General features: G+C 42.2%; 4 protein-coding genes across 7 annotated transcripts in view; 1 reads left to right on the top strand and 3 right to left on the bottom strand.

Annotated features, from left to right (window-relative positions):
- The window catches only part of c17orf49.S (chromosome 17 open reading frame 49 S homeolog), a 6,266-nt gene extending 2,999 nt beyond the window's left edge, over positions 1-3,267 (bottom strand). The window contains exons 1-2 of one of the 4 annotated variants that reach the window (XM_041587582.1): positions 2,969-3,267; positions 183-277 (exon numbers count right to left, since the gene is read on the bottom strand). In XM_041587582.1, the coding sequence (XP_041443516.1) occupies positions 183-277; positions 2,969-2,989 (116 nt within the window). In that variant the 5' untranslated portion in view covers positions 2,990-3,267. 4 annotated transcript variants of the gene reach the window in all.
- A 1,763-nt stretch (positions 3,268-5,030) lies between these two features.
- On the bottom strand, positions 5,031-8,109 carry rnasek.S (ribonuclease K S homeolog). The gene is given in 3 exon segments (NM_001097907.1): positions 5,031-6,228; positions 6,610-6,692; positions 7,994-8,109. Coding segments are annotated over 3 exon segments (306 nt in total). The 5' UTR covers positions 8,072-8,109; the 3' UTR covers positions 5,031-6,083.
- Positions 8,110-16,721: 8,612 nt separating this feature from the next.
- arrb2.S (arrestin beta 2 S homeolog) lies at positions 16,722-49,439 on the top strand. The gene is given in 15 exon segments (NM_001093097.1): positions 16,722-16,822; positions 32,150-32,180; positions 33,415-33,475; positions 33,682-33,726; positions 36,482-36,678; positions 36,885-36,944; positions 37,031-37,098; positions 39,084-39,219; positions 40,660-40,744; positions 40,861-40,933; positions 42,148-42,285; positions 42,647-42,730; positions 46,143-46,216; positions 47,493-47,547; positions 47,630-49,439. Coding segments are annotated over 15 exon segments (1,227 nt in total). The 5' UTR covers positions 16,722-16,799; the 3' UTR covers positions 47,727-49,439.
- Positions 49,440-53,899: 4,460 nt separating this feature from the next.
- On the bottom strand, positions 53,900-64,841 carry LOC108703506. Its single transcript, XM_018239666.2, has 6 exons — positions 64,589-64,841; positions 57,402-57,534; positions 56,844-56,923; positions 56,282-56,578; positions 55,762-55,971; positions 53,900-54,815 (listed from the first exon to the last, which is right to left on the bottom strand). The coding sequence occupies exons 1-5, from the start codon at positions 64,638-64,640 to the stop codon at positions 55,775-55,777; spliced, it is 759 nt and encodes a 252-aa protein (XP_018095155.1). The 5' UTR covers positions 64,641-64,841; the 3' UTR covers positions 53,900-54,815; positions 55,762-55,774.
- Between the last annotated feature and the right edge of the window lie 7,248 nt (positions 64,842-72,089).

Genomic DNA, 72,089 nt, shown 5'->3' with positions numbered 1-72,089 from the left:
CACGGGGGAGGGGGAGAAATGGGGGAACACGTGGAATGATGGGAAAGTGGGAGGGGCCTGTAACAAGTAGTTTATATGAGATGTTCCTCATATCTAGGTGGGTTTCACCTCACAGATATGAGATGTTCCTCATATCTAGAGAATTATTATAGACATTGGTGATTAGAAGGGGAGGCCATTACCCTGCGGGGGAGGAATCAGTCACAGGATGGAGTTGCATGGTCAGTTCTCCCAGTTTGGTGAAAGCAGCTCCAGCAGCAGAAAAGATCTCCCCGACCTGGAGGGACCAATAAAACACATGGAATATTATATTATCAGCTAAAAGAGGCTTTAGTTGGGCCTTAATATGGCGCACGCTTAGTATTCTATGATCTCATTTGTGTATAACGTAGATGAGAGCGGCACCTAGTGGTACAGAAAATACAAGAGATGATACAAGATATGATACAAGAGATGATACAAGAGATGATACAAGAGATGATACAAGAGATGATACAAGTGATGATACAAGAGATGACACAAGAGATAACACAAGTGATGACACAAGAGATGACACAAGAGTTGACACAAGAGTTGATACAAGAGTTGATACAAGAGATGATACAAGAGTTGATACAAGAGATGATACAAGTGATGATACAAGAGATGATACAAGTGATGATACAAGAGTTGATACAAGAGATGATACAAGAGATGATACAACAGTTAATACAAGAGATGATACAAGAGATGATACAAGAGATGATACAAGAGTTGATACAAGAGATGATACAAGTGATGATACAAGAGATGACACAAGAGATGACACAAGTGATGACACAAGTGATGACACAAGAGTTGACACAAGAGATGACACAAGAGATGATACAAGAGATGATACAAGAGATGATACAAGAGTTGATACAAGAGATGACACAAGAGATGATACAAGAGATGATACAAGAGATGATACAAGAGTTGATACAAGAGATGATACAAGAGATGATACAAGAGTTGATACAAGAGATGATACAAGAGATGATACAAGAGATGATACAAGTGATGATACAAGAGTTGATACAAGAGATGATACAAGAGATGATACAAGAGATGATACAACAGTTGATACAAGAGATGATACAAGAGATGATACAAGAGATGATACAAGAGATGATACAAGAGTTGATACAAGAGATGATACAAGAGTTGATACAAGAGTTGATACAAGAGTTGATACAAGAGATGATACAACAGTTAATACAAGAGATGATACAAGTGATGATACAACAGTTGATACAAGAGATGATACAAGAGATGATACAAGAGATGATACAAGTGATGATACAAGAGTTGATACAAGAGATGATACAAGAGATGATACAAGAGATGATACAACAGTTGATACAAGAGATGATACAAGAGATGATACAACAGTTGATACAAGAGATGATACAAGAGATGATACAAGAGATGATACAAGAGATGATACAAGAGTTGATACAAGAGATGATACAAGAGATGATACAAGAGATGATACAAGAGATGATACAAGTGATGATACAAGAGTTGATACAAGAGATGATACAAGAGATGATACAACAGTTAATACAAGAGATGATACAAGTGATGATACAACAGTTGATACAAGAGATGATACAAGAGATGATACAAGAGATGATACAAGTGATGATACAAGAGTTGATACAAGAGATGATACAAGAGATGATACAAGAGATGATACAACAGTTGATACAAGAGATGATACAAGAGATGATACAACAGTTGATACAAGAGATGATACAAGAGATGATACAAGAGATGATACAAGAGATGATACAAGAGTTGATACAAGAGATGATACAAGAGATGATACAAGAGTTGATACAAGAGATGATACAAGAGATGATACAAGAGATGATACAAGTGATGATACAAGAGATGATACAAGAGATGATACAAGAGAGTGGCTGCAGACATGTAACACTGAAGGGCTAGATACTTTGACAGTGGGAATAATGGTGGCGGCCCCTCATATACACAAGCCCCCAGAGTTAGGGTAATGAGTTAAAGGAGAATTAAACCCTAAAAATTAATATGGCTAAAAATGGCATATTTTGTATAGTGAACTTATTGCAGTAGGCTAAAGTTTGAGCTTGTCAATAGCAGCAATGATCCAGGACTTCAGACTTGTCACAGGGGGTCACCATCTTGGAAAGTGTCTGTGACACTCACATGCTCAGTGGGCTCTGATTGGCTGTTGAGAAGCTAAGCTTAGGGCTCGTCACTAATTATCCAGCAGAAAATGAGCTTCCCTGGCTGTAATATAAGCTGATGCTACAGGTTTGCTGATTATTAAATTCTGATGCTAGTTGCACTGGTTTCTGTGCTGCCATGTAGTAATTATGTGTATTAATGACTAATCAGCCTTATATTGTGACATTTCTATTCTATGTGTACTGTATATTGTGAGTGGCTCCCTAAGCTCAGTAAGTGACAGCAGCACAGAGCATGTGCAGTGAATCAGCAGAAAAGAAGATGGGGAGCTACTGGGGCATCTTTGGAGACACAGATCTTTACTGCTAAAGGGCTGTGGTTGCCTTGGGCTGGTACAGAAGCACAAAACATCATGTACAACATTTCTAGCTACTTCTTTAGTTAGGCTTTAGTTCTCCTTTAATAGGTATAGTAGTGGGGAAAGGGCAAGATGGCCATAGAAATGCTCTACACTGCCACTAAACTACAACTCCCATCAGCCACCACCAGCTACAGGTTGAAGCACTATATAAAGGACATGCCCCTTACACCCACATCATTCAGCATAACTACTGTAACCTCCTCTGTGTTTAGGCATTAACTGCACAGCTACTTAGCAGCTCATGAAGTCTCCCTTAAATAAGTGTACAAATATATTTGACTACAATTCCCGGCATGCCTGAGGCCACAAACAGGTCACGTGCTCCCGTCCCGCCAATCAGGAGCCCCCGGGTACCTTGGTGGAAGCTGACGTCATGGCTGCAGGGAGAGAAAGACTCGCTGTTCCCGAGCTGACCGGCAGTCACGATCGCTGCTGTTGTTGTCGCCGCTAGTCCTTGTTCTCTCTGGGCGGGCGCGTCTCCGCGGTTTCCTATTGGTTGTAGGTGTAAAGCTTCTTCGCTGCCATTGGTTCGCGATCCCAACACGAACAAGAACACTGACTGGTACCGCCTTTACACTTGGACGAAGGGCACCGATTACCCTATTGGCTACAAGTTCAGTCAATCGTTTTTTTTGTTCCCGCCCTACGCCACTATTGGTTAAACGACGGATGGCTAAACCCTATTGGTTAGTGTGTTGGTTCGGCTAATCTGATAGGCAGAGAGTACATATAGCATTATATTTATATTAATTATATTAATACTCTTATTATAATAATAAAGTGTGATTGGTTCCCTGTAGCACTTGCTTCTTATATCTGGACTCAGGAATGGGCCTCATTGAGCTGAGCCTGAGGGAACTAACAGTTAAAGGGGCGCCTCACCCAATTCTTAGCAACTTTTCAACTGGTCCTTATTTTTTAGTTTTGTGTAGTTTTTGCATTATTTGCCTTAGTCTTCTGACTGTTTGCAAATTTCAAATGGGGGTCGCTGACCCCCATCTAAAAAAACAAATGCTCTGTAAGGCTACAAATATATTGTTATTGCTACTTTTTTTTATTACTCATCTATCCATTCAGGCCTCTCCTATTTATATTTCACTCACCCATTCAAATCAGTGCATGGTTGCTAGGGAAATTTGGACCTTAGCAACCAGATGGCTGAAATTGCAACCTGGAGAGCTGCTGAATAAAAATCTTAATAACTCACAAATCACAAATAATAAAAACCAAATGCAAATTGTCTCAGAATATTCCTCTCTACATCATACTAACAGTTAATTTAAAGGTGAATGACCCCTTTAATTCTAAGATATTAAGGGAAATATGTGCTGTTAATATGAATGAATTGTGTTACAACAGCACCACCTGCTGGTCAGTTTCCCACCAGTCTGACCAGCAAGTAGTCAAGGAAGTTGTTAGGAGAAAGAAAGGGCACTTAACTCATAGGCACAAAACGTATTAGGCTTATATTTGTCCTAATAATGTGTTTTTAATTTTACAAATACTTTTGGCTCCTGCTTTACTAGTGAATGGTCTCTTCCTGTATTCGTATTTTCTACATTTTGGGTGGGTGACTAAATAAAACAGCGGGCAATCACCCACTCTGTGCCCAATATACCTGCATTCAGCAAGTCATTCCAGGGATTCTGGGTAGTAGCTGCCTAAATGTACGGTGGCAGAGGAATCATGACTTGGAACCCTGCTCCCAGTGAAAGCAATTCCTCAATCTATAGTGATATTCTGAGACAATTTGCAGTTGGTCTTTCATTTTTATTTTGTGGTTTTTAAATTATCTCTCCAGTGTGGAGTTGCAACAGCTATTTGGTTGCTAGTGTCCAGTTTTCCTTGGTAACCAGTCAGAGAGCCTGGAAGATGAAGAGGAGAGGGACTGAACACAAAGAGAAGTAATAAAAAGTAACAGTGAGAGAAGCAGAAGAACATGAGAGCAGCCTCTTTCTTTCTCCTGACAACTTCCTTGACTACTTGGTGGTCAGACTGGTGGGAAACTGACCAGCAGGTGGCGCTGTTGTAACACAATTCATTCATATTAACAGCACACGTATCCCTTAATATCTTGGAATTAATAGAAAATAAATAATGAATGTAAATTACAAAAGAGCTTAGAATAGCCCCCTAATCGATCTTACATTCACTTATTTTAGTTTACTTATACTTTATAGAGCAATTTAACAGCCCAATCAGGCATGCGTTCCCCCATAAGTACATATATATATATATATATATATATAATATATGGTTGACGCTAGGAGCCAGAGTACATGAGCTGCAGGCCCATACGCACTACACTTATTGGTCATGGCAGTTCCTTGTATATGACACTTGGCCATGCTGTGGACACACCCCTCGGAATAATGACCTGCACCTCAAGTTACAGACGAGAAGCACAGGACGTGGGTTGGTCACAGAACACTGTCACTTTATTGCACAGTCACATAAATACAAATACTCAGTAGGACCAGAGGGGGGGGTGGCCAGTGGCTAATTCACAAGAAAACAGGTTTAGCGAGGGGACTGGGAGAAGAACAGCATTGCTCCCACCTATCAGGCATAACGGGAATGACCTGGTTCACCTTTACATTAACTTTTAGTAGGTTATAGAATAGCTGATTTTAATTTTCAATAGGTTTTCATTATTTTTTTTTATACAGTTTTTTTTTTAATTATTTGCCTCCTCCTTCTTCTGACTCTTTCCAGCTTTCAAATAGGGGGTCACTGACCCCATCTAAAAACAAATGCTCTGTAAGGCTACAAATGTATTGTTATTGTTACTATTTATTACTGATCCTTCTATTCAGGTCTCTCCTATTCATATTCCAGTCTCTTATTCACATCAGTGCATGGTTGCTAGGGGAATTTGGACCCTAACAACCAGATGGCTAAAACTGCCAACTGGAGAGCTGCTGAATAAAAAGCTAAATAACTCAAAAACCACAAATAATAAAAACCAATTGCAAATTGTCTCAGAATATCCCTCTCTACATCATACTAAGAGTTAACTCAAAGGTGAACAATCTCTTTAAGCAGCCAGCCCAGTAGTAGCAGCAGCAGCAGCAGCAGACAGTTGCAGGAGATACCCTGCTTCAGGATGCTCATTCCAGTTGCTGCTGAGGAACTAGACTTTTATACTAGTGGAGTCTGGGAGTTGTAGTTCTGCATTTAGACTACGGACTGTTGCCATTAAAAGGTACAGTTGGTGGGTTGGTTACTATTGGTATGCTGATTGTAGCAAGTGAAAGGTTACTATTGGCCAAGGACCACGCAGGAGGTGCCCAGCCCTTTACAGCAGGGATCTAACTGTCAACAAAAGCAGCTTCATAAATAACTGTCATTTATTAAATAACTCTGTGGCTTTGTGGGCGTGGCTTGATTGGAACGTAGAGAAGTCGTCACTGGGTTGGTCTCAGTGTGGGTCAGACCACCTTCTAGTTGGATATGGGGGGGAGGCAGGTCAGCGGACCATATATTCTTTCCTCTTATTGAGTCGCACTTGACAGAAGGAGAAGCCCCCCAGGACAATGTAGATGGCGGCGGCGATGAAGCAGTTATAGGAGACCTGCTCGTACAGGCGGTACATCTTGGCCGGAGGATTGGGGCTGCGGAGAGAACGAGACAGACGTCACATGACACAGGGACAGAGGGACAGACGTCACATGACACAGGGACAGAGGGACAGACGTCACATGACACAGGGACAGAGGGACAGACGTCACATGACACAGGGACAGAGAGACAGACGTCACATGACACAGGGACAGAGAGACAGACGTCACATGACACAGGGACAGAGAGACAGACGTCACATGACACAGGGACAGAGGGACAGACGTCACATGACACAGGGACAGAGGGACAGACGTCACATGACACAGGGACAGAGAGACAGACGTCACATGACACAGGGACAGAGAGACAGACGTCACATGAAACAGGGACAGAGGGACAGTGAGAATAATATGGTTTGTCCCAACACTTACTCCTCAAATATATCCTCTTCAGTGAAGGGCACGTCCTCAATCAGAACCGCCGAATGGACGTTAAAGAACACCCCCAGCAGAATCTGCAGCATAAAAACCATTGGGATAAATAAACATATTTGTAATCCAGGCACAGTCAGACATATGGGTAGGGGCTGCCATGCTGATTGCTGGAGAGGCTGTAAACAAAGGCAGTTAAGATCTGGTACTAACTTCAACTGAGCATGCTCCTGGCCAGCGACTGCAGCTACACCATTAGAGATCAGGCAGTTAGATATGACAGTCAGCTCCCAGTCATCTGCTTGGTCCATACTAGGGAGACTGGAAGGTGCAGTTTGGGGGGCTCTAAACTCTCTTTGTTAGACATGTGCTTAAAAGAGAAGGTTTCTCGTGTTTTCTGCAAATACTGAACTGTCACATCCCCCTCCAGCCCCGGCCGGACAGAAGCGACTGCAGCCAGATTGTGGTGTTGTGTCAAGGGCATGTGGGTTTATATATAAACACTCTCTGTATATACAACACTGTCGTGTGTGTGTGTGTGTGTGTCATGTATTATAAGGGATAATGTACCCCCTACTGTAAATGATAAGGATATTAGAAGTCACTGAGGGGTTGTTCTGTGACCATATAAAGACACAAGGCTGCAGGCTGAGTTATACAGGGAACTCTGAGTATCACTCATGTATTATAAGGGATAATGTACCCCCTACTGTAAATGATAAGGATATTAGAAGTCACTGAGAGGTTGTTCTGTGACCATATAAAGGCACAAGGCTGCAGGCTGAGTTATACAGGGAACTCTGAGTATCACTCATGTATTATAAGGGATAATGTACCCCCTACTGTAAATGATAAGGATATTAGAAGTCACTGAGGGGTTGTTCTGTGACCATATAAAGACACAAGAATGACTATATATATATATATATATATACTCATACATACACACACACACACACTTGATTTCTTGGAATACTCAATTGCCTACAAGTCATGTGACATCAGTAGACAGTATATAATGTTATATAAGATGCAGTTAAGGAAAATAAAAGCTACTAAAGGAGAGGGTTGATTTACCCTTTAATACACAAATAAAGCAGAAGCTGCGGATCATGGAAAAGGGGAAGTAAAGAGTGAGTAGTTGTTAATGAGGGACATGTATGGGGGGAGGTAAGAGAAGTCCTAGTTGTGTATAAGGAGAGATAAATGAATTATATATATTAATAAACACAGGAAGATGAACACATGGGGATAAGCAGAAAATAACTAAAATCAACTACAATTGTGCTGCCATTAAACTACATTTCCCAGCAGCCCCCGTTACTAAGCGCCCGGGTATATAATAATAATAATAACTGCAGTGCAGCATAAAGCGCAGAGTTACCAGCATGATGACTCCCCACACGCTGATGACGATCCCACAGGCGGCCAGCTTGGGCCCACAGCACAGCAGCGACACCATGTCCGACACCGAGCAGCTCTCTGTCTCTCTCAGCCGGGTTCTTACCTTCTGACAACGGACAGTCAGCTGACCTGCACTGACATCGCCCCTCCTCATTGGCGGAATGCAGTGACGATCGCAACCACAGACGCCATGTTTGGTATGGGCAAGTCTCTAGGCGGGGACACTGGAAAGCTAAGAAATTAGCTGAATTCAGGGAATAACATCAGGGCCTCTCCTGTGACGGTAAAAGGCGCGCCATGTACTGGGGACTGTGTAAGACTTATCTAGGGTTTAGCGCTCGTCTCTGCAAAGCCATTTGCCCTTTCGTAGGCACGTGACTACAAGGAAGGCGTTGCTCACGTGATGTACTACCGAGCTCTCCCATTCCTTCTGTAGGGCGGGGAACATTTTTTCTTCAAATATTTATCTGGCGCAGACAACTCCGCTCTTGTCTGTACTCCCGGAACCCAGGCCGGAAAATGTCTTTATGTTCCCTTCTGTGGTTCCTTCTCACCCCTCCTCATTCTATTCCTCCCTCTAAACCCCACTGTGATCATCACCCCCCCCCCAACTCTGGAAATAGAGTGTGTTGCCTAAATAGCTAAACATGCTTTTGTATGAGTCCTGTACAGTAAAGCATTGGTCTTGTAGTTGGCAAGTGTGTATAGTATTGTGTATTAATGTAGCTATAACTGTATTTAGAGATACTCATTGCTTTATACACAGGCAGGTGAGGCATTAGAATAAGTACAATTATACTGAGACACTGTAGGGAGGAGGTCCCTTCCCCGAAGAGCTTGCAGTCGAAGTACAGGTGTGGGACCTGATATCCACAATGCTCGGGTATTCCAGATAATGGATCTTTATTTAATTTGGATCTTAATACCTTAAAGGGATACTGTCATGTGAAAAAATGTTTTTTTTCAAAATGAATCAGTTAATAGTGCTACTCCAGCAGAATTCTGCACTGAAATCCATTTCTCAAAAGAGCAAACAGATTTTTTTATATTCAATTTTGAAATCTGACATGGGGCTAGACATATTGTCAATTTCCCAGCTGCCCCAAGTCATGTGACTTGTGTTCTGATAAACTTCAGTCACTCTTTACTGCTGTACTGCAAGTTGGAGTGATATCACCACCTCCCCCCCCAGCAGCCAAACAACAGAACAATGGGAAGGTAACCAGATAACAGCTCCCTAACACAAGATAACAGCTGCCTGGTAGATCTAAGAACAACACTCAATAGTAAAAACCCATGTCCCACTGAGACACATTCAGTTACATTGAGAAGGAAAAACAGCAGCCTGCCAGAAAGCATTTCTCTCCTAAAGTGCAGGCACAAGTCACATGACCAGGGGCAGCTGGGAAATTGACAATATGTCTAGCCCCATGTCAGATTTCAAAATGAAATATTGAAAAATCTGTTTGCTCTTTTGAGAAATGGATTTCAGTACAGAATTCTGTTGGAGTAGCACTATTAACTGATGTGTTTTGAAAACAGGACAGGATCCCTTTAAGTCTACTAGAAAATCATATAAACATGAAATAAACCCAATAGGCTGGTTTTGCTTCCAATAAGGATTTATTATATCTTAGTTGGGATCAAGTACAAGCTACTGTTTTATTATTACACAGAAAATGTGGATTATTTGATTATAATAGAGGCTATGGGAGACGGCCTTTCCGTATTTCAGAGCTTTCTGGATAATGGGTTTCCTGATAACGGATCCCATACACGTATTGAGTATTATGGGCTTCTGTATGTAAAGATCACGTGAGCTCAGTCTGTTGCCCAATCTGCATTCACCAATGAGCATAATGGACTCACAACTTGGCAAGCTCTGAGCTTTGTGCAGCCACCAGCCTGGAAGCCATGTACTAGCCAAAAAAAACAGCGTTTGCCTAAGGGCAGAATTGCATAGCCGATTTAGCCGTGATCCGACGCGCTGCACAAAATCACAGGCGTCATGTCGGATGCGACGGAAACAAGGTAAGTAATGGCAGTGTTGCATCGTGTCGCATTGTTGTTGCAACGCGACTGTCGGATGTTGTGTTGCGTCGCATCAATGCTGCAACACAATGAGATCATTGAATTACTTACCTTGTTTCCGTCGCATCCGATATGACGCCTGCGATTTTGCGCAGCAAATCGGATCACGGCTGAATCGGCCATGTAGTCCTGCCCTAAGGTGGGACTTTTATGGGAGTCAACAGAAGCCGCAGCATTTATTGTATGCAGGGCAAGGTGTAATCATTGCAATAAAAGCAGTGTTATATGGGGGTTTTCTTTGTAACCCAAGGATTTGTTTCTTTTCATGGGGGGAGGGGCAATATCTAAGGCAAATGCACCAATTTTGGGGGCACCTTCCATCGGATGGAGAGAGAAACAAATATATGGAGTACAGGGTCAAGTGAAGTTCTCATTAACCAAACCCAATAGAAAAAGAATGGCCCATTTTACTGCCCCCACCCCTTATATAGTCAGAGAGTCCCACCAGACATACGTTGAAAACGTAACTTTTAATAATAAATTATAAGTGTGTGGCCACAAATCAATGTAAAAAGCTAAAAAGAAAAATTAGGAGGGAAAGCTATACTGACTCTACGATCTCTGGCTAGCTGGAGCCACGTCGTCTCGTCTCACTGTGTAGTCGTGAACTGCTGAGATGACAATAAAGTTTACTTTGACTCTTTGACTTATAAATGGATTGTAGAGGGTTAAAGGATAAGTAAACCTTTAAACTAACTGTTTAAAAAGTGATGAGGGGGCTATTCTAAGTACTTTTGCAATTTACATTCATTATTTATTTTGTTTTGAGTCCAAGATATTAAGGGGTACATGTACTGTTAATATGAATGAATTTTGTTACAACAGCGCCACCTGCTGGTCAGTTTCCCACCAGTCTGACCAGCAAGTAGTCAAGGAAGTTGTCAGGAGAAAGAAAGAGACTGCTCTGATGTTCTTCTACTTAGGAAAAGAATTAGAAACCTCTCTCACATCTTTCCTAAGCAGAAGAACATCAGAGCAGCCTCTTTCTTTCTCCTGACAACTTCCTTAACATTGTAACCTCACTGAGCAGCATTGTTTTAGGTGCCGGATCAGTGACAGCTCAACCCGCAGTCCCTCGTTTGTACTGGAAAGTCCCGTTTTTCTCTGCACTGAACAGCCAGAAAAAGAAACAAAGTTTCTAACTTAATTGGCTTTTGGCAGAGAGACCAGAACAGCCACAGCTGCAGTTAAAATACTTTTGTAAAAATTTCTACATAAGCAAATAAGTTATTGTAACAATATAAGATAACCGGTCATTTGGGAGAAGTTAGACTCGCAGCTTAAAGGGCAATTCACCTTCAGTAATAACTGAAAAAACACAGAAATATGTTCAAACTTTCATAACCTGCCACATTTTGAAAAACGAACATGGTAATTAGGGTGGTGTGGCCACAAGAAATGGGCGTGGTCCAAAAATATTCACGCGCTGCAACTTTTTTGCCCCTCTTTTTATTTCCAAAATGTTGGGAGGTATGGAGATGATAGATGGTATGCAGGCAGACAGACAGACAGATAGTGAGAGGCAGACAGACAGATAGTGAGAGAGACAGACAGACAGATAGTGAGAGAGACAGACAGACAGTGGGCATGGCGTAGAAGTCACAGATGATATCGGAAGTGAAGGTATAAATGCAATTCTAATGGTTTGGCTGCAGTGTGTGGATAATATGAGGAGGGCCCTTTTGATGCAACACACTGCTGTTAGTTGCAGTTGTGCTGATGTAGTGTTACTTATTAAACACAGGCTTTCTAATCATCTTCTCTAATCAGGCAAATCGTTTTGCCTCTGTTTAAAGGGATACTGTCATGGGAAAACATGTTTTTTTCAAAACACATCAGTTAATAGTGCTGCTCCAGCAGAATTCTGTACTGAAATCCATTTCTCAAAAGGGCAAACAGATTTTTTTATATTCAATTTTGAAATCTAACATGGGGCTAGACATATTGTCAGTTTCCCAGCTGCCCCAGTCATGTGACTTGAGGATGGAACTACTTTCTGGCAGGCTGTTGTTTCTCCTACTCAATGTAACTCAGTGGGACCTGGATTTTACTATTGAGTGTTGTTCTTAAGGTGGCCATACTCAGGCCGATAAAAGCTGCCGACAGACCGTGTCAGCAGCTTATTGGCCCGTGTATGGGGCCCCCCGACGGGCTTTACCGATCGAGATCTGGCCGAAAGTCAGCCAGATCTTGATCGGATGGGACAAAAAATCCGGTTGGATTGCGGCTGCATCTATTCGTTGATGCGGTCCCGTGATCTGACCGCCCGTTAGGCATTGTTAGGATCAGATCGTTGGGCCCTAGGGCCCACGATCGGATCAGCCCGATATTGCCCACCTCAAGGTAGGCATATCGGAGGGAGATCCGCTCGTCTGGCGACATCGCCAAACGAGCGGATCTCTCCATGTATGGCCACCTTAACTTGCAGTACAGCACTAAAGAGTGACTGAAGTTTATCAGAGCACAAGTCACATGACTGGTGCAGCTGAGAAACTGATAATATGTCTAGCCCCATGTCAGATTTCAAAATTGAATATAAAATAATCTGTTTGCTCTTTTGAGAAATGGATTTCAGTGCAGAATTCTGCTATTAACTGATGTGCTTAAAAAAAACAAAAAACTTTTTTCCCATGATTTATTTTTTTGCCCTAAAATAAAGTTTTTCGGTTTTTTTACAAGCCTGTTTGTGGGATCTGTGAGTGCCTGTGGTTTCTTCCTTTGGCTGCTTTGTCCCAGGGCCAGCTGTTATTCTCATTGGCTAATAGTAAGAGACATGTGACTTTCCAGATCCACATGAGTTAATATCTACTGAAACCATATGTTATTAACTAATTACCCTTCACTCTAAATGAGAACCTAAAATAAGGTCTCGGAATGTGGATCATTATCCCCCTAATAACAATGGATTAGTCTGCTTCTCTGTGCAGGAATGGCTCATTATCTCCTGACATGCAGGGGTGGATTTTCATGTTGAAAAAAGTAATTATTGAACACAAATCAGTTGGATTTATAATTGCATTACAATCACCCACAGTTTAGCTTTCATAATACAGTCTTACATGCATAAATACTGTTACTTTAATGTTAATGTTTTGGCATTGCTGCCCTCTGGCAAACAGTGGAGAACCTGAGGCCCTTTCCTCTTGTCAAATCCCCTAATGTTAAAGAAGAAGGAAGGGCTAAAAGTAAGTAAGCTTGATCAGAAAGATCTATATAAATACACCCGTAAACCCTCAAAGTAATGCTGCTCTGAGTCCTCTGTCAAAAGAAACCCCACATTTCTTTCCTTCTATTGTGTACTCATGGGCTTCTGTATCAGACTTCCTGTTTTCAGCTTAAACCTCCAGGGCTAGGGCTTGAGCATGCTCAGTTTGCTCCTCTCTTCCTCCTCCCCTCCCTGCTGTAATCTGAGCCCAGAGCTATGAGTGAGCAGGGAGAGACTCAGGCAGGAAGTGATGTCACACCAAGCTAATATGACAGTTGCTATCCTAAACAAACAGAGAGCTTCTATGAACATTTTGTTGGCAAGGTCTGTCACCACAGTATTCTAAAAAAAAAGAAAAAGTGTCAGCATGTAAGGTGAGTAAGAACATAAACAGGCAGATAAGCAATAGAAAGAACAGCCAGCAATAAAATTTAATTTTCAATGGTGATCTACTTTTTAGTTGCTTTTTTTCAAATGAAAATACATTTCTAGACCTTAATGGATAAGTAAACCTTTAAAATAAGTGAATGTAAAATTGATGAGGGGACTATTCTAAGCACTTTTGTCATTTACATTCATTATTTATTTTCTTTTGATTCCAAGATATTAAGGGATACATGTGCTGTTAATATGAATGAATTTTGTTACAACAGCGCCACCTGCTGGTCAGTTTCCCACCAGTCTGACCACCAAGTAGTCAAGGAAGTTGTCAGGAGAAAGAAAGAGGCTGATGTTCTTCTGCTTAGGAAAGATGTGAGAAAGGTTTCTAATTCTTTTCCTAAGCAGAAGAACATCAGAGCAGCCTCTTTCTTTCTCCTGACAACTTCCTTGACTACTTGGTGGTCAGACTGGTGGGAAACTGACCAGCAGGTGGCGCTGTTGTAACAAAATTCATTCATATTAACAGCACATGTATCCCTTAATATCTTGGAATCAAAAGAAAATAAATAATGAATGTAAATTACAAAAGTGCTTAGAATAGTCCCCTCATCAATTTTACATTCACTTATTTTAAAGGTTTACACATGTATCCCTTAATATCTTGGAATAAAAACAAAATAAATAATGAATGTAAATCTCAGAACCCAATAAAAAAAAGAATCTTAAAGTAATATGAAAAAGTGCTCAGATGACCATTTTTTACATCAATTAATTTCTAGTTCCACTTTAAGTCAGCCTTTGTATTGTATGGACACCTTTAGCCTCCCCAAACAAAAACAAAACAAAAAAAACACCCTTCGCCTGGGATGCTGACATGGGGTTATTTGGTTCTATCCCTAATGAGATGGGCTAGTTGGCATATCACATTCTAGAAGGGCACACAACCACATAGAAGGGACCTAGAAATCATTAAACTCACTTTATCAGCATCCTACTCCAACCAGCCCTGCAGGACATGGAAAACTCTAAAACTTGTGGGAAGCCTTTATTTCCCCTTTATCTCTAGTGACCCCTGCTGATAGGATGTCCGACCCCTAGTGGCTGACAGTCACATAATGGGCAGAAGGGATTCCAATGTGTAAGGTGCTAGTAGTGTCACTCCAGCTGAGAAGTGACCATTAATACAATTAGCTAAATGCGCATAATAAGATTGCAAGACAGTCAATCAGCAATTAGTGCAGCCCTGCTAATTGCCTCCCACAATAAGTGGGCTCTAGGGATTGCTGAGTCTATTGGCACCATGCTGTTCATGATTTAGCTTGTGTTTCCAAGACTGTGTGGTAAGGATTGCGAATAGATAATGAAGGGCTGGCACATACCAGACCACACTCTGTAGATTGATGTAGTAAAAAAGTATTAATTTAAATAAAAAATAAAAAAAACATTTTCACGTTTCATGCCTTAGGGGCACTTAGTCATAGGCTGAAAAAACACTAGACAATGTGGTTATATTTAAATGAAAAGGGACCAATCACAAACACGTATTCAACCGCCAATCCAAAGAGGCAGTAATTGGAAATGGGCCAATCAAAAACATTCTTTGAAAGGCCTATCCAATCATCATTAGCATCCTAGACACATTTGTAAAACAAGAAGCAAAGTGGATATTCTTTTTGGAAACTAGACAGCCACTTGGTATGAACTTAGAATATAATGTCTCACGCTTACATATTTATTCTTATTTTACATATGTAACTTAATACTTGAACTTTGTCACCCTATTAAAACTATATACATGGATTAAAGCTTTAACTGCCCTATTTAACTGCAAAAATATCTTTAAAAATAAAATATCTTTGCTTATCTTAAATAGTTACAATTGTTTCTTTGCTTATCTTAAATTGTTACAATTGTTTCTTTGCTCATCTTAAATTGTTACAATTGTTTGTTTGCTTATCTTACATTGTTACAGTTGTTTCTTTGCTTATCTTAAATCGTTACAATTGTTTCTTTGCTTATCTTAAATTGTTACAATTGTTTCTTTGCTCATCTTAAATTGTTACAATTGTTTGTTTGCTTATCTTACATTGTTACAGTTGTTTCTTTGCTTATCTTAAATCGTTACAATTGTTTCTTTGCTTATCTTAAATTGTTACAATTGTTTCTTTGCTCATCCTAAATTGTTACAATTGTTTCTTTGCTCATCTTAAATTGTTACAATTGTTTCTTTGCTTATCTTAAATTGTTACAATTGTTTCTTTGCTTATCTTAAATTGTTACAATTGTTTCTTTGCTCATCCTAAATTGTTACAATTGTTTCTTTGCTTATCTTAAATTGTTACAATTGTTTCTTTGCTCATCCTAAATTGTTACAATTGTTTCTTTGCTCATCTTAAATTGTTACAATTGTTTCTTTGCTTATCTTAAATTGTTACAACTGTTTCTTTGCTTATCTTAAATTGTTACAAAAGTATCTAAGTGCAGCTGCCACGTATTCTGGACTCTCTGCCAAAAGCCAATTAAATCAGAAACGTTGTATCATATTCCAGTGTCTGTCGCTGAAACCTCTGGATGATCAGTAAACTGCTCTGTAGCAACCTGAGAGCTGCTGAAACATTCCAACCCCATCAGCTGTAATAAAAGCCAAGTTAGAACCTGTCACATCATATCAGTGTCTCACCTCATGTATAATCTCATGTATAATATCAGGTACAGCCATTAAGTCACTGTCAATTTTCCTGCATTTATGGCCTCATCTTTATGCCTATTTTTTCTATTTAACGTCACACACGGTCACGCCTTCATGGCAGCCAATCAGCACAGCCACCGCCAGGCAGCCCCTCCCACCATTTATTTACATAATTCCGCCGCTTCTCCCGCTGTCCAACCAGCGACACAATCCTTCCGATTACGTCGCGCTGTGGCCCCTCCTTCCACAGGTCTAACAAGGGCGGGGTATGTACCTCTGACCGTCAGCCAATGAAAGCACGCAGGAAATGGGAATAAGCGCACGACTCCTCCCCTTCCTACTGTGCGTGTGAAGCCGTGCGCGTCCCCACTAAGGGCTAGTGGAGCGCGTGAACACAGAGCAAGCGCAGGAGCTGGGAAGATGGGGGAGAGGGCGGGAACCCGGTGAGTATTTGACTCTGTGAGGGGGAACCTGTGTATCACTGCTCTCCTTCTGTTTATGTACAGCCGAGCCACTTACCCTGCCCCCTCTCTGCTTCCCTCACAATGACTGTATATCCTGACCTGTATCAGTCCTGTTACCCTCCTCACACTGACTGTATATACTGTATCAGTCCTGTTCCCTTCCTCACACTGACTGTATATACTGTATCAGCCCTGTTACCCTCCTCACACTGACTGTATATACTGTATCAGTCCTGTTCCCCTCCTCACACTGACTGTATATACTGTATCAGCCCTGTTACCCTCCTCACACTGACTGTATATACTGTATCAGTCCTGTTACCCTCCTCACACTGACTGTATATACTGTATCAGTCCTGTTCCCCTCCTCACACTGACTGTATATACTGTATCGGTCCTGTTACCCTCCTCACACTGACTGTATATACTGTATCAGTCCTGTTACCCTCACACTGACTGTATATACTGTATCAGTCCTGTTACCCTCCTCACACTGCTGTATATACTGTATCAGTCCTGTTACCCCCCTCACACTGACTGTATATACTGTATCAGTCCTGTTACCCTCCTCACACTGACTGTATATACTTGTAATCAGTCCTGTTTACCTCCTGCACACTGACTGTATATACTGTATCAGTTCTGTAATATACTGTAGTCCTCCCCTCTGATGTACACGTGTACTCCACTACTGTATCACACTGCCTCATGTCCTGTATATCACTGAACCCTACCCTACCACTGACCTGTATCATGACTGTATATCATGCTGTGACACTGTCCTGTCCTACACTGACTGTGATATACTGTATCAGTCCTGTTACCCTCCTCACTGACTGTACTGTATCATACTGTATACAGTCCTGTGACTACTCCTCACACTGACTGTATATACTGATCAGTCCTGTTACCCTCCTCACACTGACTGTTATACTGTATCAGCCCTGTTAACTCCTCACACTGACTGTATATACTGTATCAGTCCTGTTACCCTCCTCACACTGACTGTTATACTGTATCAGTCCTGTTACCCTCCTCACACTGACACTGCACTGACTGACTGTATATACTGTATCAGTCCTGTTCCCCTCCCACACTGACTGTATATACTGTATCAGTCCTGTTTACCCTCCTCACACTGACTGTATATACTGATAGCCTGTTACCCTCCTCACACATGACCTGTATATACTGTATCAGTCCTGTTACCTCACACTGACTGCTATATAACTGTATCAGTCCTGTTCCCCTCCTCACACTGACTGTATATACTGTATCAGTCCTGTTCCCCTCCTCACACTGACTGTATATACTGTATCAGTCCTGTTACCCTCCTCACACTGACTGTATATACTGTATCAGTCCTGTTACCCTCCTCACACTGACTGTATATACTGTATCAGTCCTGTTCCCCTCCTCACACTGACTGTATTATACTGTATCAGTCCTGTTACCCTCCTCACACTGACTGTATATACTGTATCATTTCTTATACCCTCCTCACACTGACTGTATATACTGTATCAGTTCCTGTTACCCTCCTCACACTGACTGTATATACTGTATCAGCCCTGTTACCCTCCTCACACTGACTGTATATACTGTATCAGTCCTGTACCCCCTCACACTGACTGTATATACTGTATCAGTCCTGTTCCCTCCTCACACTGACTGTATATACTGTATCAGTCCTGTTCCCCTCCTCACACTGACTGTATATACTGTATCAGTCCTGTTACCCTCCTCACACTGACTGTATATACTGTATCAGTCCTGTTACCCTCCTCACACTGACTGTATATACTGTATCAGTCCTGTTACCCTCCTCACACTGACTGTATATACTGTATCAGTCCTGTACCCTCACACTGACTGTATACCTGTAATCAGTCCTGTTCCCCTCCTCACACTGACTGTATATACTGTATCAGTCCTGTTACCCTCCTCACACTGACTGTATATACTGTATCAGTCCTGTTACCCTCCTCACACTGACTGTATATACTGTATCAGTCCTGTTACCCTCCTCACACTGACTGTATATACTGTATCAGTCCTGTTACCCTCCTCACACTGACTGTATATACTGTATCAGTTCCTGTTACCCTCCTCACACTGACTGTATATACTGTATCAGTCCTGTTACCCTCCTCACACTGACTGTATATACTGTATCAGTCCTGTTACCCTCCTCACACTGACTGTTATATACTGTATCAAGTCCTGTTCCCCTCCTCACACTGACTGTATATACTGTATCAGTCCTGTTACCCTCCTCACACTGACTGTATATACTGTATCAGTCCTGTTACCCTCCTCACACTGACTGTATATACTGTATCAGTCCTGTTACCCTCCTCACACTGACTGTATATACTGTATCAGTCCTGTTACCCTCCTCACACTGACTGTATATACTGTATCAGTCCTGTTCCCCTCCTCACACTGACTGTACATACTGTATCAGTCCTGTTCCCTTCCTCACACTGACTGTATATACTGTATCAGTCCTGTTCCCCTCCTCACACTGACTGTATATACTGTATCAGTCCTGTTCCCCTCCTCACACTGACTGTATATACTGTATCAGTCCTGTTACCCTCCTCACACTGACTGTATATACTGTATCAGTCCTGTTACCCTCACACTGACTGTATATACTGTATCAGTCCTGTTACCCTCACACTGACTGTATATACTGTATCAGTCCTGTTCCCCTCCTCACACTGACTGTATATACTGTATCAGTCCTGTTACCCTCCTCACACTGACTGTATATACTGTATCAGTCCTGTTACCCTCCTCACACTGACTGTATATACTGTATCAGCCCTGTTACCCTCCTCACACTGACTGTATATACTGTATCAGTCCTGTTACCCTCCTCACACTGACTGTATATACTGTATCAGTCCTGTTACCCTCCTCACACTGACTGTATATACTGTATCAGTCCTGTTCCCCTCCTCACACTGACTGTACATACTGTATCAGTCCTGTTCCCTTCCTCACACTGACTGTATATACTGTATCAGTCCTGTACCCTCACACTGACTGTATATACTGTATCAGTCCTGTTACCCTCACACTGACTGTATATACTGTATCAGTCCTGTTACCCTCACACTGACTGATATACTTACCTGTTACCTCACACTGGTATATACTGTTAGTCCTGTTACCCTCCTCACACTGACTGTATATACTGTATCAGTCCTGTTCCCCTCCTCACACTGACTGTATATACTGTATCAGTCCTGTTCCCTTCCTCACACTGACTGTATATACTGTATCAGTCCTGTTACCCTCACACTGACTGTATATACTGTATCAGTCCTGTTACCCTCCTCACACTGACTGTATATACTGTATCAGTCCTGTTACCCTCCTCACACTGACTGTATATACTGTATCAGTCCTGTTCCCCTCCTCACACTGACTGTATATACTGTATCAGTCCTGTTACCCTCCTCACACTGACTGTATATACTGTATCATTTCTTATACCCTCCTCACACTGACTGTATATTACTGTATCAGTCCTGTTACCCTCCTCACACTGACTGTATATACTGTAATCAGTCCTGTTCCCCTCCTCACACTGACTGTATATACTGTATCAGTCCTGTTACCCTCCTCACACTGACTGTATATACTGTATCAGTCCTGTTACCCTCCTCACACTGACTGTATATACTGTATCAGTCCTGTTACCCTCCTCACACTGACTGTATATACTGTATCAGCCCTGTTACCCTCCTCACACTGACTGTATATACTGTATCAGTCCTGTTACCCTCCTCACACTGACTGTATATACTGTATCAGTCCTGTTACCCTCCTCACACTGACTGTATATACTGTATCAGTCCTGTTCCCCTCACACTGACTGTATATACTGTATCAGTCCTGTTCCCCTCCTCACACTGACTGTATATACTGTATCAGTCCTGTTACCCTCCTCACACTGACTGTATATACTGTATCAGTCCTGTTACCCTCCTCACACTGACTGTATATACTGTATCAGTCCTGTTACCCTCACACTGACTGTATATACTGTATCAGTCCTGTTCCCCTCCTCACACTGACTGTATATACTGTATCAGTCCTGTTCCCCTCCTCACACTGACTGTATATACTGTATCAGTCCTGTTACCCTCCTCACACTGACTGTATATACTGTATCAGTCCTGTTACCCTCCTCACACTGACTGTATATACTGTATCAGTCCTGTTCCCCTCCTCACACTGACTGTATATACTGTATCAGTCCTGTTACCCTCCTCACACTGACTGTATATACTGTATCATTTCTTATACCCTCCTCACACTGACTGTATATACTGTATCAGTCCTGTTACCCTCCTCACACTGACTGTATATACTGTATCAGCCCTGTTACCCTCCTCACACTGACTGTATATACTGTATCAGTCCTGTTACCCTCCTCACACTGACTGTATATACTGTATCAGTCCTGTTACCCTCCTCACACTGACTGTATATACTGTATCAGTCCTGTTCCCCTCACACTGACTGTATATACTGTATCAGTCCTGTTCCCCTCCTCACACTGACTGTATATACTGTATCAGTCCTGTTACCCTCCTCACACTGACTGTATATACTGTATCAGTCCTGTTACCCTCCTCACACTGACTGTATATACTGTATCAGTCCTGTTACCCTCACACTGACTGTATATACTGTATCAGTCCTGTTCCCCTCCTCACACTGACTGTATATACTGTATCAGTCCTGTTACCCTCCTCACACTGACTGTATATACTGTATCAGTCCTGTTACCCTCCTCACACTGACTGTATATACTGTATCAGTCCTGTTACCCTCCTCACACTGACTGTATATACTGTATCAGTCCTGTTACCCTCCTCACACTGACTGTATATACTGTATCAGTCCTGTTACCCTCCTCACACTGACTGTATATACTGTATCAGTCCTGTTACCCTCCTCACACTGACTGTATATACTGTATCAGTCCTGTTACCCTCCTCACACTGACTGTATATACTGTATCAGTCCTGTTCCCCTCCTCACACTGACTGTATATACTGTATCAGTCCTGTTACCCTCCTCACACTGACTGTATATACTGTATCAGTCCTGTTACCCTCCTCACACTGACTGTATATACTGTATCAGTCCTGTTACCCTCCTCACACTGACTGTATATACTGTATCAGTCCTGTTACCCTCCTCACACTGACTGTATATACTGTATCAGTCCTGTTCCCCTCCTCACACTGACTGTACATACTGTATCAGTCCTGTTCCCTTCCTCACACTGACTGTATATACTGTATCAGTCCTGTTCCCCTCCTCACACTGACTGTATATACTGTATCAGTCCTGTTCCCCTCCTCACACTGACTGTATATACTGTATCAGTCCTGTTACCCTCCTCACACTGACTGTATATACTGTATCAGTCCTGTTACCCTCACACTGACTGTATATACTGTATCAGTCCTGTTACCCTCACACTGACTGTATATACTGTATCAGTCCTGTTCCCCTCCTCACACTGACTGTATATACTGTATCAGTCCTGTTACCCTCCTCACACTGACTGTATATACTGTATCAGTCCTGTTACCCTCCTCACACTGACTGTATATACTGTATCAGCCCTGTTACCCTCCTCACACTGACTGTATATACTGTATCAGTCCTGTTACCCTCCTCACACTGACTGTATATACTGTATCAGTCCTGTTACCCTCCTCACACTGACTGTATATACTGTATCAGTCCTGTTCCCCTCCTCACACTGACTGTACATACTGTATCAGTCCTGTTCCCTTCCTCACACTGACTGTATATACTGTATCAGTCCTGTTACCCTCACACTGACTGTATATACTGTATCAGTCCTGTTACCCTCACACTGACTGTATATACTGTATCAGTCCTGTTACCCTCACACTGACTGTATATACTGTATCAGTCCTGTTACCCTCCTCACACTGACTGTATATACTGTATCAGTCCTGTTCCCCTCCTCACACTGACTGTATATACTGTATCAGTCCTGTTCCCTTCCTCACACTGACTGTATATACTGTATCAGTCCTGTTACCCTCACACTGACTGTATATACTGTATCAGTCCTGTTACCCTCCTCACACTGACTGTATATACTGTATCAGTCCTGTTACCCTCCTCACACTGACTGTATATACTGTATCAGTCCTGTTACCCTCCTCACACTGACTGTATATACTGTATCAGTCCTGTTCCCCTCCTCACACTGACTGTATATACTGTATCAGTCCTGTTACCCTCCTCACACTGACTGTATATACTGTATCAGTCCTGTTACCCTCCTCACACTGACTGTATATACTGTATCAGTCCTGTTACCCTCCTCACACTGACTGTATATACTGTATCAGTCCTGTTACCCTCCTCACACTGACTGTATATACTGTATCAGTCCTGTTCCCCTCCTCACACTGACTGTACATACTGTATCAGTCCTGTTCCCCTCCTCACACTGACTGTATATACTGTATCGGTCCTGTTACCCTCCTCACACTGACTGTATATACTGTATCGGTCCTGTTACCCTCCTCACACTGACTGTATATACTGTATCGGTCCTGTTACCCTCCTCACACTGACTGTATATACTGTATCAGTCCTGTTACCCTCCTCACACTGACTGTATATACTGTATCGGTCCTGTTACCCTCCTCACACTGACTGTATATACTGTATCAGTCCTGTTACCCTCCTCACACTGACTGTATATACTGTATCGGTCCTGTTACCCTCCTCACACTGACTGTATATACTGTATCGGTCCTGTTCCCCTCCTCACACTGACTGTATATACTGTATCGGTCCTGTTCCCCTCCTCACACTGACTGTATATACTGTATCGGTCCTGTTACCCTCCTCACACTGACTGTATATACTGTATCGGTCCTGTTACCCTCCTCACACTGACTGTATATACTGTATCAGTCCTGTTCCCCTCCTCACACTGACTGTATATACTGTATCAGTCCTGTTACCCTCCTCACACTGACTGTATATACTGTATCAGTCCTGTTACCCTCCTCACACTGACTGTATATACTGTATCAGTCCTGTTCCCCTCCTCACACTGACTGTATATACTGTATCAGTCCTGTTACCCTCCTCACACTGACTGTATATACTGTATCATTTCTTATACCCTCCTCACACTGACTGTATATACTGTATCAGTCCTATTACCCTCCTCACACTGACTGTATATACTGTATCAGTCCTGTTCCCCTCCTCACACTGACTGTATATACTGTATCAGTCCTGTTACCCTCCTCACACTGACTGTATATACTGTATCAGTCCTGTTCCCCTCCTCACACTGACTGTATATACTGTATCAGTCCTGTTACCCTCCTCACACTGACTGTATATACTGTATCAGTCCTGTTACCCTCCTCACACTGACTGTATATACTGTATCAGTCCTGTTACCCTCCTCACACTGACTGTATATACTGTATCAGTCCTGTTACCCTCCTCACACTGACTGTATATACTGTATCAGCCCTGTTACCACCCAATCTGCCCACACCAGCAGAACTCTACACCCCACACACTCACGATATATGGCAGTGAAAGCAACGAGAGTAAAAAGATTTTTGAGTGGGGCAACTCCTGCACAGATGAACTTTTAGTACGGCATGAGGAAGGCACTATGTCATTGGGGTTTTGTAACTTTTTATTCTCTCACCTCAAATTTAAAATATTATCAGATATACTACCTAAACCCATAGTTTAATCACATGACCTCTGTACAGGCCCCTCTACTCGCCCACACACAACTTGCATCCCAAAAGGCCGCTATCTGAACTGTAATAGCAGAGTTGCTCAGCAGGGATGGCGGCTGCCATGTTTATATGCTTAACTTCCTGTTTCCTTTCATTTGAGAGGAAGCAGCCATATTGCTGAAAGGCAATATGCACATACAAATATATCAATCTCTTGGAGATGCTTACTGGGAGGCATTTGGCCACAAGCAGTTAAGGAATGTCTATTCCCCCCCACGACTGTTAATCGTTCGCTGTCTGTCCGTATCATTCATTGACTTTGCATGTTCTGTCCTGTTTTGCTTGTGATTTCCCCCATTGCCCATATTTGCATTTAATTTGCTTGAATTTGAAGGGAGTGTGGCGCCTAATTAGCTGGAGACGTTTACATATTTAAGGCACCGTAAGAGCACCTGTCGGCTCCATGTGATTGATATGTTGTGCTTGGTATTGGAGCGTGAGATGCCTTTAAAGGAGAAGGAAAGCTACAGAGGCATTTTATTGCCAATAGTGCATGCTAGAATGCTATATTTATTCTGTAGAATGTTTTACTATACCTGAGTAAAAAGCTCTAGAAGCTCTCTGTTTGTTTAGGATAGCAGCCGCCATATTAGCTTGGTGTGACATCACTTCCTGCCTGAGTCTCTCCCTGCTCACTCATAGCTCTGGGCTCAGATTACAGCAGGGAGGGGAGAGGAGAGAGAGGAGCAAACTGAGCATGCTCAAGCCCTAGCCCTGGAGGTTTAAGCTGAAAACAGGAAGTGTGATACAGAAGCCCATGAGTACACAATAGAAGGAAAGAAATGTGATGTTTCTTTTGACAGAGGACTCAGAGCAGCATTACTTTGAGGGTTTATTGGTGTATTTATACAGACTTTCTGATAAAGCTTACTTACTTTTAGGCTTTCCTTCTTTTTTAAAGGGTCGGTTCACCTTTAAGTTAACTTTTTTATGTTACAGAATGACTAATTCTAAGCAATTTTTCAGTTGGACTTTTTCTTTTTTAAGGTATTTGAATTATTTGTCTTCTTCTTCCGACTCTTTCCAGGTCACTGACCCCATCTAAAAAAAACCCAAAACGCTCCGTAAGGCTACTAATGTATTGTTATTGCTATTTTTATTACTTGTCTTTCTGTTCAGGCCTCTCCTATTTATATTCCAGTCTTCTGTTCATATCCATGCATGGTCGCTAGGGGAATTTGGACCCTAGCAACCAGATGGCTGAACTTGCAAACTGGAGAGCCGCTGAATAAAAAGCTAAATAATTCAAACACAAATAATAAAAAATGAAAACCAATTACAAATGATCTCAGAATATCCCTCTCTACATCATACTAACAGTTCATTTAAAGGTGAACAACCCCTTTCAATTTTTCCTTTTTGTTTCAACTCCTATGCCGCAGTGTGTAGTCACAGTGAAGTGATCATAGTGTGATTTCATTGGCTGCTGGTGGTGCCTCAGGGTGATGGATTACATGCCAATACCCAGCTTGTGTGTGTGTATATCTATCTATCTATCTATCTATCTATCTCTATATATATATATATATATATATATATATATATATATATATCTCTATATATATATATATATATATATATCTCTATATATATATCTCTATATATATATATATATATATATATATATCTATATATATCTCTATATATATATATATATATATATATATATCTCTAGATATAAAGGCAGAGATCCCCAGTGGGGAAGGTGGCTAAGGGTATTATTGCTGGGGCTCGACTCTTACAGAGTTAAAGAAAATAGTTAAGTGGACATTAGCTGAAATTGCAAACTGGAGAGCTGCTGAATAAAAAGCTAAATAACCACAAATAAAAAATGAAAACCAATTGCAATTTGTCTCCGCATATCACTCTCTACATTATACTAAAAGCTAATTTAAAGGAGAACACCACCTTTAATACAGTGGAAGGGTCGATGAGTGCTAAAATGCAGGCCCTCCAGCTATAGCTGAAGTATCTGATTGTGTCCAGCAACTTGATACCATGTTCCTTAGGCTGTTGTCTAACGTCTCCCTCTACAACAGCAATTTCTCAGCCTCAGACCTTTACAGGCTAATCCTCACCCACACCCTGGCCTCACCCTCTTGGAACATTGCTGCTCAAAAGCTATTTAGGGTTTCTCGGGTGTCTGTTAGTGAAAGTAAGTGTGTTAAGCCCTTTGCTTTGGGTGTGTGCAGACTGGAGGAGTACACTTGGTACCAGCAGGGAGGGCAGTGCAGATCTGTTCCTGGAGTCCTGTTGTGGCAGTTGACAGTTTAAGTAGTGAAGTCACAGCACCATCCGAATTGTATAACAAAAAAAAGCCTTTATTGGAATCCTGGCTCAGAAGGCCTGCATGGCCTTTTTTTTCAAATTGACAGTTGCATGTTTAGAGCATATACGATATATACAGACATGTTCTCACACGCCGGATACCTGTGTGGCTATTCCCACTTACTCACACTGAAACTTCTACAAAGCTGTGGTGGAAATTTAAAGACGATGTCAAGCCAAACATAAACTGCCTAATGAAAAATCATATACATACATAAAAAAAAAAAAATATATATATATATATACCACAGATTGTTTATGGTTATAAAGAGGTTTCTAAATATAATTTTTACTGAACATCGTATCTGTCTGCCCCTTGCTGTTCTCTGCACTGCTCATTCTGACTGTGGAAACAATGTACTAAAGGAAACATGCCAGGCTGTTCAGTAGTCAGAACCAGCTGTGAGGACCAAGAATAAAAAGGTCTTGGCATGGCTTATCACCTACAGCGTCTCTGGATGGATGTTGCGAGTCTTAAAGGAGAAAAAAAAACCCTTAATAAAAAAAACCCTACCCTACATAGACCCCCCTCCCCCCCAGCCTAGCTGCCCCCAGAGCAAATTCCCCAACTCTTTACTTACCCACCCCCCCCCCCCGGTGCAGATTCTGTCCAGCGGAGTTCACAGGCACCATCTTTGCATATGCAAATTAGGGATCGGTATTCGGCCGAATCTTTCACAAAGCATTCGGGGGTTTGGCCGAATCCAAAATAGTGTATTCGGTGCGTCCCTAAGGGTAGGGGGGTAGGGTTTTTTTTATTAAGGGTTTGTTTCTCCTTTAAAGGGACCCTGTCATCAGAAAACATGTTTTTTTCAAAACGCATCAGTTAATAGTGCTACTCCAGCAGAATTCTGCACTGAAATCCATTTCTCAAAAGAGCAAACAGATTTTTTTATATTCAATTTTGAAATCTGACATGGGGCTAGACATATTGTCAGTTTCCCAGCTGTCCCTGGTCATGTGACTTGTGCCTGCACTTTAGGAGAGAAATGCTTTCTGGCAGGCTGCTGTTTTTCCTTCTCAATGTAACTGAATGTGTCTCAGTGGGACATGGGTTTTTACTATTAGGGTAAATACTACACTGGGAGATTTGGGGAGATTTAGTCGCCTGGCGACTAATCGCAGCGACTTTTCTCCCCGAATGCCTCCCCTCACTCTGCGCCTGGATAAAATAAAAAGTCGCCGGCGCTAATCACACACGGCGATTCGTTTTCCGAAGTCACCCGAAGTTGCCTCACGAGGAAACTTCGGGCGACTTCGGAAAACGAATCGCCGCGTGTGATTAGCACAGGCGATTTTTCATTTTAGCCAGGCGCAGAGTGAGGGGAGGCATTCGGGGAAGATTGGTCGTGGAAAGTCGCGGCGATTAGTCGCCAGGCGACTAAATCTCCCCAAATCGCCCATTGTGTCCCAGCCCTTAAAGGAAAACTATACCCCCCAAACAATGTAGGTCTCTATTAAAAGATACTGAGTAAAACAGCTCATGTGTAAAACCCTGCTTCATGTAAATGAACCATTATCATAATAATATACTTTTCTAGTAGTATGTGCCATTGGGTAATCATAAATAGAAAATTGCCATTTTAAAAAATAAGGGCCGCCCCCTGAGATCGTAAGATTCACTGTGCACACATACAAACCACATGTAAGGTCACATGAGCCAATCAACAGACAGAGTTCTGCCTTTTGCTTCCTCACTTCTTCCTGTTACAGTTAGTGTTGTAGTATTTCTGGTCAGGTGATCTCTGAGGCAGCACAGATAGAGTCACGAAATGGTGGCTCAAGGCAAGAGATGTAAAAGGGCAATATTTATGTAAATATATATTCCAGTTTGGTAAGATTCTTTAATATGTCATTCAATTTGATATAAACTATCTGTTGCTTAAGTATTCATTTTGGGGGTATAGTTTTCCTTTAAGTGTTGTTCTTAGATCTTTTGTTTGGCTGCTGGGGGGGGAAAGGGAGGGGGCTGATATCACTCCAACTTGCAGTAAAGAGTGATTGAAGTTTATCAGAGCACAAGTCACATGACTTGGGGCAGCTGGGAAATTGACAATATGTCTAGCCCCATGTCAGATTTCAAAATTGAATATAAAAAAATCTGTTTTCTCTTTTGAGAAATTGATTTCAGTGCAAAATTCTGCTGGAGCAGCACTTTTAAACAATTCATTTTGAAAAAAATGTTTTTTCCCATGACAGTATCCCTTTAAGGTGTTCATAGGCTGACATTGGCTGTGCATTGGCATGCATGGGACCATAGCTGATATTTGGGGACCACTATCTAATTGGGGATTGACAGATGGGGTTTATGGGGTACTCTATGATCAGATCAATTGCCTGTGGGTTGTAGAACTGTCAAACTGATTTTGTCCACCATAGCAGTGGCTGATATGGAAAATAACTACTGCGGAGCTGTTGGCTCGGCTGATTGCTTCTGCTGTGGAAGCTGAACTGTCTCGGCTGATTGGTCCTGCTGTGGAAACGGAACTGTTGCCTCAGCTGATTGGTCCCGCTGTGGAAGCTGAACTGTTGTCTCAGCTGATTGGTCCTGCTGTGGAAGCAGAACTGTTGTCTCAGCTGATTGGTCCTGCTGTGGAAGCGGAACTGTTGTCTCAGCTGAATGTATCTAGTTAATGTAATGTATAAAGGCTGGAGTGATTGGATGTGTAACATAATAGCCAGAACACTACTTCCTGCTTTTCAGCTCTCTTGCTTTCCACTGATTGGTTACCAGGCAGTAACCAATCAGTGACTTGAGGGGGGGTCACATGGGACATATCTGCTGCTTTTGAATCTGAGCTGAATGCTGAGGATCAATTACAAACTCACTGAACGGTTATGTCCCATGTGGCCCCCCTTATAGTCACTGACTAACTCAGAGTTAGAGAGCTGAAAAGCAGGAAGTAGTGTTCTGGCTATTATGTTACACATCCAGTCACTCCAGCCTTTATACATTACATTTTTGCCTAACTAACTATATAAGAAACATTTTTTATTTTGCACAGTCTATTTATTTACCCAGTTTTTACTTTACACTGAACTTTTCCTTTAAGTGGATTTGTGTGTCAGAATACAGCTTCCATTGGTATGAACCAGCACAACACAAAATAAATCCACATTTATCTGAAAAAGCTTTTTCTGCACTGGCAGCGCTCAAAATAAATTGTGTTGCACCGAGTCTACTTCACACAGACACAGGGGCACTTTTTAAAAGGGGTGGTTAATCCCGTTTAGTATGTTATAGAATGCTAAGTTTAAAGCAACTTTTCAATTGGTCTTCATTATTTACTTTTAATAGTTTTTTTTTTTAATTGTTTGCCTTCTTTTGATTCTTTCCAGCTCTCAAATGTGGGTCACTGACCCCATTTAAAAACAAATGCTCTTATTCTACAAATGTATTGTTATTGCTACTTTTTATTATTCCTCTTTCTATTCAGGCCTCTCCTATTCATATTCCAGTCTCTTATTCAAACCAATGCATGGTTGTTAGGGGAATTTGCACCCTAGCAACCAGATGGCTGAATAAAAAGCTAAATAACTCAAAAACACAAATAATAAAAAATGAGAACCAATTGCAAATTGTCTCAGAATATCACATTTTCATATATTTCACTTTGCCTCTTGATTCTTTTTTCTGTCCTTCCACCTCTGTGTCTTCATTTCCTCTTCCCCTTCTGCTCTCCAAATTCTCTTACTCAACCACCACCCTCCTCACTCAGCACCCGCTCTGGTTAGCAGCTCATTACTGGGTGTTGGGCTTTCAGGAAGGAACCTATGTGCTCATACAACACTCCGGAAACCCCAAATCTTGTTTTGTGCAACTTTAGTTTTTGTACAGCGCACAGGTCCAAGTGAAGTTAGCCTTGAAATTAAAGGGGAACTCCACCTCAAAACGTTTGTCTTGTTGAGTTAAATATAATTCTAAGCAACCACCTGAAATAATGTATCAGAAGCCAGATGGTTAACAGACAAGCAAGAGAGCTGATTTCTGCTATGTTGTTGCAAGTGTTTCATATTACCCACGGCACAAATAAGCACTCACCCCAAATCCCCCCCTCCTCACTGACCTTCAGGCTGGGCCCCCTTAGCTCATAACAAGGTTACGGATATATAGAAACATTGGGGTGTCACCCTGCTATAGTTCCAGGGGTACCCAGGGTACAAATAAGCATTCACCCCAAATCTCCTCCTAACTGACCTTCAGACTGGGCCCCCTTAGCTCATAACAAGGTTACAGATATATAGAAACATTGGGGTGTCACCCTGCTATAGTTCCAGAGGTACCCAGGATACAAATAAGCACTCACCCCAAATCTCCCCCTAACTGACCTTCAGACTGGGCCCCCTTAGCTCATAACAAGGTTACAGATATATAGAAACATTGGGGTAACAGTCACCCTGCTATAGTTCCAGGGGTACCCAGGGCACAAATAAGCACTCACCCCAAATCTCCCCCTAACTGGCCTTCAGACTGGGCCCCCTTAGCTCATAACAAGGTTACAGATATATAGAAACATTGGGGTAACAGTCACCCTGCTATAGTTCCAGGGGTACCCAGGGTACAAATAAGCACTCACCCCAAATCTCCCCTTAACTGACCCTTAGACTGGGCCCCCTTAGCTCATAACAAGGTTACAGATATATAGAAACATTGGGGTGTCACCCTGCTATAGTTCCAGGGGTACCCAGGGTACAAATAAGCACTCACCCCAAATCCCCCCCTAACTGGCCTTCAGACTGGGCCCCCTTAGCTCATAAGGTTACAGATATATAGAAACATTGGGGTGTCACCCTGCTATAGTTCCAGGGGTACCCAGGGTACAAATAAGCATTCACCACAAATCTCCCCCTAACTGGCCTTCAGACTGGGCCCCCTTAGCTCATAACAAGGTTACAGATATTTATAAACATTGGGGTAACGGTCACCCTGCTATAGTTCCAGGGGTACATAGAGTGCAGTCTGCTGAAGAACAAGCTATTTTACAGGATAATATAAAATGAACGTGTCTGTTAAGGATACATATAATTGCAATGAATGTCTGCCATTAACATTGATCAATTTTAATGAACAGTAAGAATACATGAAAGTGCTAACAATCTTTTATTTCTTTCCTGTCCATTCAAGGGTTTTCAAGAAATCCAGCCCTAACTGCAAGGTCAGTATCTGGGCGGGGCTGCCCTCCTGCCGTCCTGTCAGTCTAGCAAGTAATGTCCTTCCTAACTGTCAGTCTAGCAAGTAATGTCCTTCCTAACTGTCGGTCTAGCAAGTAATTTCCTTCCTAACTGTCAGTCTAGCAAGTAATGTCCTTCCTAACTGTCAGTCTAGCAAGTAATGTCCTTCCTAACTGTCAGTCTTGCAAGTAATGTCCTTGCTAACTGTCAGGCTAGCAAGTAATGTCCTTCCTAATCCTCAGTCTAGCAAGTAATGTCCTTCCTAACTGTCGGTCTAGCAAGTAATTTCCTTCCTAACTGTCAGTCTAGCAAGTAATGCCCTTCCTAATCCTCAGTCTAGCAAGTAATGTCCTTTCTAACTGTCGGTCTAGCAAGTAATTTCCTTCCTAACCGTCAGTCTAGCAAGTAATGTCCTTCCTAACCGTCAGTCTAGCAAGTAATGTCCTTCCTAACTGTCAGTCTAGCAAGTAATGTCCTTCCTAACTGTCAGTCTAGCAAGTAATGTCCTTCCTAACTGTCAGTCTAGCAAGTAATGTCCTTCCTAAACATCAGTCTAGCAAGTATGTCCTTCCTAACCGTCAGTCTAGCAAGTAATGTCCTTCCTAAACATCAGTCTAGCATGTAAAGTCCTTCCTAATAGTCAGTCTAGCAAGTAATGTCATTCCTAACTGTCAATCTAGCAAGTAATGTCCTTACTAACTGTCAGTCTAGCAAGTAATTTCCTTCCTAACCGTCAGTCTAGCAAGTAATGTCCTTCCTAACTGTCAATCTAGCAAATAACGTGTTAATATTTCAGTTGTGTTTGTGTCACCATAACTTCCCCTTGTCCTCCACCAATCCTAAGTGGAACTGTATCTCAGGAGGCCAGAAATGTCTCCCTGGGGGTGAGGTAAATAGGAACAAATTCAGATGTGTGAGCAGTAGTGTAAAGTGATAAGAGGGAGGTTCTAGACATACTGTATGGAACGTCTCGATGTGGAGAGGATTAGCTGTGTGGTGCCTTGTGCTACTACTGTGTACAAGAAACAGCTGGGCCCAGTGGTAATACTTAGGGCCCTTAGTCTAGTGTAGTAGCCCTTAGTCCAGTGTAGTAGCCCTTAGTCCAGTGTAGTAGCCCTTAGTCCAGTGTAGTAGCCCTGCAGTCCTGGTGTAGAGGTTGAAGGGTTTACTACAATTACTATTAATGCTAATGACTATAATAACCATCATCCTTTCCAGCTCACCGTGTACCTCGGAAAGCGAGATTTCGTAGATCACCTGGACCGGGTAGATCCTGTGGGTAAGGACACGCTATATACATAATACACATATATTCACATGCGATACAAACATGTGCTATATGTTTTACATGCCTGCCATTATACAGCTGCTGTTCAACTATAAATCCCCAGTCAACTTTTACAGCCAGGCAGTTGTTGTACAGTAACTGAGGTTGCGCATTTCCGCTGTGCATCAACGTTTTCTGTTTATTTGCTTCTTTTCAAGATGGCGTCGTCCTTGTAGATACAGATTATCTGAAAGATCGGAAAGGTAAGATCTGTTTCCCATTTTCTGCTCCACCCCTCGCTCCCCTGGATTTTATTTTAGTACAGTTGTGTTCAGAATAATAGCAGTCTGATATCACTGACCTGATCAGTGTTTGTGGTAGAAATTTAATTTCTACATGGCAAATAATTTACTAGAAGTTGTAGTCGATTAATATAAACCAACAGACCCAACACTCATGCCGATTCTGAAACCTGATAGACATTGAAGAAAAGGAAAACTCCCTCTGGAATGGATAGAAGAAAATCCAAAATGGCAAAGACTGGGCCAATGATCAGCTCCAGGAAGATGAAAGAAGTAGTAAAGTTACCTGTGCCAAACTATTGGCAAGAAGCTCTCACAAAGTCCCATCGTTGAAAAAAAGACGTGCTGAAGAGCTTACAATTTGCCAAAGAATACACTGACTGGCCTAAAGAGAATGGTTGTCGACTGATGAAAGCAAGACCCCCACGATTTGTCAGATGCCCCCAAACATTGAATTAAAGCCCCAGTACAGAGTGAAGCCAGTTGCACAAGCATCATGATATGGGGGTGTGTCAGGATCTTCTGGGATTCGTGCCAGGGACCTTTGGGTCAGGTGAGCAGCCTGCAGGGTTGCTCACTATATGTTACCTGGCCTTTGCAGCCCCAGCCCAGCAGCAGCCTGATCTGTTTGCAGTCAGCCAATCAGGGCTAACTCTGCCCGATTTAAGGCCAGCCTTCCAAACACTCCTTGCCTGAGCATTGGTGTCCATCCTAGCAGTGTGGCATTTTCCCTAGCTATGGGGTCCTGTTATGGTCTCCTTCTTATTCTGCCTTATCTTGTCTTGCTTTGCCTTGTCTGAACCCTTCTCTGTCTTGTCCTGCCTGGCTCTGAGCCTTGTCCTGTCTTGATCTGCCTTACCTTCCCCTCCCCCCAGTTCTGCTCCGGTCCTGCTTTAAAGCCTTGATCTTTCCATGCTTTAACCTTGCCCTGCTCAGCTTTCCTTGCTATTCTGAATCTTGCTCTGCTCCTCACTCCAAACCTGACCTTGCCTTAACCTTATTCTGCCTTGACCTGACCTTGCCTTTCTGGTTCCTGCTTTCTGTTCTAAACTGTACCCTGTCTATATCTTCCCTCGTCTTGCTCTGCATCTTGCCCTGCCTTTTCCAGTCCTCTTCTGCTATCCAGTCCTCCTGTTCCCGATCTCTAGTCTGCTCCTGTCTCCTGATCTACGCCCGCCCTTCCCTATAATTTCTAGTCTGCTCCTGTCTCCTGATCTACGCCCGCACCGTCTAGTCCTAATAGAGTCTGAGCAGGGCAAGGTCAAGGCAAGGTTAAAGCAAGGAAAGATCAAGGCTTTAAAGCAGGACCAGAGCAGAACTGGAAGGAAAGGCAGATCAAGACAGGACAAGGTTCAGAGCCAGGCAGGACAAGACAGGGAAGGGTACAGACAAGATAAGGCAGAACAGGAAGGAGACCAGAATAGGAACCCATAGCTAGTGACAATGCCACATTGCTAGGATGGGAACCAATCCTCAGGCAATGCTCCTGACCTTCACCCTCTTCTTCCTAGTCCAGTCCTGATCTTTGCCCTCTCTGTCCTGTTCGGTTGTGCACCTGTTCCAGTCTGACTCATCATCCTCTTCAACCTGTTCCTGTCTTCTCTTTATGTGTTCCCTTTGGCACATACAGCTCCTGCCTCAAGGACTCACCCTTCCCTCATCAGTCTCCACAGCGCCCCCTATGTAATCCTTGACAGGATTTTTCTCACGCTATGGTGTTTGGCCTATTTATCTCTTTATACCAGGGATCATGGATCAATTTCAATCCAAATAATTTAAGAGCTCGTTTTGCCTTATGCCCAAGAGGAAATGCCCTTGAAATGGGGGTTTTGACAAGACCAGAAACACACCAGTAAATGAGCAACATCTTGGTTCCACACCAACAAGATTGATGTTATGGAGTGGCCCAATCCCTGCACCTCAATCCAATATAAAACGAGTGGGGTGACATGAAGTGTTTGTGAGGCAAAAGCAAGAGATTCAGATGAATTGTGGAACAGGTTATTGGAAGTTGGTGGAGTCCATACAACACAGATGTGCAGCACAGAAGCACTTCTTATACAACTTAATATTAGTTCAAAGCAACAGCTTAAAACATATTTCACTTCATAGCCAATGAGTTGGGAAAGAAGAATGCAGGGACTGCTGCCTACTATTCCCTTTTCTTCACCTTTGCTAAGGGAATAACAAAAATGTCATCCATTTTTCTTGGTGATCTGGAATAGAATGTGCAGTGTTGCCAATGCTTTTGTGTGTATGGAAATAAAAGCTATTTTACCTGTTTATTCACTTTATTACACGCTGCTATTATTCTCAACACAACTGTATGGCTAAATTATTCCTCTTGTGTTTTAAAGGGCTACTATATCATTAATTCCCCATGTTTTATGGGGATATTAAGAGGTGCATATCTGCTTATCCCCCTGTCTTCTATGAAGGTGTTACTGGAATAAGTTACAGTTTCAGCCTTGCCTAAGCTGCAATTGTCTTTGTGGTCTCAACATTTCCATCTCCTGTAGCTTTCTCATATACATAGCCTGTACATTCTCCCTCAACTGAACACAAAGGTGCAGAACACTCATGGGGTATAGCAGCCCTTTAAACGTGTAGTTTTCTCACTTCTTAAACTCGCCCCCCCCCGTCCCGTCCCTTTCCATCTTCCACACAACACCCCTACCAATGAACCCCTTGACCGCTCTCTCTTTCCCTGCTTCAGTCTACGTTACATTGACCTGTGCTTTCCGATATGGCCGGGAGGACCTGGATGTCCTGGGCTTGTCCTTTCGGAAGGATCTCTTCATTTCCACGTTCCAAGCTTACCCGCCCCTCCCAGAGGAAAAGAAACCCCTCACCCGCCTGCAGGAGCGGCTGATCAAGAAGCTCGGAGAACAAGCACACCCGTTTTACTTTAACGTCAGTTTCACCCTCCGCTGCTCCTCCTGTATCTTTATCCTTCCACCATTCCCTTTGGTGCCTCTGTTATTCCTTATACTTCCTTATAATCTTCCTTTCCTTTTCCTGTTACTTCCTCTTTAGTTTTAATCCTTCCTCCTACCACTATGAGGCAATAATTTTCTGTTAACTGTCTCTCCCATTGTTTTTTTTTTTACCTTTATCAGGTTCCACAAAATCTTCCATGCTCTGTCACTTTGCAGCCAGGACCAGAGGACACTGGGAAAGTGAGTATTAACTGGCATATACACACCAATAGGCATATATGTATATTGTACAGTGCAAGTCTCACTCCCTTCTGCTTACCCATCAGGCTTGTGGCGTGGACTATGAAATTCGTGCCTTCTGTGCCAAAACCGTGGAAGAAAAGATGCATAAAAGGTTGATTAACTATATTTGGCTGCCAGTAAAGATTATGCCTAGCAAATAATCTCCCCACTTTGGGTATAAGTGTAGCCTTTTTATTTTGCTGGTGGTGTTCATTTTAGTCATGGTTTTTGTAGTATTTCCATACCAGAAAAATACATTTCTCTGGGTACTATAAACATCTGTCCTTTACAGGTAGGTAGAGTCCTGCACAGGTCCATTTTCTTTGAATCCCATACCAGCAACCATGTACCCGCAATTTGACCTTCATGTTCCTGATACCCGACCCACAATAGGCCAACCGGAAGTGATGTTACTCAATGTATCTTCCCAAAGAAATGTAAAAACTGCAAGAACCACAAGGGAGGGTGGGAGGAGGGACCCAGCCGGGTCACCCGTGGACTTCCCACACGGCCAAGGAATCGGGGACTTTTTGCTCGAAACCCGGCCACTTTGTGGGTTTTCCGTGGGTCCCCGACCCGATGGAGAACTCTACAGGAAAGTTCTTTCAATTGTAAGATCTTTGTATGGGCTGGAGATATTCAGATTGGTTACTTCTGAGTCTGACTTGCACCGTCTTTACTAGGGAAGCACCGAATCCACTATTTTGGATTCGGCCAAACCCCCGAATCCTTCGCCAAAGATTCGCCCGAATACCGAACTGAATCCTAATTAGCATATTCAAATTTGGATTCGGTTCATCCAGGCAGAGGGATTCGGCCGAATCCTGCTGAAAAAGGCCAAATCCTGGCTCAATCCCAAACCGAATCCTGGATTTGGTGCATCCTAGTCCTTAATATACACTACTACAAAGAGCGCCTTTCCCAGGCATCCTAACCCCTCTCTCATTTAGGGTCATTCTGCTTTCATCCAAACTGTAGTCTGGAGCCAAACCACGAGTATGATAAAACATTGTGCCTGAACACAGAATAGAGGGTTGGTGTTGAGGCATGGCTAGTCTTAGTATATAGCAAGCTGAGGCACGGCTAGTCTTGTTATATAACAAGCTATTGAACAGATTGATGCAAAAAAAGACACATAACGAGGCGCTCTTAACAAAATGAGCAAATGTTTTGATCATATGCTCCTATTATGATCTAGAAATACAGGTGTTGTCACACACTATTCAATATCCAGCCTACAGTACATGGTATGTTCTTATGTTCCATTGGTCGGGGCCAACAGCGTGAGCAATCAGAAGTGAGAAAGAGCTTTATCTCCTCTTAACTTCCTTATCTGCTTAAAGGATAAGTAAACTGTTAAAATAAGTGAATGTAAAATTGATGAGGGGGCTATTCTAAGCGCTTTTGTAATTTACATTCATTATTTATTTTCTTTTAATTCCAAGATATTAAGGGATACATGTGCTGTTAATATGAATGAATTTTGTTACAACAGCGCCACCTGTTGGTCAGTTTCCCACCAGTCTGACCACCAAGTAGTCAAGGAAGTTGTCAGGAGAAAGAAAGAGGCTGCTCTGATGTTCTTCTGCTTAGGAAAAGAATTAGAAACCTTTCTCACATCTTTCCTAAGCAGAAGAACATCAGCCTCTTTCTTTCTCCTGACAACTTCCTTGACTACTTGCTGGTCAGACTGGTGGGAAACTGACCAGCAGGGTGGCGCTGTTGTAACAAAGTCCATTCATATTAACAGTTCTTGTATTACAAAAAGTGCTTAGAATAGCACCTTCGTCAATTTTACATTCACTTATTTTAAAGGTTTACTAATCCTTTAAACAGCTGGCTTTTAGCATAGAAAATGGCATTTATTCATACTTTCGAAGAAACGGGTAACTGTGATGGGTATATTAGGGGTTTCTGTGTTATTTCTGCCTCTTTATCAAATTTTAATTTGGAAGCCGGAGATCCCCTTTAAAGTGTGATATCGGTCTGTTTGTCCTTTGTATCTGGTAATTGGAGATCTTTGTTTTGCCCCTGGTGTTTTTATTATGTGTGCTCTGCCATCTTACCTGAGCCCCCGTGTCTTGCTTTACCCTGCAGGAATTCTGTTCGCTTGATTATTAGAAAGGTTCAGTTTGCACCAGAGAATCCCGGACCCCAGCCAGTGGCGGAGACAACGCGGCATTTCCTGATGTCTGACCGCTCCCTGCACCTGGAAGCATCATTAGATAAACAGGTACGTTTGTGGCGTGGCACACGCGAAGGTGGTATGACGAAACACGTATGCAAGTTAGGCTCACCTGTATATGTTTCATCAGTGCTGTTCCTATAGACGGACTTGTACTGTATGCCCACCAAAGGCAGAGCAATAAAAGGTTAATCTGATCGTTCGGCCAAACAATCGGATTACACAAAGGAAATGGGAGCCGACGGTTCGTAGGACCGCATCAAGTAGCCGATGTGGTCCTCGATTGTGGGAAAAATCAAACCTGCCTAATCAATATCAGCCGATTTTTGGCCTGATATCGATCGGTGAGACCCATCAGAAGCCGCCACGCACTGGCAGATAAGATGCAGAATCTGTCTAAAGGACTAATATTGGCAGCTTTAATCTGCCCGTGTATGGCCACCTTAAAGGATAAGTAAACCTTTAAGATAAGTGAATGTAAAATTGATGAGGGGGCTATTCTACGCACTTTTGTAATGTACAGTCATTATTTATTTTGTATTCATTAAGGGATGCATGTACTGTTAATATGAATGAATTTTGTTACAACAGTTTCCCACCAGTCTGACCACCAAGTAGTCAAGGACGTTTCCCAGCTGCCCCCAGTCATGTGACTTGTGCTCTGATAAACTTCAGTCACTCTTTACTGCTGTACTGCAAGTTGGAGTTATATTACCCCCCCCCCCCAGCAGCCTAACAACAGAACAATGGGAAGGTAACCAGATAGCAGCTCCCTAACACAAGATAACAGCTGCCTGGTAGATCTAAGAACAGCACTCAATAGTAAAATCCAGGTCCCACTGAGACACATTCAATTACATTGAGTAGGAGAAACAACAGCCTGCCAGAAAGCAGTTCCATCCTAAAGTGCAGGCACAAGTCACATGACTAGGGGTAGCTGGGAAACTGACAATATGTCTAGCCCCGTGTCAAATTTCAAAATTGAATATAAAAAAAACGGTTTGCTCTATTGTGAATTGGATTTCAGTGCAGAATTCTGCCGAGGCAACACTATTAAAAAAACAAAAAAAACATGACAATATCCCTTTAAACTCCTCATAATTGGGAAAACTCAGTAGTGTTACTTGTAGTGTGTACAGAGAGATACCATTTTAACTATTCCCGTGCCAGTATTCCTCTGTATGAAGCTCCGTTCTGCAGGAAGCGCCCCTTTAGTTGACTTTACAGCCCGTACTAAGCATTGACTTGTATCAGGTATTCCCCTGTACCAATTGCAAATATACAGGATAATGACAGTTGGGCTCTCGGACCTATTGACAAACGTGTGAAGAGACAGCAGAGATATTGCTGTAAGTTGGGTTAGTAGATGGTGGAACACCCCCGGAATACAGAATGGATTGGCTTTGGAGGACGTGGAGGCATTAAGGAGTTGTCACAGGAATGGAAAGGTCTTGACACTTAGTGTTTTCTCCCCAATTCTGCTTTTAGCTTTATTACCACGGAGAGGCAATTAATGTGAATGTGCACGTGACCAACAACTCCAGCAAGACTGTGAAGAGGATGAAAGTGTCAGGTAGGTTCTTGCTGCTCCATCTTTTATGGGTTGTGCTTTGTAATCCCCAGACATACATATTAATAATTCTATTCTTGTGCCACCTGTTCTTCTCACTCCTCCTTTATCTCTCGCAGTCAGACAATACGCAGACATCTGCCTGTTCAGTACTGCTCAGTACAAGTGTCCCGTGGCTCAGATGGAACTGGAGTGAGTACCTCCCATTCATGTCCTCTTCCATGTCTCTCCTCCTGTCTGGCTTTATTCATGTATTCTGTTTATTCGCCCCTTGTGGTTCTCTTTAACTTTTCATGGTCCATAAAGGTCACGTCCCACTGTTCGTTCCTATGGGAATCCCCTTCACTTTTGGGTGCATGAGATTTACAGATTATTTTGTACTCTTAGAGCGCCAACATATTGCGCAGCGGTGTAAAATTAATGTACTTATACAAAGAAATCACATGAATTACTTACATATAACATACAGAGTTAGATGCATAACAACCGGTACCGGTACAAAAGGGGAGAATGCCCCTGTGCAAAAGAGCTTACAATCTAAAGGGGAAGGGATTGAGACACAAGGTGTGGGAGTGGGCAAGATCAATAAATAAATAAGCAGGTGAGAGATGTATCATATGGTATTGCATTTGGTAGCTAAACAGATTGAGGGCAGACTTCTGTAAATAAATGTGTATAAGAGATCTTTTGAAAGCAGAAAGATTGGGAGAAAGTCGGAGAGACCTTTGGAGAGAATTCTAGAGGAGGGGTGCAGCCCTTGCAAAGTCTTGAATACGAACATGTGAGGAAGTAATTAGACAAGAGTTGAGGAGCAGGTCAGTAGAGGAGAGTAGTAAGCGGTTGGGTGAGTATCTAGAGATGAGTTCAGAGATGTAGGGTGGGGCAGAGTTATGAAGTGCTTTGAATGTCAGGGTCATTAATTTGAATTTTATTCTAAAAGGTAGCGTAAGCCAGTGTAGGGATTGTCATGTCAGAGGAGGAGCGGGTTGCTGAGGTGTATAAGCCTGGTGACGGTGTTTATTATGGACTGGAGAGGTGACAGTCTCCGGCAGGGGAGGCAAATTAATGGAGAGTTACAGTAGTCTAGACGTGATATGATGAGAGAGTGAATAAGAACTCTGGCGTCGTCTTGGGTGACAAATGATGGTATTTTGGATATGTTCCTTAGGTGGAAGTGACATGATGTAATACGTGACTGGATGTGAGGAGTGAATGACAGGGCAGAATCTGGGATAACCCCAAGGCACCGTGTCTGGAGAAACGGGGTGATAGTGGAATTAACAATGATGGATACTTCATGGAGGGGAGATTCTGAGCCCAAAAATGCTTTGACTATATACAAGTGCAACCATGTTTTTGTCAGTCTTGGTCTCTAACCGACTAATAATTTTGCCTGTGTCCCTCAGCGATCAGGTGACCCCCAGTTCCACATTCTGTAAAGTTTACACCCTGACGCCTCTGCTGTCCAATAATCGGGAGAAGAGGGGGTTGGCTCTGGACGGGAAGCTGAAACACGAGGACACCAACCTGGCATCCAGTACCATGTAAGTGCCCAACCCTGCACTGTTACCTTATACCGTTCATATTAGGGATGCACCCAATCCACTATTTTGAATTCGGCTGAACCCCCGAATCCTTCACGAAAGATTTGTCCGAATACCGAACCGAATCCTAATTTGAATAAGCAAATTAGGGGGAGGGAAGGGTAAAACATTTTTTACTTCCTTCTTTTGTGACAAAAAGTCACACTATTTCCCTCCCCGCCCCTAATTTGCATATGCAAATTCGGTTCGCCTAGGCTGAGGGATTCGCCCGAATCCTGCTGAAAAAGGCCGAATCCTGGATTTGGTGCATCCCTAGTTCATATGAAACCATGGATCTCATTAGTTTCTCTTTGTTCCGCAGTGTGAAGGAAGGCTCCAGTAAGGAGGTTTTGGGAATCCTGGTGTCCTACAGAGTGAAAGTAAAACTTGTAGTGTCGCGTGGGGTGTAAGTTTCTTTTTTTTTTGCAGGAACAACCAGGATACTGATGGTATATGTTGTGTTTTGCTCTTTTTTTTTTCTACGTTAGCCTGTGACTGTGCTGGATAGGAACTTTTAGATGATGTTTTTATGAAGGATCTGCTTAGTGTAACTTATGTGTTTGTTAGAGGTACATGAACATCAAAAAATAAAAGTTTTTATAGAATGAATAGATAATATAGTGTTGCCCTGTACTGGTAAAACTGGTGTGTTTGCTTCAGAAACTCTACTATAGTTGATATAAACAAGCTGCTGTGTAGCCATGGGGCAGCCATTCAGATAAGCTTTGTCGTATATGATGGAATTCTTCAGAACTTATCTGTTATCTACTGTGTATCCTGTGCTTGAATGGCTGCCCCCATGGCTACACAGCAGCTTGTTTATATAAACTATAGTAGTACTTATCTGTTATCTACTGTGTATCCTGTGCTTGAATGGCTGCCCCCATGGCTACACAGCAGCTTGTATATATAAACTATAGTAGTACTTATCTGTTATCTACTGTGTATCCTGTGCTTGAATGGCTGTCCCCATGGCTAAACAGCAGCTTATATATATATAAACTATAGTAGTACTTATCTGTTATCTACTGTGTATCCTGTGCTTGAATGGCTGCCCCCATGGCTACACAGCAGCTTGTATATATAAACTATAGTAGTACTTATCTGTTATCTACTGTGTATCCTGTGCTTGAATGGCTGTCCCCATGGCTAAACAGCAGCTTATATATATATATAAACTATAGTAGTACTTATCTGTTATCTACTGTGTATCCTGTGCTTGAATGGCCACGCAATAAACGAGCAGGTAACACTGCAAATTGAATGCCTGTGTGCCGATTCTTTTTTTGTTTTCTGCACAAGGGAGGTTGCCGGATCCTCTGGAATTGAGCACCAGGCTAATCTACTGAAGGGTGTGCGTCGGTTCTCTCCAATTTTAGTGACTTGAATGGCTGCCCCCATGGCTACACAGCAGCTTGTTTATATAAACTATAGTAGTAATTATCTGTTATCTACTGTGTATCCTGTGCTTGAATGGCTGCCCCCATGGCTACACAGCAGCTTGTATATATAAACTATAGTAGTACTTATCTGTTATCTACTGTGTATCCTGTGCTTGAATGGCTGCCCCCATGGCTACACAGCAGCTTGTTTATATAAACTATAGTAGTACTTATCTGTTATCTACTGTGTATCCTGTGCTTGAATGGCTGCCCCCATGGCTACACAGCAGCTAGTTTATATGAACTATAGTAGTACTTATCTGTTATCTACTGTGTATCCTGTGCTTGAATGGCTGCCCCATGGCTACACAGCAGTTTGTTTATATAAACTATAGTAGTACTTATCTGTTATCTACTGTGTATCCTGTGCTTGAATGGCTGCCCCCATGGCTACACAGCAGCATGTTTATATAAACTATAGTAGTACTTATCTGTTATCTACTGTGTATCCTGTGCTTGAATGGCTGCCCCATGGCTACACAGCAGCTAGTTTATATGAACTATAGTAGTACTTATCTGTTATCTACTGTGTATCCTGTGCTTGAATGGCTGCCCCATGGCTACACAGCAGTTTGTTTATATAAACTATAGTAGTACTTATCTGTTATCTACTGTGTATCCTGTGCTTGAATGGCTGCCCCCATGGCTACACAGCAGCTTGTTTATATAAACTATAGTAGTACTTATCTGTTATCTACTGTGTATCCTGTGCTTGAATGGCTGCCCCCATGGCTACACAGCAGCTTGTTTATATAAACTATAGTAGTACTTATCTGTTATCTACTGTGTATCCTGTGCTTGAATGGCTGCCCCCATGGCTACACAGCAGCTTGTATATATAAACTATAGTAGTACTTATCTGTTATCTACTGTGTATCCTGTGCTTGAATGGCTGTCCCCATGGCTAAACAGCAGCTTATATATATATAAACTATAGTAGTACTTATCTGTTATCTACTGTGTATCCTGTGCTTGAATGGCTGCCCCCATGGCTACACAGCAGCTTGTATATATAAACTATAGTAGTACTTATCTGTTATCTACTGTGTATCCTGTGCTTGAATGGCTGTCCCCATGGCTAAACAGCAGCTTATATATATATAAACTATAGTAGTACTTATCTGTTATCTACTGTGTATCCTGTGCTTGAATGGCCACGCAATAAACGAGCAGGTAACACTGCAAATTGAATGCCTGTGTGCCGATTCTTTTTTTGTTTTCTGCACAAGGGAGGTTGCCGGATCCTCTGGAATTGAGCACCAGGCTAATCTACTGAAGGGTGTGCGTCGGTTCTCTCCAATTTTAGTGACTTGAATGGCTGCCCCCATGGCTACACAGCAGCTTGTTTATATAAACTATAGTAGTAATTATCTGTTATCTACTGTGTATCCTGTGCTTGAATGGCTGCCCCCATGGCTACACAGCAGCTTGTATATATAAACTATAGTAGTACTTATCTGTTATCTACTGTGTATCCTGTGCTTGAATGGCTGCCCCCATGGCTACACAGCAGCTTGTATATATAACCTATAGTAGTACTTATCTGTTATCTACTGTGTATCCTGTGCTTGAATGGCTGCCCCCATGGCTACACAGCAGCTAGTTTATATGAACTATAGTAGTACTTATCTGTTATCTACTGTGTATCCTGTGCTTGAATGGCTGCCCCATGGCTACACAGCAGTTTGTTTATATTAACTATAGTAGTACTTATCTGTTATCTACTGTGTATCCTGTGCTTGAATGGCTGCCCCCATGGCTACACAGCAGCATGTTTATATAAACTATAGTAGTACTTATGTTATCTACTGTGTATCCTGTGCTTGAATGGCTGCCCCATGGCTACACAGCAGCTAGTTTATATGAACTATAGTAGTACTTATCTGTTATCTACTGTGTATCCTGTGCTTGAATGGCTGCCCCATGGCTACACAGCAGTTTGTTTATATAAACTATAGTAGTACTTATCTGTTATCTACTGTGTATCCTGTGCTTGAATGGCTGCCCCCATGGCTACACAGCAGCTTGTTTATATAAACTATAGTAGTACTTATCTGTTATCTACTGTGTATTCTGTGCTTGAGTGGCTGCCCCCATGGCTACACAGCAGCTTGTTTATATAAACTATAGTAGTACTTATCTGTTATCTACTGTGTATCCTGTGCTTGAATGGCTGCCCCCATGGCTACACAGCAGCTTGTTTATATAAACTATAGTAGACATTCTGAATCAAACACACCAGTTTTGCCAGTGCAGGGCAATACTATATTATATTTTAATTATTTTAAAACACGTTTTCATGTTTTGTTGTTACTGTTCCTTAAGTGTAGGGCATATTGAGTGTCATAATAATAAATGATCCCTAATGTCTTACAGGGATGTGGCTGTGGAGCTGCCTTTTGTCCTTATGCATCCGAAGCCCCCAGAGAACATCTCACGGCCTTTGTCAGGTAATGAGCTTTAGTTCAGCAATGCGATGGGAAATGAGTCCCGTTTCTCCGTTCCCTTATCTTTTTCTTTGTCTCCATCACCATTTGTCTTTCTCATATTGTGTCGGTATGAATGCCCCCCCCCAAACATAACTGAATGGAAAACATTAAATGTGTACAGTTTAAAGGGGAACCAAAGTTGAAGAAGAAATCTGGCTAGAAATGCTGTATTTTATATACTGGATGTACTGTACCAGCCCAGAGATACAGCAGCCTAATCACAGTAATGATCCAGGCTTTTAACATTTTCCCACAGCAGCTCCCAGGTAAAGATGTGGAAAGACGTGAGAGGTTTTAAATTCTTTTCCTAAGCAGAAGAACATCAGCCTCTTTCTTTCTCCTGACAACTTCCTTGACTACTTGGTGGTCAGACTGGTGGGAAACTGACCAGCAGGTGGTGCTGTTGTAACAAAATTCATTCATATTAACAGTACATGTAACCCTTAAAGGAGAACTAAACCCTAATAATGAATGTGTCTAAAAATGGCATATTTTATATAGTGAACTTATTGCACGAGGCTAAAGTTTGAGCTTGTCAATAGCAGCAATGATCCAGGACTTCAAACTTGTCACAGGGGGTCACCATCTTGGAAAGTGTCTGTGACACTCACATGCTCAGTGGGCTCTGATTGGCTGTTGAGAAGCTAAGCTTAGGGCTCATCACTAATTATCCAGCAGAAAATGAGCTTCCCTGGCTGTAATATAAGCTGATGCTACAGTTTTGCTGATTATTCAATTCTGATGCTAATTGCACTGGTTTCTGTGCTGCCATGTAGTAATTATGTGTATTAATTACTAATCAGCCTTATATTTGACATTTTTATTCTATGTGTACTGTATATTGTGAGTGGGTCCCTAAGCTCAGTAAGTGACAGTAGCACAGAGCATGTGCAGTGAATCAGCAGAAAAGATGGGGAGCTACTGGGGCATCTTTGGAGACACAGATCTTTACTGCTAAAGGGCTGTGGTTGCCTTGGGCTGGTACAGAACCACAAAACATTTTTAGTTCTCCTTTAATAACTCAGAATCAAAACAAAATAAATAATGAATGTAAATGACAAAAGTGCTTAGAATAGCCCCCCATCAATTTTACATTCACATATCTTAAAGGTTTACTTATCCTTTAAGGAATCTCTCCCTTCAGCGTATGTGTCCCTCTTGCTCTTGGCTCTCCCAGAGGAGCTTTATGTATATGGGCAGCTCATGGCCAATGTCTGACACAAGTGTTTCTTTGCAGAATATCCTCAGACAGATGAGCCAGTCGATACCAACCTGATTGAGTTTGATACTAAGTAAGTACGGAGGACATTCCCCCATGTTTATATCTCTGGCCCTAAATATCTGCTCACGCTCTCATCTCTCCCGTCTCTGCAGCTTTGCCCAGGACGATGATATCGTGTTCGAGGATTTCGCTCGTCTGCGACTCAAAGGGTTAAAAGACGACAAGGACGACGACGAGGCCTTCTGCTAACCCCGCCCTCTACCTGGGGGAGGGGCAATGCCACCGCACAGATATACATACGCTGTGTAATAGCGATCATTTTATAGACGGGAGGCGGCGTATGTATATTGACCCCCCACACACACACACTGGTTTTATCTGTGGGAAGGACGTTTTTATCGTATGTACAAAACAGTCCAGGGTTGGAGACGATATGTATGTATAGACGAGAAGGAAAAGGAAATGTCAGCAGCTAAAGGCTGGCGCAGAGATGTAACGTATCTTTTATGTATGTATATAGTGAATCTGTGCGTACACATGTCCAACCTCTCCCAGGCTTGTATACCTGGCGGCAACGTTGTATGTGGAAAGTCTGTATTCTGTGGGTCCAGCTGTACAGAAGCCAAATTATGTGAGTTTCCCCAGTGACTGCTCACGGCATTGACCCTTCAGATATTTATCAAAATAATTTTATTAGTGCATGGTTGCCGACTCACATGGAGCCCTTGTCAGGACGAGGGCTCCATGTGAGTTGAAACGCTTTGATGCAACATTACATTGATTATTTATTTTCTTTTGATTCCAAGATATTAAGGGATACATGTGCTGTTAATATGAATGAATTTTGTTACAACAGCACCACCTGCTGGTCACTTTCCCACCAGTCTGACCAGCAAGTAGTCAAGGAAGTTGTCAGGAGAAAGAAAGAGGCTGCTCTGATGTTCTTCTGCTTAGGAAAAGAATTAGAAACCTTTCTCACATCTTTCCCAAGCAGAAGAACATCAGAGCAGCCTCTTTCTTTCTCCTGACAACTTCCTTGACTACTTGGTGGTCAGACTGGTGGGAAACTGACCAGCAGGTGGCGCTGTTGTAACAAAATTCATTCATATTAACAGCACATGTATCCCTTAATATCTTGGAATCAAAAGAAAATAAATAATCAATGTAAATGACAAAAGTGCTTAGAATAGCACAATCATCAATTTTACATTCACTTATTTTATAGGTTTACTTATCCTTTAAGGGAACAACTTTCCTTTTTAAAGAAAGCAGACTATTTACCGGGGTGGCACAGAAGTGGGTGTTTTTTTTTTCTATAATCTCTTTATTTGAATTGTTCCTAAAACCATTCTACGTAGAGGGTGGATGGAATATGCTGAGATCAGTAAAACAAACCCACCCCCCAGGAGGCATTTTGGATTGCATTTTCTTAGGCTGATGAATGTGAAAACATCCAATATGATTTTTGGGTACATGGATGGGTTTGCATGTGTGTTTACACACAATAGCTAGATTTGCCTGGCTATTGAATGTATCTATTTCCACATTTATCTGAGTGCTCAGTAGCCCCGGACAGTAGAGTCCTGCACGGAACCAATTTGTTAAACCCGAACCCACATACTTACCCGATTGGTCACCCGACCCGCAAGTACCTTATCCGCAACCCAATCTGCTGACCATCAAAAAACAGTAAGTGCTGTCATTGTAAACCGGAACATCATTAGAAGTTGCCGTGATCAGAAAAAAGGGAGTAAAACAGGAAGTGCTGCTGTGAACCGGAAGTGACATCATTAGAAGTTGCCGTGATCAGAAAAAAGGGAGTAAAACAGGAAGTGCTGTCGTTGTAAATTTGAAGTGACATCATTAGAAGTTGCCGTGATCAGAAAAAAGGGAGTAAAACAGGAAGTGCTGTCGTGGTAAACCGGAAGTGGCGTCATTAGAAGTTGGTGTGATCAGAAAAAAGAAGTAAAACTCACTATTGAGAAGACCCGCGGCCCGCAAACCCGGAGAACTGCCGACACTCGTCGATGCCCGCTCCAGAAACTTCCATAAAGTTTTTACGGGTAAGCCGCGGGTACCCGACCCGCTGCAGGACTCTACTGGACCCACACCAACGGCTCCCTAGACCCCACGCCTCTGTTTAAAGGTGCCTGATACTGCTTGGTGTCCAACCTATGGGCTGAAAGGACCCTTTAAACGGAAGGTGCATCTATTGAGTGCAGCATTTAAAGGGAAAGTGAACAGTTTATAACTAGGGTCTATATTCTGTTTAATTTCTTTGGATCTGTTGAAGGCATAGATGCTTTTAACACACTTTTCTGCACCAGCATTAGTTCACTCGGAGTGAATTCCCACTCAAGGGCTGGCAATCTAGCGACAGAACCTGCCTTTCTTTGAAAGCTGCCATGTTGATTTCCTTCGGTGGTAGAGCACCATCTAGTGGTGAGAAAGAGATGGCGCAGACTCTGACATAGGAAGACTGAGCTGTACAGAACCCCAATTTCATCAAGGTAATAACATATAAATGTAAAGAGCCAATCGTATGTCTGTTCATATACAGAGAAGTAAGGTTCTGTGCACTCTATAGGCCATTTAATCATATTAAAGGGGAAATAAATAGTCGGTAACCCGCAGTTATAAATATACACAGGCCCCATCCTACTATATCTGATTAATTACTGGAAGTTCTTACAAGCTAATTGGGAGGGAATACGGCTTTTGTCCTGCTGATTATGTCAGGGCACAGGGGAGGGGACTGGTCTCGGGGAGGCTAGAATTTGCCATAATCTCTTGTTGTGGCCAACGTCATAAAGGGGGTGCCAGGCCTAAATTAGGGATGCACTGAATCCAGAATTCAGCCTTTTTCACTAGGATTCGTATTCGGCTGAATCCTTGTGCCTGGCCGAATCAGAATTCTAATTTGCATTTGAAAATCAGGGGCGGAAGGCAAATCACAACTTTGTCACCAAACATGAAAGTAAAAACTATTTTTTCCACGTTTTCCTTTCCAGCTCCTAATTTGCATATGCACATTTGGAATTTGGCCGAATCCTTCGTGAAAGATTCGACCGAATCCCAAATAGTAGATTTGGTGCATCCCTAGCCTAAATCTGCTCACTGGTTCCCTTCAGGGGGGACAACCGAGTTTCTTTGAAATAAAACAAGAGGCCACAGCAGCTCCCTCCTCCGCACAAACCGCAGGGGGACCCCACCCCCGACTTTTAACTGTGTTTTTTTTAATTATGATTTGATTCATGTTTTGCCTTGACTCGTAATATATTTTGTCTCTGGATGTAAAATGATCTTTTTTTTTTTTTTTTTGTTCTCCTGTGTTTGTTCCGAAGCTTCGCAGGTAAAAAAAAAAAAATATATATATATATATATGTTTTATTTTTTAATGTTTTTGTTTTTACTACAAATATTTGACCGTGGACAATAAAGAAAAAAATTCTTTTGTGATTTAAAAAAAACAAACAAAAAAACACAAGGGATCCTGTTATGTGTATTAAGGTGATACAAACACATTTAGGGTTCTGTCTGTTTATAGGGAGGGGATTTTGGGGTGATATATCCAATTCAGCCAGTAGGTGGCGCTGTGTAACTTACTTTTTTATGGTTTATTATTATTATGAGGCTTTATATAGGGGCCACATATTCCACAGCACATTACAGAGATTATTAGAGAGAGATTATACAGCATTTATATCGGTCTTTGCCCCCAGTGGAGCTGACACTCTAAGTCTCTAGCATAGTCACAGCAGGAACCATTTAATCTAGTCTGTATGTTTTGGGGGTGTCAGAGGAACCCCATGCAGATATACAAACCATGAACTAGGGGTACACAGAACCCTGCCCTCCTGATTTGCCCAAATTCTCCTTAATGGATCCGGCCGAATATTGGTTGGGCTATTTGATTCCGTTGAATCCATAATCCTGCTGAAAACGTATTAAATCCTGCATTTGGTGCGTCCTTACCTTTTAAAGGGGTGGTTCACCTTTAAGTTAACCTTAGTATGTTGTTGAATGGCCAATTCTAAGCAAATTTTTAATTGGTCTTCATATTCCAGTCTCTTATTCATATCCATGCATGGCTGCTAGGGTAATTTGGACCCTAGCAACAAGATGGCTGAAATTACAAACTGGAGAGCTACTGAATAAAAAGCCAAATAACTCAAAAACCGCAAACAATAAAAAATTAAAACCAATTGCAAATTGTCTCAGAATATCCCTCTCTACATCATCCTAACAGTTAATTTAAAGGAGACCAACCCCTTTAAATATGACTTTTTGTCGGTGTTGCCTCTCTGCTCTTTCGCTGTTGTTGAGTGGAGGTGAATGATGTATATTCTGTATACACGCGCCCACACACATATATAGATATATACATACATATAATGGATAATCAGAAGTAGGTGTTCCTGAAGGCGGGGTTTTTACCTCCCCAGCCCCTGAAGGACCACACCCCCTGTGTAGTGAATAGAAATCACATGATTCACAAAGCAGATAGAGATTAAAGGGACAGTGTTCCTGGGCACAACCAAAGCCAAGTGATTCATGTAACTGCTGGGCTCCCGTCTGTGTCACTGGGGGAAAGATCAGAATGTTTCAGGCACAAAGCAACATATGGTTTACGTTTACTCCTTCCTTGTTCAGTTTCTCACAGCCAACAACCAGTTGTCTGGGAAATGATGTGATCTGGCGCTTTCAGCCGGCAGTTATTGTGCAAATAGCCAGTTCCAGCTGGCACAGGGGATTCCATATTCATTATTATTGTCTGTTCTGTTATACACTGTGTATTGTGAGTGCCTGCAGCCCAGAGCATGTGATGGCAATCAGAAGACAAGTAGATGAGGACCTACTGGGGCATCTTCAGAGGTGCTAAAGGGTTCAGGAGTCCTTGGGCCTCTACTGAAGCCCACAACTTATTTCTAACCTATTTGTTGTTCTCCTCTGGTTGATGTGTGGGGTTCTGGGGCCAGTCGATACTGTTACTTGTAGAGCAGCCAAAAAACTACCCAATGCACAGGGAGTGGTGGAGGCCAAAAATGTCACGGGGCAGTCTGCAGACTCAATAAAGGGGAAGTAGAGATAAGAAAAGGGGGATGAGGGCTGGAGAGGGGCGAGGGAGCAAGAGGAACAGAGACTGGGGTATTATTATAGAAGTCATATGGACAAGTCAATAGTAAGTAATGCAGAAGTGCCATATCCCAAGAGCCCCAAATACAGTCCCGACAGCTCATTATTGACCATGGGATATTCAGAGCCTCCAGTTGGGTGGGTTTTAGGTCTGCTGTAGTGCCAAAAAAGTACTGGGATTTTGACCCATCAACCCCTAGATGTTGGTTGATGGGATGGAAGTGAAAATGTCTGTATTGTTTACAAATTCCTTGATGTTCTGTATCACTTTCAATGTCTTTGGCCCATTTCCCTTATCTACGTGGCGCTGCTGAGTAAAGTTTTTATAAAGGTTTTCTAAAGCTTGGTCGCACGCACACAGATCTGCTAATTTGGAGACGTGGCCAGATGAGCAGATCCTGTTCCCACCTATCGGGCTGATCCAATTGTGGGACCCCAGTATGAAGCTCAGGGGATTGGAACCATTGCTGGCCCCATGGCTCTGAAAGTGGCAATACACAGGCAGCTGCTGACAGACAACATCAGTGGCTTATTGGCCAGTGTATCGGCCCCTACCACTGATGGGCTTCCCCATCCCAGATGACGATCGGGAAGGCTTAAAAATCCAGTCGGATCAAAAACCTTATAGTTTTGTTGTGATCCTTGATCCTACCACCTGCATTCCTGGCCTTCTGGGTGGGCTGGCAAGATGAGCATATTGGTGCAAGATCTGCTTGTTTGTGGACTTCGCCATATGAGTGGACCTACACATGTGCTCACCTTAAGCCTATTAGTGGGTGGTGCATTTGTCTGTTAGGGGGGCTGCTCGGAGATGGACTTCAGCATAGGCAGAGCTGAAAAATCTTGTCTTTGTCCCCCGTTCCCTTGTACATTGCCAACATCTGTTGCCCAGCTGGACACAATGCCAACTGGGTTATTGCATTTAGCAAACTGGACACCAGCTCCCCATACATTTTGGCCCCGACGTGACCTTCCAAAATAGAAAACCTGCCCCTCAGAATCTCCAGCATCAACCAGGAGCTGCGGGGCCAAATGACCTTGTGGGTAGATGGTGTGATCACCTGCATGAGTGAATGTCTGAGATCTGAGAGCCCATGGGCTAATTTGCTGTCTGTTACCCGTGTGTTTGGCCACTGCAAACTTCTGTCCCTCGGCATCTCAACCCGCCTATATAATTATACCTCTTTTCCTATATAAGTGCACGTTTTTTCATTTACATGCAGTGCCTTATAGATGTAGTCCCACCTCATGGACCAGAACCTCTGCTAAGCTCAAACTATAGTCAGTTTATACATATCCATATATATTAAATCAAACTATATCAATATACAACAAATTACTAAAGATTCACATAAAATGGATCAAAGCTGATAAAAAAAGAATAAATAAATTAATCGTTGTTTAGTGGGCACTGGACAGCTGCCAATCTTCAACATAAAACCAGACGTCAATAGAAAAGTGCATGAAATTTGCTGTAACAAGCCACGGATCAACATGGGGAGGAGCTTTAGTAGGGCCCATAGAGTATCCTCATCAGGTCCAGCTGGAGTTGAGCCCATAAGAGTATCAACATGGGGAGGAGCTTTAGTAGGGCCCATAGAGTATCCTCATCAGGTCCAGCTTGAGTTGAGCCCATAGAGTATCAACATGGGGACTCGGGGAGGAGCTTTAGTTGGGGCCATAGAGTATCCCAATCAGGTGCAGCTGGAGTTGAGCCCATTGAGTATCAACATGGGGCATAGCTCTAGTGGGGCCCATAGAGTATCAACATGGGGAGAAGCTTTAGTAGGGCCCATAGAGTTTCCCCATCAGGTGCAGCTGGAGTTGGGTCCATAGGGTATCAACATGGGGCTCAATACAACTCTTTGTGGCTTTCCTCTAGTTTGGTCTGACTCCTCAGCATTTGGATGGTGGCATTTATGTTGCATTATTGGAAAAGTTGGCAAACAATGTTTGATAGCAGCAGTGCAAATAGAACACGCGTGTCACAGGTAACGGCAAAGACAGGCGACTGCAAATAAGTTGGAGGTCAGGAATGTCATTTACTCGTCAGCCAGTGCTTAGTCTCTTCCTATGTGCGATGATCCCGAACCCTTAAGAATGTTCCGGACCTCCTATTCTGCCTAATGTGAAATCTCCCGTCTGCTTCCTGGTTTCTCAACAAAAGGCCAATGAAGATGATTAGCAAAGGGTTAAGGAATTCTGTAGGGAAAAGGGCAGAAATTAACAATCCTGTTTATACTAGATCTGCCCCAGCCATTATCAAGTAAGCCCTCAGCTGAAACTTGCAGACTGTCATCTGACCTAACTGCCACCTCCTGAATGACTAAATAGCAACTTTACATATTTGCATTGCCTGGTTGCTAGGGTAAACAGGGCCCTAGCAACGAGGTTGCTGCTGAAATTCGAAATCGGGAGTGCTGCTGAACAAACAGCCAAAAAATATAAACTGAAAACCAATTTCAAATAGTTTTAGAATAGTCTACTAAAAGTTCATTTAAATGTGAATGGCCCCTTTAAAGGATAAGTAAACCTTTAAAATAAGTGAATGTAAAATTGATGAAGGGGGCTATTCTAAGCACTTTTGTCATTTACATTCATTATTTATTTACTTTTAATTCCAAGATATTAAGGGATACATGTGCTGTTAATATGAATGAATTTTGTTACAGCAGCGCCACCTGCTGGTCAGTTTCCCACCAGTCTGACCACCAAGTAGTCAAGGAAGTTGTCAGGAGAAAGAAAGAGGCTGCTCTGATGTTCTTCTGCTTAGGAAAAAAAGTAGAAACCTTTCTCACATCTTTCCTAAGCAGAAGAACATCAGAGCAGCCTCTTTCTTTCTCCTGACAACTTCCTTGACTACTTGGTGGTCAGACTGGTGGGAAACTGACCAGCAGGTGGCGCTGTTGTAACAAAATTCAATCAAATTAACAGCACATGTATCCCTTAATATCTTGGAATTAAAAGTAAATAAATAATGAATGTACAATGCAAAATGTCTTAGAATAGTCCCCTCATCAATTTTAATCACTTATTTTAAAGGTTTACTTATCCTTTAAGGGGTTTGGTTATTCTGTTTTTTGAGAGGGTGAAATGATGAGATAGCGTTTGGTCCCCTATTGCCAAGACCTATAGTTGCTGCCGTTACCTCTCATTGGCTGTTACGCTGAGGACAGTCCCTCTTTCTCCTGTTCCGTAGCCGGTTCTGGTCCTTTTCTCCTTCTGCAGATCAGGAAAGCGACGAGGGCCACCAGGAAAAGGCTGATAAATACTAGAGATATTATCGCTGTTTTCATAAATGACGTGACACCCTCTTTCTTCCCTTCCGTCGATTCAAGATTCTCCCGTCTCTCTGAGTCTGGCAGGAGGGTAAGAAGTCAAGTCAATGTGTGAGAAGGGCAGAGGCACAGAGAAGTCTTGTAACCCCTAGCAACCAATCAGCAGGTACATTTTACTGTCAAGTGCAGTTACAGTAGTGAAAGCAAGCCGTTAGATCTTCAATGGGGCACAGCATGATTCCAACCAATAAATAACTCTGCTGGAGAGCGACAAAATGGCCAGAATTGCTCCCCAAAAAATGGCAGTCGCCCCGCCCCTTAGGAGGATCCTTACACCCATGTGCCATCAGTGTGAACTCAAGTGACGTACATAGAAGACAAACAAAATACCTTTTTCTTTTTGGTTTCCCACAGCAAATTCCCTTGGCGAGACTGGGTATTCGCTTGGCACGTCTTCATAATCGCCTGGCACAGTTGTATATTCAGATGGTGCCGCTTCTTTACTACTCGGTGCAGTTGTCGGCACACGTTGTGTCACAGCGCCCCCCGGTGCCTGGTTGCTATTGCTTACTACGTTGGCATCTGCTCCGGCTGGAGGGGAAGTGGGTGGAGCTTTCTCCGAGCCCTTGGAATAATCCGGACCAGATCTAGAATCCTTATACTTGGCACAGAAACTGTCGGTACTTTCTGCACAGAAGAGAACGACAGTGATGGGGTTATATCAGAGTAGGTGCCCATTAAAGTTTAAAATCTGCAGAGTTTATACTCCATCGTGGCACAATTGAGCGTAAGCTCTTCTGTCCAATACAGGATGGGATGCCAGCAAAGCAGCAGGTAAAAACCGCAGTAGAGGTGGATGCGGGTGTATAACAATGCTAAGGAGACAGCAAGGCTGGTAATACTCCTCACGATACTTCCATGACATCATTGTGTGACATCATTATACCCTTACCTGGTTTTATGTGGCATATCAGTTCCTGCACCCAGTTGTCATGTTTTGAAGCGCATATGTGTCCCTTTTCAAATTGGAGTCTAGATGGAAAGACAGAGAAGAAGATGGAAGGAATTAGCAATAAAGGGGAATTCATCTTCCTAATTTTTTTTTTTTTCATCCGAAGTAGCTTTGCCATTAGCTATTTTTGGTGTTTTTTTCGGGGATTAACCTAAAGCTGGCCATAGACGTGCAGATTTTAGCCGCATATCGGACAAACGATCAGACGTCGCAATCTCCCGTCCTGCCACTAACCATTCAGATGAAATAAAGTAATAGAAGAACAAATCAGACGATGTACGAAAGTTATGTCTGACAGATAGAAGTGACAGTCGCCCATTGATATAGACAGGCAATACGTGCAGAGATATTATCATTAGCCGACAGAAATCTTCTAACCTGTCCCATGGACTAAACAGGACGATATTCGGATGACGTCTCTTTAAAGGCAATGTAAGCTGGTGAGGTAGGGACTGTAATAGACAATGGAATGAAGACATAATTAATGGTCGTTCTTACCTTACTTTGCTGTGTTGACATTCCTCGTAACTCTTCACTCTCTCCTTATACCGTTTCAACAATGAGTCTGTCGGCTTGTTTTGGGGACTCGATGTATCACAGCAGCCTCCTTTCCCAGCGTACTGCGCTACTCCTAATGGAGACACACATCATGGTATAATGTAAATAGCAAATAGATCAGGGTATGAGATACAGAGATCAGCCTGCAGGGGGCACATGGGAGGAGCCTGTGACCCGGTATTAATGATAGGGGTGTAATTATAGAAGAAACAGACCCTTTAATAAAATGTATTTAGTGTGGGCCCTAAAATAACGATGTTGTGGGGGCCACTCAAGTTACACGAGGGTAGTCCTTCCCTGTTATACTTGTATACTTGAATACCTGGTACTTGTTTTAAAGGGGCAGTTCACCTTTAAGTTAACTTTGTTATGTTGTAGAATGGCTAATTCTAAGCAACCTTTCAATTGGTCTTCATTATTTATTTATTTCTTATGGGTTTTTTTTTTACTCTTTCCAGCTTTCAAATGGGGGGGGGGGGGTGTCACTGACCCCATCTAAAAACAAATGCTCTGTAAAGCTACACATTTTATTGTCAATGCAGCTTTTCATCTTTCTATTCAGGCCTCTCCTATTCATATTCCAGTCTCTTATTCATGCAGGTTGCTAGGGGAATTAGGACACTAGCAACCATATTGCTGAAATTGCACACCGGAGAGCTGCTGATTAAAAAGCTTAATAACTCACAAACAAATAAAGAAAGAAAAACAATTGCAAACTGAATCAAAATATCACTCTCTACATCATACTAATACATCATCATCTCTACATCATACTAATACATCATCTCTCTCTACATCATACTAATACATCATCATCTCTACATCATACTAATACATCATCTCTCTCTACATCATACTAATACATCATCTCTCTCTACATCATACTAATACATCATCTCTCTAAATCATACTAATACATCATCTCTCTCTACATCATACTAATACATCATCTCTCTAAATCATACTAATACATCATCTCTCTAAATCATACTAATACATCATCTCTCTCTACATCATACTAATACATCATCATCTCTCTACATCATACTAATACATCATCTCTCTCTACATCATACTAATACATCATCTCTCTCTACATCATACTAATACATCATCTCTCTACATCATGCTAATACATCATCATCTCTCTACATCATACTAATACATCATCTCTCTACATCATACTAATACATCATCTCTCTACATCATACTAATACATCATCTCTCTCTACATCATACTAATACATCATCTCTCTACATCATACTAATACATCATCTCTCTACATCATACTAATACATCATCATCTCTCTACATTATACTAATACATCATCTCTCTACATCATACTAATACATCATCTCTCTACATTATACTAATACATCATCATCTCTCTACATTATACTAATACATCATCTCTCTACATCATACTAATACATCATCTCTCTCTACATCATACTAATACATCATCTCTCTACATCATACTAATACATCATCTCTCTACATCATGCTAATACATCATCATCTCTCTACATTATACTAATACATCATCTCTCTACATCATACTAATACATCATCATCTCTCTACATTATACTAATACATCATCTCTCTCTACATCATACTAATACATCATCTCTCTACATCATACTAAAACATCATCATCTCTCTACATTATACTAATACATCATCTCTCTACATCATACTAATACATCATCTCTCTACATCATACTAATACATCATCTCTCTACATCATACTAATACATCATCTCTCAACATCATACTAATACATCATCTCTCTACATCATACTAATACATCATCATCTCTACATCATACTAATACATCATCATCTCTCTACATCATACTAATACATCATCTCTCTATACATCATACTAATACATCATCTCTCTCTACATCATACTAATACATCATCTCTCTCTACATACTAATCATTTCTACTAATACATCATCATCTCTCTACATTATACTAATACATCATCTCTCTACATCATACTAATACATCATCTCTCTACATCATACTAATACATCATCATCTCTCTACATCATACTAATACATCATCTCTCTACATCATACTAATACATCATCTCTCTCTACATCATACTAATACATCATCTCTCTACATCATACTAATACATCATCTCTCTACATCATACTAATACATCATCTCTCTACATCATACTAATACATCATCTCTCTCTACATCATACTAATACATCATCTCTCTATATCATACTAATACATCATCATCTCTCTACATCATACTAATACATCATCTCTCTCTACATCATACTAATACATCATCTCTCTACATCATACTAATACATCATCTCTCTCTACATCATACTAATACATCATCTCTCTATATCATACTAATACATCATCATCTCTCTACATCATACTAATACATCATCTCTCTCTACATCATACTAATACATCATCTCTACATCATACTAATATATCATCTCTCTCTACATCATACTAATACATCATCATCTCTCTACATCATACTAATACATCATCTCTCTACATCATACTAATACATCATCTCTCTCTACATCATACTAATACATCATCATCTCTCTACATCATACTAATACATCATCTCTCTACATCATACTAATACATCATCGTCTCTCTACATCATACTAATACATCATCGTCTCTCTACATCATACTAATACATCATCGTCTCTCTACATCATACTAATACATCATCTCTCTACATCATACTAATACATCATCTCTCTACATCATACTAATACATCATCTCTCTACATCATACTAATACATCATCGTCTCTCTACATCATACTAATACATCATCTCTCTACATTATACTAATACATCATCTCTCTACATCATACTAATACATCATCGTCTCTCTACATCATACTAATTCATCATCCGCAGCACCCATTCTACGTTCTGGGGTTTTCCTGCTGTTTCAATGCGGAATGACACGATGTCCCTACCCACAAAGGGTTAATCCTGGCTAGCTGAAAGCCTTAAGGGGTTAAGGAAGAATGTGAGGAATGTGCAGGGCATGGCTGGCCAATGAGCCCAGAGCTCTTATAAATCACATGATTGGGGCAGCACCTTCTCTGTAGCCCTCTCCAGCATAAATCTTAATGGGGATCTACTATATATATAATATATATATATATATATATATATATATATATATATATATATATATATATATATATATATTCATATGCGCCACAGGAGCTTACAATCTAACTTCAGATTCCAGGGTCCTGTAACCTGGCAATTGGAAAGGGCAACAGGGAGAGGGAAGAGCTTGCAGCTCCTAAATCTTATGGGGAAACCAGGAAAAGAATAAGAACTGGCTGAATAATGAGCAGAACCCCAGGGAATTCCTGTCTGTCCCAATCATTATTTAATTATAGTGACATTATTGCCCCATGTACCCACCTCTATCTCTGTCCCCATGTGACTCACCAAGCCACACCCTCCTGAAATGCCACCACCTGCCATAACCTCCATGATATATATATATATATATATATATATATATATATATATATATATATATATATATACTTGTAGAATGCCAGCACTCAAATCAGTCAAATAAATGCCTGGGTGCAATCCTTAAACTTATTATGGCTGGTGTTCCAGCGAAACGTCAGTTTTTTGTGCCCACATTAAATATATTTTTACTATTCATAAGACCTGTGAGTGCCTCCTTTTTTGAGGACTATATATATATATATATATATATATATATATATATATATATATATATGGATCGTTATCCAGAAACCCATTCTCCAAAAAGCTCAGAATTACGGAAAGACTCCATTATAATTAAATAATTCACATTTTTAAGAAGGATTTCCTTTTTCTGTGTAATAATAAAACAGTCGCTTAAACTAAGATATAATTAATCCTTTTAGGAAGCAAAACCAGCCTATTGGCTTTATTTAATGTTTATATGATTTTCTAGTAGACTTAAGGTATGAAGATCCAAATTATGGAAAGATCCGTTATCCGGAAAACCCAAGATCTTGAGCTTTCTGAATAACAGGTCCGCCCCCGCCATTTGACAGCTGGAAAGAGACTGAAGAAGAAGGCAAATCATTAGAAAACTCTTAAAAAAATAAATAATGAAGACCAATTGAAAAGTTGCTTAGAAGTAGCCATTCTCTAACATACTACAAAATAACTTTAAGTTGAATCACCCCTAGAAAATCTACTCTGACAGTGAGATGACAAAGCCAAGACTTGTGCCCCCGGCAGCTGCACCAGTTTCTTCTGATTTATACTCAGATAATGAAATAATTCATCATACATTTAGGTGAAAGGAAGGAACTGGATAATCATTGGTGGAGACAGAATCCACAGTTGAGACGCGGCCAATCACAAACAGACTGCAACTACTCACAAGCCAATTGTTTACTATTCACTAATAATTACCCCTGTGTTTAACATGAGGACTAGATTTCTTAGATATTACTCACTGTTGTTTGTTATAAGCAGTTGGTAATGCAGGTTTATCTTGTGCGGGAAACACCTTCTCTGCCTACTTGTATTTCTGAATAACAGAAGGAGATGCCATACTGCTTGTAGCTGAACTATAATCATGCCCTTGAACTGACAAGTGATGAAAAGAAGTGACTTTGCCAAACAATAACTGTTGCACTAAGAATCTCATAACAAGATTACAGATATATAGAAAGGGTTCCAGGGGTACCCAGGGTACAAATAATCACTCACCCCAAATCTCCCCCTAACTGACCTTCAGACTGGGCCCCCTTAGCTCATAACAAGGTTACAGATATATAGAAACATTGGGGTAACAGTCATCCTGCTATAGTTCCAGGGGTACCCAGGGTACAAATAATCACTCACCCCAAATCTCCCCCTAACTGACCTTCAGACTGGGCCCCCTTAGCTCATAACAAGGTTACAGATATATAGAAACATTGGGGTGTCACCCTGCTATAGTTCCAGGGGTACCCAGGGTACAAATAAGCATTCACCCCAAATCTCCCCCTAACTGACCTTCAGACTGGGCCCCCTTAGCTCATAACAAGGTTACACATATATAGAAACATTGGGGTAACAGTCACCCTGCTATAGTTCCAGGGGTACCCAGGGTACAAATAAGCACTCACCCCAAATCTCCCCCTAACTGACCTTCAGACTGGGTCCCCTTAGTTCATAACAAGGTTACAGATATATAGAAACATTGGGGTGTCACCCTGCTATAGTTCCAGGGGTACCCAGGGTACAAATAAGCACTCACCCCAAATCTCCCCCTAACTGACCTTCAGACTGGGCCCCCTTAGCTCATAACAAGGTTACAGATATATAGAAACATTGGGGTGTTACCCTGCTATAGTTCCAGGGGTACCCAGGGTACAAATAAGCACTCACACCCAAATCTCCCCCTAACTGACCTTCAGACTGGGCCCCCTTAGCTCATAACAAGGTTACAGATATATAGAAACATTGGGGTGTCACCCTGCTATAGTTCCAGGGGTACCCAGGGTACAAATAAGCACTCACCCCAAATCTCCCCCTAACTGACCTTCAGACTGGGCCCCCTTAGCTCATAACAAGGTTACAGATATATAGAAACATTGGGGTGTCACCCTGCTATAGTTCCAGGGGTACCCAGGGTACAAATAAGTACTCACTCCAAATCTCCCCCTAACTGACCTTCCCCCACTCTGCCCATATAGTGAGTGGACTTTGGATCCCTGTATAATTCACACTCAGGAATGTCTGTTCCTTATCAATAAACAACCTGACAATTTTATTTTGTTCAGTTCAGAATTAAAGGGGAAGTACACAAAACACCCATGTGATATCCCCAAAATACCATTGAGTGTTTCAGTTTCATTGACACTAATTAGAGGTACAAAACAGAGACAGATCTGAGCCCCAGGGATGTGGTGGGCAAATATGAGAGGGGCAGACAGGCCTGAGCAGCCAATACCTGAGTTAATAAGTTGCTGGTTTGCTCTGTTGGCTGTTGGGGCTGGATATGACAGTTGGTATCGGGTTGCCTCAGAGCAGATTAGCTTGTTCTTCAAGCTTTATGTTTATTTATGTAGGAGGAGAGATCAGTAGCTGACATTTACACTGCTATCACTATACACATCTATATCTAAATCTATATCTAAATCTATATCATACACAAACTGCCAGCTGGTATTTGCTGTGCCCTGGGGGGCAGTTTCCCAATATTGCCCTTTTCTCCCCATTCACATCTCTCCCTTTAGGGGCACACGGGGGGTTCAGAGCAAGTCTCCCCTGGGTTATTACCTACTCGGCAGGTGGGAGGCATGTTGCTGGGTATTGCCAACAAAACCCTGAGGGGCATTTATAGATTTTAAGCTGAGCAGTTCCGGGTTGGTTGCGGGTCTTTAAAACCCGTGATTGTCTCTACCCCCTGTAACCAGCAGACACAGATAGAAAACAATATATTGCTTTTATTTTCTCCCGCTCACTCCATGGTTTTCCGATCCTCTCCCTTCTCTTCTCCCTTCTTCTCTCCATTCTCTTCTCACTTCTTCTCTCCCTTCTCTTCTTCTCTCCCTTCTTCTCTCCCTTCTCTTTTCCCTTCTTCTCTCCATTCTCTTCTCACTTCTTCTCTCCCTTCTTCTCTCCATTCTCTTCTCCCTTCTTCTCTCCATTCTCTTCTCACTTCTTCTCTCCCTTCTCTTCTTCTCTCCCTTCTCTTTTCCCTTCTTCTCTCCATTCTCTTCTCACTTCTTCTCTCCCTTCTCTTCTTCTCTCCCTTCTCTTTTCCCTTCTTCTCTCCATTCTCTTCTCACTTCTTCTCTCCCTTCTCTTCTTCTCTCCCTTCTTCTCTCCCTTCTCTTCTTCTCTCCCTTCTTCTCTCCCTTCTTCTCTCCCTTCTCTTCTCCCTTCTCCTCTCCATTTAAATCACTGCCTTTCCCCTTGTCTCGTGTCCTTCCTCCTTATTTCTCACTTATAACAGCTTCTCCCCTTTTCTCTCCCTATTTTGTCCCATTACCCCAGTACTGGATCATTATCTCCCTAATGACATGGGGTGCCAACATATAAAGGAGCGCTGCTTGTGCTACATACAGACACAGGTATAAGGGACACTTACCTGAGTGAATGGGCAAGAGGCAGACAAGGAGCAGAAGGATTGGGTGTGACATTCTGGCAGGATCTCTCCTTAGTGCACCCAGTGGTCTCCCAGTATAACCCAGTGGCCAATTCTTCCTTCAGCTTCACATGAGACAAATCTTCTCCTGTACCTCCTGTAGCCCCTGAGCCAGTGCTCCTCTGAGCGTGTGTTTGTCTCGGTCCTTTTGCCTGAGAATAAACAGCCTCGTCTCTCCCCAGCACTGACTGCAACTTCCTGTTAAATTTACTTTCACTTCATCATCAGGAAATTCCAGCTCTGACTCCATCATTATGTGAATATATATTTATATATCTGTACAATCATGTGGCTTTCTGTAAATCATAATCATTATCCCAAGAGGCAAACTAATTATCTGCCCCTTTATTGCCTAGGAATTTCCCTGGATTCAGCCTCGGCGTGTCCCTGTTTTTAGTGACCAACTGCAAAGAAATGATCTGATGACAAGAAACCTCTCCCTCGCTGCCCACTCCCGTGCCATTTGGCTACTCAAACCACCTCTATTGTTATACGACCCACTTAAGATGTATTTCAACTTAAAATTAACTCTCAGTATGGCGATGATATTCCGAGAATCTTTGCAATTGGTCTCTCTGCCATGGGATATAAAATACTTGGTTGCTGGGGTGTCAGGGACTTTCTCAGCCTGACATTCAAACAACTGCCTCATGATGAGGATGAGTCGTTGCAAATAACTTTAAAACCACAAAGAAATCAAAACCATTGAGACCAACTGCAAGGTGTCCCTTTGACTTTAAAAGACCCATAACACCCATTAAGATGTTTGCTTTTGCCAGTAGCTGCTTGTTTGCTATTGGTAACTAGACCCATATCCCATTTTGCACCTCTCTAGGGAAGGGAAAGTAAGCCTCATTTACACTCTCCCATACAGTGATAGATGCCATAAACCCCCCCCCCCACCCCAGCTCAATGGTGTCCTGCACAGACATGTAGGGAATTGTCTAACTCCAACCACTGAATGGCTTCATGGCTGGTTATTAACCCATTCCTGTATGTCCCACCATGATATTCACCCCTCCTTGAATATTTACTAGGGTACTTGAAGAACACAGGATTGACCACCCAAGAGGCACCTTTCAAAGGCTGGAGTAGCGACTTTTAGGTTCTAGGTTTAGGTTTGCTCAGTTCTGAAATGGCGCCATGACTCTGGACACACAGCTATGACACAATGCTATTGGTCTTGCAGTGGTTGACTCCTTGTGATGTCCAGATGGTGCACAGTCTCTAAGCTTTTTTGCACCAGTTTGGAATCTCTGTAGACAAGTCCACAACCCAACATCCTCCACCTATAGAGAAACAAGAAATATAGACCCCCTCAGTGCAATCCATGTGCCACGTCCAGATGATTATCGAGTTCTGTAGATACGGCATAGATGATTTAGTCCAAAAAGAACCAGGTATCATATCTGAACCCTCTTCCACCTGCATACAACTTTATCAAACCCATTGTGCAAAAGATCTTCTCAACTTCAGGAACAAACACAAGAACTAGACCACCCAAGGGGGATGGAAATAGACCAACAAGTTTTATTAAAGATTATGGATCACAGAGGTCCCAGTCTACATAGTGGAAGTTTCACAGGTTCCGCTCCCTCAACAATCTTGACCAGCTGCTCTTCAGGTGGGACTATTCTCCCGCATACTTATGCCCAAGTAGCATCAGCAAGTTTCGGCAGAACAAGAAAAGTTGGATTTCTAATTTAATGAGAAATATTGGATCTTCCAGATCTATTAACTCATAGGCAAGAAAACTGAACCAAAACATGTTGTAATATAAAACTATAGAGAATAAAATCAAGGATCAGATTATGTGGTATGTAAGTATAGTCTCCTACTGTCATCATCTAGCCCAATGGTCACCATCTTGTTCTATTTTCACCATCTTTTCCTATTGTCTCTTTATTGTATTACCAGTTGTCCTTTATTCTCTCCATTTTGTACTTCTGTCTCCTTCTTGTTTAATTGTTTTTATCTTGTTCTAACTATGTCCATCTTGCCCTACATTTAATGACACCACCTTGCCCTACATTTTCCCTTGAATACTGAATACATTTGAATTACTAATCCAATGTATTGAAGAATTTGGAAAAATGGCAAAATCTGGTCACTCTATTATGCTTATTCTTAAATTCTTTCAAGAAGGACTTCCTTGGCATCATTAGCACCATCAAGGCTCAGCTATCAGTACTTTCTCTCCTCTGAATACATCTCTTATGTGAGATTCCCTATGAATTATTGAGTTGCCTCTTATTCAACACTTTGAGAGCATTCTTGGTTGCCATCAGCCAGAAGAACTGGAGAACATATGGCTTTATCAGCCAAAACTTAATTTTTTTATTTAGACTTTCAAACTGGCCAGTTTTACTGTCTCCATCATGTTTCTCCATGACCTCCCTACTGTCTCCATCTTGTTCTACTAACACCATCTTGCCCTGCAGCCGCCATCTTTCCTACTGTTACAATCTTGTTTTGGTGTCTTCATCTTGCCCTATGGTCACCATCTTGTCTACTGTCACCATTTTGCCCCATAGTCATGGTCTTATCTGTAGAAACCGGGACGTTGCCCCAGTATGGACCTCATTCAGCCACACCTGGGCTTGAGAAGCTGATTAAGGAAAGTAATGGACTAATAGATTGAAGTCTTTGTATAGTCAGCTTAATAAAGACTAGACTGAGATAGGGAACATGCCTCTCACAGAGCAGAACCATATGTTGGAGTTGCAAGTGCCTCCATCATTCAGTGCTGAGGGAATGTTCTGGTTGGTTGCAAAGAAAGAGTAAAGGTGCCCATACATGGAGAGATCCGCTCGTTTGGCGATGTCCGCCAAACGAGCGGATCTCCCTCCGATCTGCCCACGCTTGAGGTGGGCAATATCGGGCTGATCCGATCGTGGGCCCGTAGGGCCCAACGATCGGATCCTAGCGAACGCAAACGGTCGGATCGCGGACGCGGCATCAACGAACAGATGCGGCCGCGATCCGACGGTCGCATCTGTCGCCAAATGTCGCCAAATGAGCGGATCTCCCTCCGATATGCCCACCTTGAGGTGGGCAATATCGGGCTGATCCGATCGTGGGCCCTAGGGCCCAACGATCGGATCCTTTGCGAACGCAAACGGGCGGTCGGATCGCGGAACCGCATCAACGAACAGATGCGGCCGCGATCCGACGGGATTTTTAATCCCATCCGATCGAGATCTGGCCGACTTTCGGCCAGATCTCGATCGGGGAAGCCCGTCGGGGGCCCCCATACACGGGCCAATAAGCTGCCGACTCGGTCTGTTGGCAGCTTTTATCGGCCCGTGTATGGCCACCTTATGTGGACTAAAAGTGTGCTCCCTATTGTTTCCCCAGGTTGGGAATGGGAAATATGAGCCGGGCAGAGCTGCATGTTGTCAGTGTGTTGACCTGTGTCTTACATCATCATTTTACATCATCATTTTACATCATCATTTTACATCATCATTTTACATCATCATTTTACATCATCATTTTTACATCATCATTTTTACATCATCATTTTTACATCATCATTTTACATCATCATTTTACATCATCATTTTACATCATCATTTTTACATCATCATTTTTACATCATCATGGGAAGAGACTATAAGGCACAAAGAGATTGTCAGACACAACTTGGTCTGGTGTATGTAGGAAGCTGTACATCAGTTCTGTTCATAGCCCTTGAAAGCCAGTCCTGTTTGCTGTGTCCATGGTGAACGTTGCTGAAGAAAATATGACACGACCTGGATAGAAACCTGGACACGTAGAATCCTGTGCCCTGACAATGCTGCTACTTTAGGAAGGGAGAAGGGAGAAGAGGAAAGAACGAGCCTGTAGGATAGATATTGACCTTCGCCCAACTGCAACAGCAGTCCAGCTCTCAGCCTAATATGAATAAGTGGAGCCTCCATTCATCTCACTGCTGCAGGAAAGCAGATTAAGGGGAAGTCATGTGATTACTGCCCTTTGGCCATACTTTCACTTTCCATGAGCCTCCCCCCATAGATTTCCTATGTGTAACACTGTGTGCTCTTGTCTCCATTCTACGGAGATGATTTGTAGGTTATAAATGGGGCAAATACATTGTGTGTAACCCCCCAACAATACCCCACTGTGAGCTCTGGCTCGGTTCTGCCCCCACACTAACAGAATCTTAACCCATAACTAGTAATTGGCAAATACATTTGGCAGACGTGAATTCGCTGCAAATTTCCGTGTTTCGCCAACAGCGAATACATTTGCAAAACTGCCGCGAAAATTCACTGCCATCAATTTTGGACGCGCGGCGGAAAAGTCGCTTGCATGAAAACCATTGCGCATCAACATTATTCAGACGCCTATTGACTTTGCTGGCATTGAATATTGACGCAGGCATCAAAATCTGTGTTTCGCAAATTTACCAGGAAATTCCCAAATATTTTAGCAAAACGGGACCAATTCGGCCACCACTACCAGTAACATGTCTGCAATATAATGGCCAGCCAGACAAGCACCCACCTTCCCTTTACAATAGGATGTGCATATTACACGAGAATGGTAGTTCTATGCAGTTGGTCAGTTTTAATTTCCTTAAAGGAACAGTTCAGTGTAAAAATAAAAACTGGGTAAATAAATAGGCTGTGCAAAATAAAAAATATTTCTAATATAGTTAGTTGGGCAAAAATGTAATGTATAAAGTCTGGAGTAACTTGATGTATAACATAACAGCCAGAATACTACTTCCTGCTTTTCAGCTCTCTTGGTTTCCATTGATTGGTTACCAGGCAGTAACCAATCAGTGACTTGAGGGGGAGCCACATGGGACATAACTGTTGCTTTTGAATCTGAGCTGAATGCTGAGGATCAATTACAAACTCACTGAACAGTTATGTCCCATGTGGCCCCCCTTATAGTCACTGACTAACTCAGAGTTAGAGAGCTGAAAAGCAGGAAGTAGTGTTCTGGCTATTATGTTACACATCCACTCACTCCAGCCTTTATACATTACATTTTTGCCTAACTAACTATATTAGATACATTTTTTATTTTGCACAGTCTATTTATTTACCCAGTTTTTATTTTTATACTGAACTGTTCCTTTAAGGAACACCTGGTATCAGAATATTATGGCAGGAATTAATAGTTGCAATTATAAAGAGGTGGTTCACCTTTGAGTTTACTTTTAATATGTCATAGAATGGCTAATTCTAAGCAACTTTTCAATTGGTCTTCATTATTTTTTTATAAGTTGCTTTTAATTATTTGTCCTTTTTTCAGACTCTTTCCAGCTTTCACTGACCCCATCTAAGAAACAAATGCTTAGGTGACAATTTTATTGTTATTGCTACTTTTTATTCCTCATCTTTCTATTCAGGCCTCTCCTATTCATATTCCAGTCTCTTATTCAAATCAGTGCATGGTTGCTAGGGGAATTTGGACCCTACCAACCAGATGGCTGAAATTGCAAACTGGAGAACTGCTGAATAAAAAGCTAAACAACTCAAAAACCACAAATAATCAAAAACGAAAACCAACTGCAAATATCCCTCTCTACATCATACTAAAAGTTAACTCAAAGGTGAGCAACCCCTTTAAAGGAATTGTAAACTGGGTAAATAAATAGGCTGTGTAAAATAAAAAATGTATCTAATATAGTTAGTTAGGCAAAAATGTAATGTATAAAGGCTGGAGTGAGTGGATGTGTAACATAATAGCCAGAACACTACTTCCTGCTTTTCAGCTCTCTTTGTTTCCACTGATTGGTTACCAGGCAGTAGCCAATCAGAGACTTGAGGGGAGGCACATGGGCCATATCTTTTTTTGTAACTTATAATTTTTATTGACAAGTTTTGAAAGTTTTACAAAGCTGAAAAGATCAAGATAGACAGCCGTAGCATATGAGTACAGTGTATCATTAAGAAAAACACCGAAGGTGAGGGCCGATATGACCAATCAAACATATCTATCTCAACAAGCAAAACGTCGTTCGCAGGCCCCACAGGGAAGGCGAAACAGTTTTCACAGTAATATCAACAACAGGCAAAAGAAAAAAGGAATCAAGCAGAAAATAAAACATCAAGGGTTCAAATTAGGGCAATACAATGGCACATCAGCTCGTAACAGCGGAGCGGGCATGAAAAGCAACGAAAAGAACCTGTGGGCAAGTACATGAATGGTCTCAAAGGATCTTAGCGGGGCAGGATGGGTGCCATACCCACGGAGGTCCCATATGGACCAAATTTTAAGAAAACGATCTGTTGCATTTTTGGATGTGGGCTATATTAGCCTCGAATGACCTGTTGCTGTTCACCCTGTTAATTATCTCAGTCATTGTAGGGAATCGTCCGGGTTTTCCATTTGGCAGCAATGGCCAGTCGGGTGGCAGTCAATATTTGATTAACTAATGCTTGTCCACTCTTGTGAGTCCGTGGCAGGGGTTTACCCAACAAAACACTACCGGATCAAGTGGTACTCTACATGAGAGCAGCGAGCAGAGAAGGTCCTGAACTTCCTTCCATAAGGGCTGAATAAGGGGACAGTCCCAAAAAAATGTGTAACTGGGAGCCCTGGGCGCCGCAGTTTCTCCAGCAGAGAGGAGAATGGTCAGGGAAAAACCTATGAAAGTTTTTCTGGGGTATAGTACCAAAACGTTAGGATCTTGTAAATTTGTTCTTTCTGACGTACACAGGATACCATGTGAGCCGCATTGTCCCATATTCTGGACCAGTCCAAGTCAGTGAGCGGTTGTGGAAGGACTCGGTCCCATTATCCATATATTTATGGGCGAGATGATGTGGAGGCTTGGGGAGTGGTAAGTATCGCATAGATGCTGGAGATGAGACCTTTCTGAGGCAAACCGTTGATAGCCAGTACCTCAAAGCAGTGGGACGAAGAGCAATAGCAGATGTCGTTAGAGAGTCCACAAAGTGCCGGAGTTGGAGGTACTCAAAGAACCGAAGGCTCACAGAAGGGTTGTTGTCCTGAATAGTCTGCAAAGGAAGCAGCCTGTGGGTGAGTGGATGGAGAACATCCCGTACAGTGAAATAGGGAAACTTCGACCACCGTAGATGAAACGCTGGAGCCATGCCCGGCTGGAAGGCAGGATTCCTCAGAAAAGTGGTTAATAATGACTGTGCAGAAATCAGATTGTGCTTACGCTTGGTGCTGAGCCAGATCGAGTGTAAATGTCTAGTCGCAGAAAGCATCGTAGGAGAGCATCTGACAGTAGCAGTAGGACACCAAAAAAGGGCATTCAAATGGTAATCCCGTGCCATCTCATTTTCAATGTGGCCCCAGGCCGTTGGAGAAGTCCAATGAGACCAAGCCAAGAGTTGCCCTAAGGTGAGTGGCCTCGTAGTATTTCCGTATATTAGGGGCGCCCAAGCCTCCCCGATTGCGGGAAGACATCAGAACGAATTGGCCACCCTATGACTCCTATGCGCCCAAATGAAAC

The sequence above is a fragment of the Xenopus laevis genome, chromosome 3S (genome assembly GCF_017654675.1).
Source record: "Xenopus laevis strain J_2021 chromosome 3S, Xenopus_laevis_v10.1, whole genome shotgun sequence".
NCBI lineage: Eukaryota > Metazoa > Chordata > Amphibia > Anura > Pipidae > Xenopus > Xenopus laevis.
This window is presented reverse-complemented; position numbering and strand designations above follow the sequence as displayed.

What these genes read in the sequence shown, in the direction of transcription:
- LOC108703506 (XM_018239666.2), bottom strand. Translation starts at nt 64,640, where the DNA reads ATGTCACACCCAATCCTTCTGCTCCTTGTCTGCCTCTTGCCCATTCAC. An exon ending in CCTCTTGCCCATTCACTCAG is followed by an intron (nt 57,535 to 64,588) that starts GTAAGTGTCCCT and finishes TGTCTCCATTAG; the next exon opens with GAGTAGCGCAGTACGCTGGG. An exon ending in GGGAAACCAAAAAGAAAAAG is followed by an intron (nt 55,972 to 56,281) that starts GTATTTTGTTTG and finishes CCCTCCTGCCAG; the next exon opens with ACTCAGAGAGACGGGAGAAT.